At 41.0% G+C, this 72,089-nt stretch overlaps 2 protein-coding genes across 6 annotated transcripts in view; both read left to right on the top strand.

Annotated features, from left to right (window-relative positions):
• Positions 1 to 8,017: 8,017 nt before the first annotated feature.
• On the top strand, positions 8,018 to 56,735 carry nup210 (nucleoporin 210). Its single transcript, XM_072697008.1, has 40 exons — positions 8,018 to 8,600; positions 12,264 to 12,400; positions 13,387 to 13,518; positions 14,555 to 14,651; positions 16,225 to 16,375; positions 17,593 to 17,725; positions 19,000 to 19,158; positions 19,467 to 19,535; positions 22,317 to 22,423; positions 22,574 to 22,714; positions 22,827 to 22,964; positions 23,475 to 23,630; positions 23,939 to 24,137; positions 24,698 to 24,843; positions 24,970 to 25,188; positions 26,069 to 26,242; positions 26,522 to 26,714; positions 28,299 to 28,405; positions 30,643 to 30,747; positions 32,141 to 32,242; positions 32,713 to 32,841; positions 33,842 to 33,969; positions 34,071 to 34,206; positions 34,411 to 34,473; positions 35,348 to 35,527; positions 36,846 to 36,926; positions 37,053 to 37,184; positions 37,536 to 37,694; positions 38,571 to 38,662; positions 38,843 to 39,017; positions 40,515 to 40,690; positions 43,590 to 43,810; positions 44,816 to 44,952; positions 47,254 to 47,368; positions 48,828 to 48,974; positions 50,478 to 50,728; positions 51,435 to 51,639; positions 52,774 to 52,887; positions 53,070 to 53,144; positions 54,785 to 56,735. Exons 1-40 carry the CDS (start codon positions 8,443 to 8,445, stop codon positions 54,880 to 54,882), a joined length of 5,637 nt encoding a protein of 1,878 aa, XP_072553109.1. The 5' UTR covers positions 8,018 to 8,442; the 3' UTR covers positions 54,883 to 56,735.
• A 3,851-nt stretch (positions 56,736 to 60,586) lies between these two features.
• Positions 60,587 to 72,089, top strand: part of iqsec1a (IQ motif and Sec7 domain ArfGEF 1a) — a 178,831-nt gene continuing 167,328 nt past the window's right edge. For 4 of the 5 annotated variants that reach the window (XM_072656340.1, XM_072656341.1, XM_072656350.1 and 1 more), the window contains exon 1: positions 60,587 to 60,987. In XM_072656340.1, coding sequence (XP_072512441.1) covers positions 60,716 to 60,987 — 272 coding nt within the window. In that variant the 5' untranslated portion in view covers positions 60,587 to 60,715. Of the gene's footprint in view, positions 60,988 to 61,029; positions 61,047 to 72,089 lie in introns of those variants that run through there. The other variant, XM_072656343.1, reaches the window with a different exon arrangement.

The following is a 72,089-nucleotide window of genomic DNA, read 5'->3' on the forward strand; positions in this document are numbered from 1 at the left end:
GAGCATATTGTGTCTGAACCAGCAGCTTTGACAGCAGTATGTGAAAATAACAAGAATAAGATGCCAAATAAACTCTGTCCTCATTGTTTGTCATCCCCTGAGTGCTGCAGACAATGAGCTTCATTCAGCTGGAGGTATTTATAAGGCCTGTTGTAAGACCAACTGTAGGAGGTGGAGAACAGTGAGCTTTAGCCTCTACTGAATGGAGGTGTTTCTGCAGTAGTGAACACTGATGAGGTGCTTTGTTAAGCTCAGTCCTGAAGATAACAGCTGATAAGGAGTAGGACCAACTACCGAAGGTCGAGTCTAGTCCAAAAAGCAGTTCACGCTAATGCTACTATAATCTCAGAACCTTCATCAGTTCAGTAACGGCACTTCCAACGTAGCGACTTTTGCCAAAGACAGCGTTGAGACAATCTCTTGCTCAGAGGTTCATGTTATCCACCATCGTCCAGCAGACGTGTTGGACGTGTTTGAGCAAGTGATGGAGTGAGCAGAGGAGTGAGGAGGTTCAGGTGAGGCCATGGCATCACAATCACCAGATTTACAACCCCATTGAGAGCTCATTGGGACAATCCAACCGCAACAGGAGATGTGTGGACATTAAAGGCATTTACCTGCAAAAATAAAGGGGTGATGTCATCAAAGAACCAATGTGAGGTTTGAAGTGCGAAGAACCTTTTGAAGGTATCTTTTGATGTAAAGGTATTCCAGTATTGATGTATTCTTTATACAATAGATGTAAAGAAGGGTCTTTACCGAAGGTTCTTTTAGTGTCTTTTAGTGTCTCTTTAGTGTCTGTTACAAACATGGTTCTTTTTGGAACCAAAATAGGTTCTTCGAGGAAGTCACTCAAGGAACCACCTGAGGCACAAATGATACCTTGCATTCAAGCGGCCAATTTAATGACATTAAGGGGCAAAAACAGCCCATTAAATCAACTGTTTTTGGGATGCACTTAAACCTACCTGCCTATTTAGCCAACAGAAGCTTAGCCCCGCCCATTCACCGAGTTATAAGGTGTGTTTCAGCTTGGACTTTTTTTTTTTAAGATAATCTATATGAAGTAAATAAAGTTTTTAAAAGTTTTAAAACGTATACATCTGAAAATAGTGCAACCAATCAGATCAGAGGGAATTAACATATATCACTCTTAAAGACACAGTAACAAAAATAGACTGGTGATATTACAACAAATCGGCAACAGGGGCACTGTCAGGGACTGTGGGCCAACTTTAAGTATTCTGCCAAAATAGTCAATTAATATACATTTTTAAGGGTCCCTATTAATCACAGGCCCTTAGAGTCACCCCCATGCTCCCCAACATACTGCTCCCCTGGTGAATCAGGATCTTTTCGGTACACAAAAAATGTCAAAGTGGATCTCAGGGACAAAACTTCACTTTTAAAACATGAATAAAAGAACAGTAGTTTGTCTGTTTGAACTTTACAAAATTTCAGCAATACTTTTTGGGTGCTATTGGAACAGATGGCCTCTCCGTTCCTCTGGCCTCTGAAGTGAGTCTATGCAAGTCTTCTGCAGAGGTTGAGTGTGTTAACTCTATGTGCTGTAGGTCTGGGATGGAAGGGTAAAGGGGTAAGGAGAGGAAGTAACACAGGCCTATAAAGAACCCGTGTGGTTCTGCTGCAGGCTATAGCTAATAGTGCTGGCACAGCAGCTTTCTGTGCAGGAAGCAGTCAGGGCATTAGCTCTTAAAGTTACAGAGCAAGGTTATCCTGATCACCCACCAGACCTCAGAGGACCTCAGCCAAGATTTCCATTAAACACTATAAACAGCCAAGGGGAAGCCATTAACTAAATTTAATCAATTAATATATATATATATATATATATATATATATATATATATATATATATATATATATATATATATATATATATATATATATATATATATACACCTAATACAACCATCATATTCAATATTTATTTTCATATATATATGAAGTAAACACATTTACAGTCCACCTTAGTCTCACATGGGTCACAGCTGGGCCTCATGTGCAGTGAACAACCCCTATAGGGTCCATGCATAACCCCTCCTGGTCCTATCACTGACCCTGGTGGGCATCCCTATGTGGGGCCAACATGGAACCCATGGACAACACTTTCTGGTTCTTAGTTGGGCGACCCATACAGGTTACTGTACACATTTTTTCTGATGTGTTACACTCAGACAGTACATACAGGAATTGTGCCTAAATCTGCAGAAAATTGTCATATGCAAGTTTGTTTCCTGGGATTTGTGGATTCATTTATATTCAGAACATCAACTGAATGGGGTACTCAAACTTTTGCATAATATATATATATGATATATATCTTATATATAATATATATATATATATATATATATATATATTTATGTTTTGCATACATATGCAAATATAATAATTTGCAATAAATATATATAATGTAAAATACAGTATGTATAAATATTCTGTGATAATACAAGCAGACAAAAACTTGTATATTTTTGGGGCATTTTTTACTCTTTAATATACAATTATATACAATATACAGGGGCTCTGAGTAGTCCAGAGGACTAAGGCGCTGTCACTATGATCAGAGGATCGCTGGTTCGAATCCTGGTCATGCTGCTAGTAGCAGTCGAGGCCCAGAGAGAGCACAATTGGCCTTGCAGTCTCCAGGGTGGGTGGATGGCTCTTTCTCCCCACATCACTTCGCTGTGGTGCTGACCGTCGCTGACCGGCACTGGCCGTTGCTGGCGTCTGCTGGTTAATGCATCCCTCCAGGTGTGCTGGTTGCCCGATGATGTTGAATCAGCAGTTTTAAAAATAAGCGACGTGACTGCGGGAGTGTGGTGGTCCGGCCTTATTAGTGTTGGGGGCATCGAGTGAGATACAGGGGTGAGAGTACATTGTGGGTGAGGTTGGGTAATTGGCGGTCCAAATTGGGGAGGAAATGGGTGAAAAATCGGATAAAACTACAATAAATCAATGTTTTTATAAATAAATAAATGAAAAGAAAAAAATATTTTTAAATCTTGATGGTTACTTTTCTTGGAGATACAAGTTTTTGTTCGGACAGCAACCATATAAAGTGATCATAAGTCAGTTATTTATTCCTATTTATTTTACATAAATCAGTCCATTACATATATTTATGGAATTTGAAGATTTCCTTTTCCTCTAGGTTTAGTCCATCAGCAGCAACATTAAAAATGTACCCTGATCAGGCAGAACATTAAACCCACCAGCCTATATTGTGCAGGTCCCCCTGGTGCCGTCAAAACTGCTCTGACCTGAACTGACCTGTTGCGGCATGGACTCCACCAGACCTCTGAAGGTGTCCTGTGGTATCTGGCATCAAGAACAATGTTAGCAGCAGATCCTTCAAGTCCTGTAAGTTGTGAGGTGGGACTTCCATGAGCATCAGTTAGTCTTAGGTGCCTCTGAACCTGTCGCTGTCTACTGGCTATCCTTCTTTAGAGCACTTTTGGTAGGTACTGACCACTGCATACCTGGAACACCCCACAAGACCCGATGCCTCATGTTCTGACCCAGTTGTCTAGAACATCACAGTTTGGTTCTTGTCAAAGTGTCTCAGATTCTTACCCTTGCCCATTTTTCCTGCTTCCCACCTTCATGACCAGAACTGACTGTTCACTCGCTGCCTAATACATCCAGCCCTTGACAGGAGCCGCTGGAACCAGAAAATGAATGGTATTCACTTCTACTGTCAGTGGTTTTAATGTTATGGCTAATAGAGATAGGGTTTACTGGTGCTGGTTGTAAGCTCCAGGACATTCCTACAGCGCTGCTGTCTGAACGAAACCTTGTATTTCCATTTGATCACTGGAGCTGGAGCCGGAGCCCAAGACCATCTCACACACGTCCCTGGACAGCAGCTCCCTGTGGATGAGGTCAGTTTTACATCAGGTCCTTTTGTATTCAGGTCATGTGTTCTTGCTGAGTCACGAGAGGGTCACCGAGCTTCATGAGCGTCATCTGTCATTGGAGCCCTTTCCAATATTTTACCTCATTCCTGGATACTTTACACACACCCACACACTCCAACACACTCCAACACACTGCAGAACAGCACCAGACCTCTAATATGTGTTGCTGTGTGTTCTCAAATGCTAGTGATGGTTGATTACATCACTGAGAACATGGAACAAGAACCAACAAATCATTTCAAAATGTTGGGCTGTTGTAAGAACCCCTTTAAAGCTCACTTACTGTGTAATCCAAACATCACTGGAAAGCACCACAACAGTGCAGATGTCCAGATGTTAAAGAGATGGTTTGGTAAAAAACTGTCCTCTCTTAATGCAAGACATATTTGGTTAAGACATGGTTGGTGTCTGAAGTTTAGTGTTGTAATTTTACAGAGGTGTGTTATTTTCAGCAGAAGGTTTTTCCAGAAATTACAACTTTACAGAAGAAAGGTATCTCCAAGAATGATAACTTTACAGGAGAAACGCATCTCCAAAAATGATAACTTTATGGGAGACAAGTATCTCCAAAAGGTATAACCTTTCAGCAGAAGGTATCTTTAAAAATAAAAACTTTACAGGAGAAAGAAATCTCTAAAAATAATAACTTTACAGGAGAAGGTATCTCCAAAAATGATAACTTTACAGGAGAAAAGTATCTCCAAAAATGATAGCTTTACAGGAGAAGGTATCTCCAAAAATGATAGCTTTACAGGAGACAATTATCTCCAAAAATGATAACTTTACAGGAGAAGGTATCTCCAAAAATGATAATTTTACAAAAGAAAGGTATCTCCAAAAATGATAACTTTACAGGAGACAATTATCTCCAAAAATGATAACTTTACAGGAGAAGGTATCTCCAAAAATGATAACTTTACAGGAGAAGGGATCTCCAAAAATGATAACTTTACAGGAGACAATTATCTCCAAAAATGATAACTTTACAGGAGAAAGGTATCTCCAAAAATGATAATTTTACAAAAGAAAGGTATCTCCAAAAATGACAACTTTACAGGATAAGGTATCTCTTTAAAAATGATAACTTTACAAGAGAAAGGTATCTCCAAAAATGATAACTCTACAGGGTAAGGTATCTCTTTAAAATGATAACTTTACAAGAGAAAGGTATCTCCAAAAATGGAAATGTTACAGAAAAAGGTATCTCCAAAAATGATAATTATACAAAAGAAAGGTATCTCCAAAAATGATAACTTTACAGGATAAGGTATCTCTTTAAAAATGATAACTTTACAAGAGAAATGTATCTCCAAAAATGGAAATGTTACAGAAAAAAGTATCTCCAAAAATGATAACTTTACAGGAGAAAGGTATCTCTAAAAATGACAACTTTACAGGATAAGGTATCTCTTTAAAAATGATAACTTTACAAGAGAAATGTATCTCCAAAAATGGAAATGTTACAGAAAAAAGTATCTCCAAAAATGATAACTTTACAGGAGAAAGGAATCTCCAAAAGGGACAACAGTTGGAAATGATAATAATAACATGTTGATGTACACATTTGTATTTTATTAAGTCATTTTGGAGAATTTCTATTGGTCCATTCATCATTGCGCTGCAACAATGTAAGATGTAAAGAACACCTGTCAAAAACAACGCTGTCCTTCACTGACTCTTCTGTCTGTAGTACAGCAGATAGGCTGTCCTGTAAGCTCGTGTTCTACATGCTGCTATTAAAAACACGAGGACTTTTTCATAATATAGTTGTACATTAGTTCTATTACAGTTCTATAAATATGTTTACAGATAAAAATAACAAACTGAAAGAAAGAAAGTGCTAGATAAGCTTTCCTCCATCCTCTGAGCGTGTGGAGGTGGACGTAGCTGTGGTATGATGGCTGTCACTGACCTCTAGGGGCAGCTAGGATGAATTAATCTCCTATGATTTTGCGAGTCTGGTCTGGGTTGTTTAACTGAGGGTAGCTTTCAGTTCTGCGTGTAGGAAGGAATCTTATTCATGCCGAAAATCCACAAACCATAGATAAAGATACCGTGCTTGTAGTGAATAGCACTGATTGGCCTCCCCAGCGTGAGATAAGCTGACCAGGAATTTGAATATCCATGTTAGCCTTGCCCTGCACATATTTGAATACTAAAACAAGGCAGTTCTGTGGATGATAGAACCACTCTGAGTGAAACTGTAGAAGAAAGCAAGCTTTAAATTTATCTTAAGAGTTTATGTAGAATTAGACAAAAAAAATTATAATATAATTTGATTAAAAAATAATATACGCTCTATATATCTACAGCTACTTTATCATAACTGAGTATGTATGTGATAAAGTACGTATGTGAAGTTCGTGTAGTTCTAGGATGGAAATTGTTAGAGAAATGCTCTTGTGTGTAACTTGGGTTTGATGATGTTGAAATTCAGTATAAATGAATGAAAAATGTTATTTTTGATCTCCACAGTCAAATGCTGGCCTCACATACACTAACAGAGAAGCCTTTCCAAAGTTCTGCTTGTTTTCTTCCCCTGAAGTGAACATGTGGATGTTAAGCACTTCATAAACAGTTGGAGAATGTGCTGGGGAGTTAAATGTGGTCTGCTAAAGCAGGACAAAGGGGAAATAATGCACTGTATAATGTAATGTAGTGTACTATATGTTATATATAAATGTATATGTGTAAATATACATGTATATATGTGTATATACATATTTGCATATATATTTGTTTTAATACAAAAAAATAAATGAAACGTCTCATATTTTTATGCCAGCTTTATTTTAACAGTGACACATAAAATATCAAAAGAAAAACTTAGAAATAAGAAATAAGACATTTAGAAAAGTCATGGTTTTTAGGGGATCAAATACTTAGTTCCCTCAATTAAATGCAATTTATTTTTTTATTTAAATATTATTTCATTTTCTAGATTTTCTTTTTGATATTCCATCTCTCACTGTTAAAATGAAGCTACCATAAAATCATAGACTGTTTAATTATCTGTCAGAGTACAAACTTTAAAAATTAGTGGGGGATCAAATACTTATTTCCTCCACTGTGTGTATATATATATATATATTTGTGTGTGTAAATATATAAGTAAAAAGTATATATATAAGTAAAGTATAAGTATAGTGCACTAAATGTTTGTTGTATATACAATGTTTATATTTTGATGTATATCACATGTCACAAGATGATACATAGGGTGTATATAACAATACATAGGGCACAATACTTACATATGTATATATATATATATATATATATATATAGAGAGAGAGAGAGAGATAAATATATATATATAAAGATAGATGAACAGATCTAACCCTAACCCAAATTTAAGCTCTCAGAAGTACTACATATTTGCACATACCTAGCTATGTATATATACAAATCTACTTTGTTATTGAATATTTTGCTTGTTATTTATATATATATATATATATATATATAATATGTGTGTGTATAAACACATATGATACATATGGTATATATATCAATATATAGAGCACTATACTTACATATTTGTACATACCTTCCCCTAACCTTAATTTAAGCTCCTAGGTATGTAAAAATACATATTGTATCTATCTATCTATCTATCTATCTATATATATATATATATATATATATATATATATATATATATGTGTGTGTGTGTGTGTGTGTGTGTGTTTATGATACAGAACAGATGTGTACAGTATGTTGTATATTAGTGAATGCCAGGTGTAAAAGGGCCTGTGCCTGCAGTGCTCATTTAAGCTCCTAGGTATGTAAAAATACATATATATAGACACACACACACACACACACACACACACATATATATATATATATATAAATGTGTATGTGTGTGTGTGTGTGTGTGTGTGTGTGTGTGTGTGTGTGTGTGTGTGTGTGTGTGTGTGTGTGTGGGTGTGGCAGGCAGGCCTGTTAATCACGGCTTTAGGGGCCAGTGTCTCTTTAAAGAAACTCGTCATTCTCTACCTGACCTCCGGCCTACGTTTCCCATAATGCATCGCCGCCGCTTTCATACCAGGTAGCTAACCCAATGGCGGGTATTTCCACGCGACTCGTGTGAGAATTAATAATCATTTTAGCGGCAAATTAAATAAATTATAACTGTTTTTCTGGAGCTCTCGGGCTGTCTGCAGGCGCAGAGGCGCGTTTGCTGCGTTAGCTGGGTTTTTTAGCACCGGCGAGCATGAACAGGGAGTTGTAGTCCAGTAGAGACTTAACTAACGCTCGAGGCTGCGGTTCAGAGAAACTGTGAAACTTTTATTTTAGAGACTCATTCGACTTTTTAACCTTTTTCTTTTACGACCTTTAAGCCGGCTTCTGCTGGGACATGCTGACCGTCTGCTGTTGGGACTATCTGACCGGCTGCACCTCCACGCGCTCCTGTCCCGTTTGAGATAAGCCTCGACCCCCTGTGTGTAGAAGAGGGAGTTTTGAAGCTGTGGGGTTTGAATGAAGGAGAGCCATGGCTAAATGTGAAGCTCTCCTGCTCCTCCTGGTGCTCTCTTGCTCCTGCTGTCTCTCCAAGGCTGCTAAGCTGAACATCCCCAAGGTCCTGCTGCCTCTTGCGAGAAGCACGAAGATCAACTTTACACTGGAGGCCACTGAAGGGTGCTACAGATGGTAAGTGGACATGTGGGACCTCCTGGTAGAGGTGGGACAGGGGGTGGTTAACTGGTCAGATCAGTCTACTGCTCCTCGGTTCTCCTTTTAGATCTTCACATTTTTGGGCCTCTTGGTTTCGGCCATTCATCCCTTGCTGGTCAGACTTGGTAGATTTGTGCTGAAGGTAAAATCAGATTTCAGAAAGTCTCTAGTGTCCCAGAGTTGTGTTCTGGTCCTTCACTGATTTTTCTGCTGGTCAAGCCTCCTGGGTCAAGGAACCTGGTCTAACAGAGGGCCTAACGGACCTTGGGTCCTATACTCCAGTAGGCCTACATCTTTATTAGGCACCTTCGGACCACCTGCCTTGATGACTTCACCTTTATTCTTTTTCTTATCTAATTAAAATTCAGATTTAATGGAGGAAGAGAGTGGAAAAAAAAAAAAGAAGTAACCACTGAAACTGGGCTGCAGGGCCGAGCATGTGCCCCTGTCAGTCCTCTAGATGTGGTGCCTCATTTCCTGTAGCACTTTGAAATAATGGTGCCGCCAACTACAGATATTACTGCAGTCAAATGCATGGAGAAACCGGTTGCTTGGTGGCTTATTTTTTACATATTAATCCCCTGTGCTGTAATTAATGAAAGGTCTTGGCTATGTGTGTGTATGTGCACCCGCTGAGAGCTCCATTAGTCCATCTACTCCAGCAGTGTGGCAGCAGTGGAGTGCATAACCTCATGCATGCAAATACGGTTCAGCAGCTTGATCAGAATGTGGGGGGGAATGTGGCCCCGGTGATTGATTTATTATTTTAATTAATTTATTAGTTATTTTTATTATTTTTGGAGAGTATAAGGTAAGGTGCATGTATTTGTCACTGTACAGAGAAATGTGTCCTCCGCATTTATCCCATCTGTGGTAGTGAACACCCAGAGCGGTGGGCAGGCAACTCCAGCGCCCAGGGAGCAGAGAGGTAAGTAAAGGGCCTTGCTCAAGGGCCCAACAGTGGCAGCTTGCCGAGCCCGGGAATCGAACCCACAACCCTGTTATCGATATCCCAGCGCTCTAACCGCTGGGTAATTCTGGTGAGGGGCATGCTTCTTCTTGGCCAGTCCAGCCTGTTTGAGTATTGTTGCTGATCATGTGCATCCCTTCACGGCCACAGTTGACCTCATCTGACCGTCTCAAACTGCTTTCCTGAGTTCAGTGTTCCTCAGTGGCCTTTCTGATCAGATCTGAAGCGATAATCGATATGAAGGTTCTCCGCTGAGGTCCACTCTACCTGCGTCAGACCAGCTGCCACCTACCAGTCCGACCAGCGGAACACCCTCCTACCACTGCTACCAGTCTAATGACCATGTTAAAACCTAAATGGACTCTTAACTATCCTCCACTATTAATATTAATATCACCACTATTAACTATCTGCTGTATCTGGTTTGGTCATTTTTTATCAATAATTAATAAATAGTTCTGATCAGATGAGGACGGGTCGGTCCCCCTTGTGAGTCTTGATTCCTCCCATGGTTTCTTCCTCCAGCTCTGAGGGAGGTTCTCCTTGCCACTGTCGCCGTTGGGGCTCACTGGGGGTCTTTGATCCTTCATGTCTTACGTTATTATTTTTTTGTCTCTGTCTTTTATTATTAATTACTAATTATGTAAAGCTGCTTTGTGACGACTTGACTTGACTCCTGAAAAATCTGCAGGGGTTGTGAGATGCAGTCATGGCAGGCTGAGTCTCTCAAAGGAGTGTTTCCAACTAGGGCTGGGCGATATGGTAAAAATGTATCACTATATCACGATATTTATCACGATGCATATAATTACAGACTAAAAACATCAGTATCAACAGATTCTTATAAACTACTATTCAAATCTTCACCTGTACTAAATACAGTGATTTATACTCTAGAACATCTGCTGCTCTTCATCTAATGAACCCAGTCTAATTACACTGTTAGTAATGAAACCTGCAGCTGATCAGTGTTTATTAAGCACTAACCGTCTCCTCCATATGCGTAGAGAAGCTTATTACTATCATCGCCCTAACAAAATTCATCACGATACGATAAAATATCGTCATATTGCCCAGTTCTATTTTCAGCATCTTGTGGAATCCATGCTATGATGAATTGAGGCTGTTTTATGAGTGAAAGGAGGCCCGACGTTGGTATATTAGTATTATTCGCTATAGGCTTTTGTACAGCAGTGCAGTGGAATTTAGCCTCCAAGTTTAAAACCCACTTATGGTAGTAAACACGCCGCCTCAGAGCCCGGGGCCAGGGGGGTTGGGTTGGGTTGCTTTGCTTTGCTTAAAGACACCTCTGCTGTAAATGCTGAGGTGGAAGACGACCCTGTTCCTTCGCAAGCCCTGCCCCCCACTACCTTTGGTTCAGGGGGTCAAACTTGTGACCTTCTGGTCCCAGGCATGCTTCTCTGCCTTTTAGGCCACGGCTTCAGATATGTCTAATATTGGTGCAGCTTAAGTGTAGTCTTTAGTCTAAGGGACCTTTGCATGAAGTACCACCACCACAATCTGCACCGAGAGCCCTTCCAGCTTCAAGTACGGCTCGGCTCGACCCGCCATCCTTTAAGATCCACGGAAGACGAGCGTCCAGACTTTTTACTGTCCTGCACCGAAGTGGTGGAACGAGCTTCCTCTGGGTGTCCGAACAGCAGAGTCCAACGCTCACTGTCCTCAAACCCAGACTGAAGACCCTCCTCTTCTGAGAGGACTCAGGCGAAGAGAAGAGTATTATGGTCTCCATATTGACGTGTGTTTAGTAGAGTCTAAGATTAGAGGATCTCTGAATTCTAGTCTATTTAAACTAGCTGAGGTTCTTCTTGGGTAAATAACAAAGCACTGTAGTAAGTCGCTCTGGAGAAGAGCGTCTGCTAAATGCCTTAAATGTAAATGTGAAATTGGTCTGGGACCGTTACGTTATCGACTGTTGAATAATCTTTGGGCATGACTTGGGTCATTTTTACTGACCTCGGTATTGCGTATTGTGTTAACATGAGGATGAACAGCAGCAGTATTTTAACCTGTGGCAAAACAATTAACCCAAAAGCTCATTTTCCTTTATTCTTGTTGTTGCTTGTATCTCATTTTTAGCTTATCTGTCGTTACATTGCACTTTTTCTTAACAATGGTTTTAAATTAAAGGTCTGTTCAATGTTTGCCAACCGAGCTGGGAGTCTATTTTATTGTAATAGTTATTTATTTATTAATTTAATTAAATAAATCTGAATATTTCCTTGTTGTGCCCAGTTTAGCTCCCCAATTTCAGATAGCAACTTGCCCTACCCACTCGTTACCCAGTACGGCCCCCTATCACATAGAATGCCCCCAGTCATCGCCTCTTTTTAAACTGCCGCTGTTGCACTGGGAGAGAAGTGGTGGGGATACCCAGCTTGGCTAGCAGATGGATATGGGAGTGTGACTCCGAGAGAGGCCTGCCCATCTACCCAGCCACCAGCACGGCCACTTGTGCTCTCCCAGGCTCCGGCTGCTGATGGCAGGCAGCATGAACCGGTAGTCGAATCCGCAGCTCCACTGGACCACTCGGAGCCATACCTGAATATTTTTAATAATGCAGAGATCAAAGTGGGTGTCACAATTAGTCTAAAATTGTCTGTAAAAAAAGTTACCTTCAGTCTTCTGTTGTTGTTGTTGGTCCACAGGTCCTCGAACAGACCAGAGGTCGCCAGTATTGAAGCTGTGGATGTGGACGAAAATCAGTGTTCTCAGAGAGCCGTTCTTCAGGCGCGGTCCTCTCAGCCCTCCAGACTGACCAGTATTATCTTGGCTGAGGACGTCTGTGAGTAACCACATGCTGTTGCGTTGGAGCTACGAGGCTAATGTAGACGAGTAGTATGGCAGCAGGTCATAAGCTATGCTTGCTTTTTTTTTTCCAATACAGATACATGAACTTTGCGTATTGACCAAAACTCAATACCGGTCCATTGTTGAATTAATTGGCTGGTTAATTGGTTGCTAGTGAGCTATTGCACCATGTGGGTGACTATGCTGCGCTACACTAATGAGAGTCCTTTGGCAAGACTCCTAACACTACATTGGCCCACCTCTGTAATACCAGTAACCTTGTAAGTCACTCTGGATAAGAGCATCAGCTAAATGCCATAAATATAAATGTAAATGTCAAATGTCTTCTTCATATACCTGACCATCTAGGAGTAGAGCTGGCCGATATGGAAAAATGAGATCTCGATATTTAAAGACATATTCACAATATACAATATTTATCGCAATATTTTGTTGTGGCGTATAATGTTTAAAAACTGCTATCCAGATACTCTCCCATACTGAGTAAATCAGTTCTCAAAATATGCTGCACTACATTAAATTAAATAAGACTGATTACACTCTTTGTAATAAATCATGCAGTTAATCAGTAATCCTAATATCATATTGTGTACCATGATAACAAGGCTTATCACGATACGATTATATATTGTCATATATATGCCCAGCTCCGTCTGGGAGAGACTTAAGGCATCAGGATTGAAGTAATTATTACTTATTATTTTTTTAATCCATAGAAAAGGTTGTGTTTGACTTTCTGTCTCTGGTTTCATGTATGTTGTAAAACCCCTGGGAATTCCAGGGATGGCAAGACTGTAATATACATAATTAGGAACACAGGCAGTAATCAAAGCAGATAAGTGATACAGTACAACCCAAACAATTTTAAGAAGTTATTATTTATTTTGTAATTTAATATTAATTTTAATTTGATTATAAATACTTTGGAAATGATCTCTCTTCTCCTGCCTGTGCTTGCAGTCACTGGTCAGGTGCTGCGCTGTGACGCTATCGTGGACATTATCAGCGAGATCCAGATTGTGTCCACCACGCGGGAGCTCCACTTGGAGGATTCTCCTCTGGAGCTGAAGATCCATGCCCTGGACTCAGAAGGTGAGTGCAGCAGCTCAGCACAACTGAGGATCATCGCTCTCCAACCTAATCTCTGTCTTACTTCACCCCCCTTCAGAAGCACGTGCACGTCCTCCACCAAACACATGTTAAACCTTTTAAACTCTCCTTATTTCTCTGTACAATTGTCTGGCTATATTGACAAAAGTATTGGGACGCCTACACATTGCCTACTGGAGCTTTAATGACATCCCATTCTAAACCAATAAGCATTAATATGGAGTCGGCCCCCCTTTACTCTAAGCTCTAACAGCAGCAGGTCTGGAGCTCAGCATTCGGCCCTGACCCGTCTGCCAGAAGTCAATGTAGTCGTTTTAGAGCATTTCTGTTGGTCCGTTCATCATAAAATTGACGCAGATAAAGAACAGCAGCCTGATTTGCATTTGCAAAAATCATTTTATTTATTCATAAGTTCATTTATTTACAGCATAGAAATGTATTATTATTGTTTACGTGGTAACAGGATGTCCTAAGGCCAGTCAGGGTTAGCTTAGAGCTAGGTAGTGGTGGGTTAAGGCAGGGTACTGTGGTGGTGTTTGTAGAATCTTATTTTTATTATTAATTTCATTTATTTTAATTAAGATTAATGAACTGTGGCTGAATGAGCTACTCCCAAATTATCTCCCAATTCGATTCTGCCGTTAACCCGCCCGTTCATGACTCCCCCTAGAACTAGCACTAATCTCACACGAGCAGCGCAAGGACGCCTGACACTCTCCGAATCAGTTCTGTTGACTCCTCTCTGAGGACAACACTGGGTCCCCAGCTCCACCAGACCAGCGCAACCCAGCCAACTGTGCTCTCTCAGACTCCGGCTGCTGATGGCAAAGCGAGCTCTGAGTCCTGCGCACACCCTTACATTTAATATATAATTGACTCAGTTGAATCAATTCAGTTGACTCCTCGCCCGCAGATCGAGTCCCTGCCGCAGTTTGTCTCTCTTATGAACGTTATGGTTATGGTTCAGTTTGTGATGGATTTCATGCTGAATTCATGAGGTTTGTTTGTGTTTGTGCAGGAAACACCTTCAGTACGCTGGCTGGACTCGTGTTTGACTGGAGCCTTGTGAAGGGGCCCGAGATGGCTACTTACCCCGATTCCTACAACTCCTTAAGGTAGGAGAGATGTGACTGCTCGGGGTGTTTTTGGGTGTCGTTGTCTCCAGTGTAAGGTTGTAAAGTGCATGTTGAGTAGGGGTGTGTCGCTATGTGTATTCGTACCGACCCGCTGCCGTACCGCCGCCGTACCGCCGCCACAGTTCTGTGAACGCAGCCATAAACGACGCGTCCACGCTGCAGGTGAAGATTGATGAACGCCGCGGCGGAAACCAAATGTAAAATTTCAGTTAGGATGTGTATCGGGTTGTGGTGGATTTGAGAGTTGCTGTGGTAACTATAATTATTTAAATTCACTCCGTCATGCTCACTCTCTCTCGTCTCATTCTCTTGCTTTGCTCACTTTGTCACTCTCTCCTTTCTCTTTTTTTGCTTTCGCTCCCTCTCTCTGATCTTTTTTTCACACACTTTACTTTTTCTCTCTCGCTCTTTTGCTCTCGCTCTTTTTCTTCCCCTTATCTTTCTCTCTTACTTTTGTGCTCTCATGCTCCCTCTTGCTATCCTCTCCCCTATTTATTTTTCTTCTGTGCTCTTTCTCTCTCTCCCTCTTTCTCTTTCTCTCTCTCTCTCTCTTTCTCTCTCATGCTCTTTCTCTCTCTCTCTCGCACTCTTACTCTCTCTCTCTCTCTCGCGCTCTTTTTCTCTCTCTCTCGCGCTCTTTTTCTCTCTCTCTCGCGCTCTTTCTCTCTCTCTCTCGCGCTCTTTCTCTCTCTCTCTCTCACGCTCTTTCTCTCTCTCTCTCTCTCACGCTCTTTCTCTCTCTCTCTCGCTCTTTTTCTCTTACTCTCTCTTTCTCTTACTCTCGCGCCTTCCCCCCTCCTCTCTCTTGCTCTTTCTCTCTCTCTCGCTCTCTCGCTCTTACTCTTGCACCTTTTTCCCCCTCTCCTTTCTTTTTCTCGCTCTCACTTTTGCTCTTTTTTTCTTTTTCCTTCTCTTCCTTTCGCACACTCCTTTTTCTCTTTTGCTCTCGCTCTTTTTTCACTCTCTTACTTTTGTGCTCTCGTGCTTCTTGCTGTCTTGCCCTCTTTTTTTCCTCTTTTTTTCTCTCTGTTTACTCTCGCGCCTTTTCTCCCCCTTTCTTTCTTTCTCTCACTTTCTCCTTTCTTTTTCATGCTAATACTTTTGCGTTCTCTCTCTCTGTCTCTCTGTCTGTCTCTCTGTCTGTCTCTCTGTCTGTCTCTCTGTCTGTCTCTCTGTCTGTCTCCCCTTTCCATCTGTCAACTCATGAAATTGTGTGTGTGTGTGTGTGTGTGTGTGTGTGTGTGTGTGTGTGTGTGTGTGTGTGTGTGTGTGTGTGTGTGTGTGTGTGTGTGTGTAAATCTGTCCGACTATCGTTTAAAGTTAATGCTTCATTATCAAACCCCGGCTGTAGCGGCTACCTCAGGGGGGAGCTATACGACTTGTACGACCAGTTTTATTTATTAATTTGGTCCCGCTGAACCGAACCGTGAGGTCCAAACCACGGTGTGAACCGAACCGTGGCTGTTGTGTACGGTTGCACCCCTACTAAATCAAATGTAATTGATGAATCATTTGCCAGCTTAACTGACAGTGTGCTTTTATTCCCCCTCAGAGTGCTCAAATTCTCAGAGTCCACCTACACTCCGCCCAGCTACATCTCTGAGATGGAGAGGGTAGGAAAGCAGGGGGACATCATCTTGGTATCGGGAATCAAAACCGGCCATGCAAAACTGAAAGCCAAAATCCAGGAGTCTCTCTACACGGTGCGTCTCGACCGGCTCCTCTCTCTCTCTCTCTCTGCTCTGTTGTGTGTCGGGTTCCTCCTGAATTCTTTAAGATCTTCTCTTTCTGAGTAAGCGAGTGCCCTCCATAAAGTCTGAGCTCTGGGCTCTTCTCCCAGTGGGCTGAGTTACTATAAATAGCTGGTCTTGCTAAATCCTGGCTCCTCGCTCACCTCAGTGATGTTGGAGGGAAGGTGCAGCTGTAGAGCAGCTGCACAGAGGCCTTATCTGCCTGACTGTCCTCTGTGTGTGAAATGTCCTCATGTGATATTAGTTTAATTATATGGAACAAATGGGAGTCTATAGGGCCATTGCGTCAGTCAGTATATTGACTGTGATAATTAGTTCATTTAAATACTTTATCATAAGTTACTGTATCATTATACAGCAGTTAGTTCCGCCCACACAAGCTGATTGGTTCTAATGGTGCCGTTATTTTGCCAGAGCAGCAGTTTTGCCCTGTGTTTTTTCACCAACACTGGATCACTCTGCTGAACGGCCTTGCTATTGATTATATATATTATATAGTTATGTTATAGAGTAATAAAAATGGAAAAAAGAATAAAATTACATAAATGGAACTAAAATGATTAAGATAATAATAATAATAATAATAATAATAATAATAATAATAATGATGATAATAATAGAAAAAGCTAGCTAGAAAAAATAAGGGTGGGAAATGGAGAAATGAAGGTGAATTAGTGGGTCAGTGTGAGGAGCTGGGGAAGGAACTGCAGGCTGTTCAGCAAGTGAGGGCAGTTAATTACAGTGACGTTAAAAGAAGCTGCCTATTAAGGAACCATAATTTGGGTAAAAAATTAACACTCTCATTAATATTTAATATTTTTATAATATAAAAATATATATTAAAAACTGTTAAATGACATGTTTAGTTATTAATTTAATTTATTATTAATTTAATATAACTGTTGTATGAGTAGTTAAAGTGTTATTGTGAAATAACGACGAGTTTGTGCTGAAATACGACTCATTTCTGCTTCATCAGAGTCAGGCTCTTATTTCACAATAACACACGACCTCGGGTGTTCTGTTACCTTTCCTGAGAAAAAGAAACGTCTCTTTTCCCTTTGTTTTATCGTCATAGTCATCAAACAAATATATATAATTGAAGAAACAGTGATGGATTTGTACAGTCAGCAAACACGTGTACTCACCGGTCGTCGTTGTTTTTAAAGAATGTTGGCGCTGCTGAGGTGAGGCTCCTGATTCTCGAGAACATCCTCCTGAGTCCCGCCTATGACATTTACCTGCTCGCTGGCACCTCCATCAAATACAAGATCCAGAAGATCCGCCAGGGAAAGATCACAGGTATGTTTAAGTTATACACTGGTGCCATGAGGCTAATGAGGCTAGCTACGGTTCTGAAACAGGGGAGTCTGAACTAGTATTTTTTATTTATTTATGTATATATGTGTATATGTGTATGTATTTTATTTTTATTAATTAGATACAATTTTTTTTAAAAATTTATTTAAGTTTTTTTTTTGTTTGCAGACTTTATGAAACCAAATGTTTAAAGTAAACCAGTCAAATCCAGTCATAAATAGTTATAAATATATAAAATGTAATGAATTTTCAGCACTTGTGCCATGAGGCTAATGTGGCTAGCTACATGTTTGGAGCAGGGTAGTCTGAACTAGTATTTTTTATTTATTTAAAATATATATATTTATTTTTATTTGTTATTTTGTTTATCATTTTTTTTTGTTTGCAGACTTTATGAAACCAAATGTTTAAAGAACCAGTAAAACCACTAAAATCCAGTCATAATATATTTATTCTTGAATAGTTATTCAAATAGTAAAATCTACTCATAAATAGTTTTATGAATTTTCAGCACTTTCTGAGTTTTGGTTCTCTCTTGGTTCTGAAAGTTGAGGTTCAGCAGCTTGTTTAAAGGAAACACTGAAGTTTAGTAGCTTTTCACACAGAGTCGTGAACCTGAATGTGAAATCACTGCTGAAGCTCTTCCTGCTTCTAAACCTGCTGTTTTTGCACTGATCTGAGATGTGAATTTAATCACCAGTTAAAAGCTGTTTGGTGAAGCTTAGCCAGATTACGCTTCCCTACCTGCAGGTGTTTCTGCATTGTGGCCATTTTTATTATTTTATTGCTCTGAAACTTCTCAAATGTGCAGTTCATCACCAGTAAATGCTGTTCCTTCAAGCTTATTAGATCTTATTTGGGATAAAATATAAAAAAGTACAACCTAAAAAGTGTAAAAACACTGTAAATATCTGGATTTAGAGCGTCTGTCCAGTATTTAAGTCCGAGTCGGTATCTGTATCGATACTCAGTATCTGCAGATACTTGAAAATCTGGTATCGTATCAGGAAGGGAAAAAAGTGTATCGGTGCATCCCTACTCTGAACATATGAATATTGGGTCTTACCCTGATGATGAGGGTTGCCTCCTTGCACACCTCCAATGAAAATCAAAGGTGGGTGGGTGGGTGGGTGGTCACTTTCTGATAGTAGATGCTGTATTTTGACCTCAGCTGTGGCGAGAGCTGACTGTAGGTCCCATCATGGTGTTTTGGCATTGTTGAGGACCTCTTCACGCATCTTCTTTGCCTTTTCCAGAGCTGATCATGCCCTGCGATCAGTATGAGCTCCACCTGAAGAACAGCGTGGCTGCTGCCGGAGGAGACCCAGATGCGGCCGTAGCGGAACTGGACCAGAGCAAATCCACCGTGCTCGCCCTCCGGCATGGACACACCAACATCGTCCTGGATCACAAGAGTATCCTTCAGTGAAGAGCGAATGAATGTGGGCGTGAATGCGATGCAGGCTATTGGCCGGCTGACTGGACCATTCGGATACTTGTCCATTTCTCGGTTTGCTCTACAGGCTGATGTGTATCATGTTTTTAGGGGGGTTCTCCTCATTTAACCCTGGGTTGGGTTGAACATGTGAGGCAGACACAATGTTTGGGAGCAGTTTTTGGGGAGAAAAGCTGAATTTTGTTCTTTGTTTTAATATTTAATCCAGTCGAGATCTCGTTCAGACAGGACCACTGAAACTCATTTCGCCTTAATTGTGAAACTCAGGTCTTGGGATGAAGGGGGCTTCACGGCTGCCAAATGGTACAATATATGTGGTGGAACCTGGATACTTAGGTTTGTCTACACTAATATTATCATCATTATTATTGTGTTTCAGAATTTGCAGGATATTGTAATAGGTCATATCGCAATACTTGGCACATTGCAGCCAGAGATTGTAATATGATCTGTTGTGGGACCTCTGTGGGCATCTCCACCCCGGATTACATTTACTTTACAGCATTTAGCAGACGCCATTTCTCCAGAGTGACTTACAAAAGAAAAGACCCCCTTAGCTAATTTATATAGACTAGAATTCAAAGATGCTTCTAAGCTTAGATACTACTAAATGAAGAAGCCAACCGAGAGCAATCGTACAGTAGTATACACAGACTATACCAGGACGTTTCTATACAGTGTGCTGTACAGTGTCCTTCACAGAACAGCAGTATGCAGCTCTATACATATTAAATATTGTGTAAACACAGCAGAGTACTTGTGAGATGAGTGATGGTGCAGTAATGCAGTAACTGTAGGATAAGAGTGATCAGAGAGTTTATCAGTAATATCTACGGCCTGTAGCTGATGATGGTGATCAGCTGTTGATGACGGTGATGGCCTGAGAGTAAAAACTGTTCTTGTGTCTGACAGTCTTAGCTGTATATAAGAAAATGAGTCATGTGCTTCATTTATTTTCTGATATAATATTGAATATGTGACGACTGGACGAGGGTCTGTGTCCTGCTGGTTTCATATAGGATGAATTAGCTTAATGTGGGACATTGAACATTTTGAATGCTGGGATATATATGCAATATGAAGCCAGTGCATTAAATCCACACCCAGTACATCTCTGAAAATCCCCAGTGCAGATTCCACCCTCCTAATAGAACTCAGACATATCAGGACTCTTGGTGCCAAGTTGTTTACATTTACATTTACGGTATTTAGCAGACGCTCTTCTCCAGAGTGACTCACTAAAGTGCTTCACTGTTCACTTAAGAATAACCTCAGTTTGAATAGACTAAAATCCAAAGGCCCCTCTTATCTTAGACTCTAAGTCAATATGGAGACCATAATACTCTACTCTTCACCCAAGTCCTCTCAGAAGAGGAGGGTCTTCAGTCTGGGTTTGAGGACAGCGAGCGTTGGACTCTGCTGTTCGGACCCTCAGGGGAAGCTCGTTCCACCACTTCGGTGCAGGACAGTCAAAAGTCTGGACGCTCGTCTTCCGTGGATCTTAAAGGATGGCGGGTCGAGCCGAGCCGTACTTGAAGCTGGAAGGGCTCTCGGTGCAGATCGGCTTTTGACCATCGCCATCAAGTACGGAGGGGCTGGCTGGTCCAGTCTTGGCTTTGTAGACCAGAGTCAGGGGTCTGAATCAGGAAGCCAGTGAAGTTGTTGTGTCCTGCTTGGATATAAAAAGCACAAAGTTGGCGGAAGAATGGACTAATATCTTCCTCAGGATCAGAATAGTGTTTACCTGGAGGAATCGACACTGTTGAGGGAAGGGGTGCATATAATGCCTGGTCTGGTGACTATGCTGTGCTACACCAATCCGAGTCCTTGGGCAAGACTCTTAACACTACACTGGCCCACTTCTGTAATACCAGAAACCTTGTAAGTCACTCTGGGTGGTAACATCAGCTAAATACCATAAATGTAAATATGCGGAAACCATGTATCTCCAGAATGGCAGCTTTACTTTCAATGGAAGTGGATGTTATAAGATTTTATTCCAGGTCATTTTGGGGCATTTCTATTGGTGTGATATTCTGATTGAAATTCTGTGAGATTCTGATATTCTTGAAGAACAACTGCCGGATTCACGTCACACCAAAAAGTAAAACACGGCAAAAAAACGAAGATGCACGGCATCTTGTGCGAGACAGTGGTGATTAGGTTTTTTTTTATTTAGTAAAGAGGAAATGATGCATGTGCCTGGGGAGCTTATTTCATATAGGGTGAATTAACTTAATGTGGGATATTTCAACATTTTAAATGCTGGAATATATTGCAAGATAAAGCCAGTGCCTTAAATCCACACCCAGTACATCTCTGAAAATTAATTATACTAAACGATTAAACTACGGTTTAATTAATTAAATCGTAATTAAACATGAAGAGAGTGCCGATTCTGTCCTCATGAAAGGAATCAGATATATTAGTGCTCTTAGTGCCAAGTTGTCTCAGACAACCTGCATTTCCTAATGTGGGACAGTCATTATTGTCAGTATTAAATCAATCAATCAATCAATCAAACAAACTTTATTTATATAGCACCTTTCAGACATAAATTTGAAATTCAAAGTGCTTGACAAGTGTTTGACAAAATAAGGATAGGATAATAAAAATACAAATAAAATAATGAAATATTTAATATAAGAATAAAAGGTAAATATTTAAGATGTAAATATTACAAGTTTTAAAAAAAATCAAACAATATTAATAAATAATAAAATAAAATAGTGGAAAAAATAAAAAATATATTTCAGGTAATAAAAACATAACAGAAATCAAAGTATATAAGTATGAAATATTAATTTATACTGAACACTACATTAAAGGGCAAAATCACATGAATTCATGTAATCACTTCTCAGGGCTGAAAGACTGGAAGACCATTTTCTTATGCTTTGTAATTCAGAGGTGCAGTTCTTGCATGGTTTTGGTGCATTTGATTATGATCATCCAAAAAGCTTGCATCTCCATTTGAGCTTGGAGTTTCTGCACCAAATAGTGCTTAGATGTCACACTCTACGTCAGTCAACTCTACGATATAATGTTTACCTGCTTAATAATATGAATTATTATTGTTATTATTATACAAAACTATATATTTCTGTGCTTTGTTAGTTTTTAAGATTCATCCTGGAGACCGCTGGATTCTGGAGACCAGAAGAACCTATGAAATCAGCATCGAAGTCTTTGACAAGTCAAGTAACAAGATCTATCTCTCAGATGTAAGTGAAAAAAAATCATATCCCTGGTACCGAGTATCGACCGATATGCAAAGTTTATGTATCAGTATCGGAACTGAAAAAGCTGTGGGTGAGTGGGTGGGACGTCATAGCTCTCTAATTAAGCCCCCACATGCTCTGCTTCTCTGACAGAACATACGGATCGAAACCACCTTCCCTAAGGAGTTCTTCCAGGTTTTGGAGTCGTCCCTGAACGGGTCCTACCACCGCGTGAGAGCTCTGAAACATGGCCAAACCATCATTGACGCCACCCTGAAGTCTGTCGTTGATCAGGTTGGTTGTTCCGCTGCGAAATTAAGTGAATATCAACGTTTCTGAGAACTTCCCGTGTGTGAGGCGCTCCTGTTGGGCTGTATCTGCAGTTCTGATCAGCTCTTTTCCTCAGGGTGGAACCATTCGAATGCTCCCTGTTCCAGTAAGGAATGAGCAGGACGTCGAAATCTACAACCCCATAGTCCTCACCCCCTCCATCCTCACGTTTCCATGGCAGCCTAAAGAAGGAGCCTACCAATACACCATCAAGGTACAAGGAAGCGTTGACTCCCCAAGTGCTGTAACTCAGTGGGATCAGTATTGCTTAGCTGGGACTATAAAACCAATACAGATTTAATAGTGTTATAAAATATAAATGCTATTATTATTATTAATATGCATATTAACATATTAGCTTTTTTTTTTTAATGTTTTAAGAAGCTCAAATTAATGAAATATAATTGTAATATGTGACCGTGGCTTTTTTCACCACTAGGTCAATTTAAGACACATTTTTATATATATATATAATTAATTATGTGTAGTAATAATGGCTATTATGCAATATACATAACATAACATCTTGGTCACATATTGGCCACATATTGACCTAATAAGCCTAAATTATGGGTATTTTCATCACTTTTGGCCATAAATATTTAGACGTAGATATTTGGCAACCTTTTGTAATTTTATTAAAGATTATTAAATTATATAAAGATTAAGATTATATAAAAGATTATTTTTGGATTGACTTTTTCATTTTATCTCTGTATTTCAGGCAACAGGAGGAAGTGGAAACTTCAGCTGGTCCTCCTCCAACACTGCGGTCGCCACGATCACAGTCAAAGGCGTGATGACCACTGTGCGAGACATCGGTGTTAGTGTCATCTACGCTCATGATCTCCGCAATCCGCTACATTTTGGAGAGATGAAGGTGAGATCTGTGGTCTAAGCTCAGTTTAGTGTAAAAGCATCTGTTATTTCTCTGATTTACAAAAATGACCTCGAGCCGGAAAAGACTAGGGGCTTGGCTACATGAACCAGATGCTAATAGACCTTTCTCACGGTTAGAATTGCTCGTATGCTTGACTGGATCCGTCTTGACTGTATGTTGATTCCTTGATTCAGCTTAACTGAACTGAACTTTTTGATTCTGACTCTTCTAAAGCACCTCCAGGTATGTGTCTCTCTCTCTCTCTCTCTCTCACTCTCTCAGTCCTGTGCATGTCTCTGCTGCCACAGGTGTACGTGATTGAGCCGGTTGGGATGGAGTTCAGTCCGTGTGCGGTGGAGGCGCGGGTGGGCCTGGGGCTGGAGCTCCCTCTGCGCATCTTCGGCCAGCTGAGCTGGGAGGCAGGAGAGAGAGTCACGCTGAGCGACTGCTCCCATTTTGACCTGCAGGTCGAGATGGAGAACCACGGCATCTTTCAGTTGCTAGAGGGTGAGCTGCATACAATCAAACCTGCAGCCAATCGTAATGCTTTATTCACGTTAGCTCAGTTCCCACCACTGGAAAAACTATGGACATGATTGGACTATGGACAGTACTTTGGTATTAAAGTTCTTTAGATCAAAGACAAATTAGATCAAACAAAACACAATGTACAGTATGTGGACAAAAGTATTGGGACAACTACACTACAATACTACAGGGGCCTTTATAAGACGTCCCATTCTAAACTCATAAGCTGGTCCCCCTTTTCTCTAAGCTCTACCAGCAGCAGCAGGTCTGGAGCTCTGCTGCAGTTATTGAGTCAGTTGGAGGCTTTTTTGCACTCTGCTCTGAGCTCAGCACTCAGCCCTGACCCCTGAGGGGCTTGATTTTATACACCTGTGGCAATGGGACTGAATGAAATGCCTGAATTCAGTGATTAAGAGGTGTGTCCCAATACTTTTGTCCATATAGTGGTTTGTATTAAGTTAAGTATCTTTTTTTTGATTAAGTATCATTAGATATAAGTATCAATGCTAGTCTGTGTGTATATATGTGTGTGTGTTCAGTGAGGGTGCCCCCAGGTCAGGACCACTGCAGTGGAATAAGAGTCCAGGCTTTAGCTCCAGGATACACCAACGTGCTGGTGAGCTACACCCATGGCAACGTTCACCTCAATGCGAAGATCACCATTGCGGCCTACCCTCCTCTCAAAGTAAGTCATTTAGGAGCACAGTCCAGTAAACCTTAGATTTTAGAGGTCAAATCCTGTGGTCCTCGAGTCTGAGCTTAAGCTGGACATTTGGAGACGGCTTTTCTCTCTGTCTCTGCACTGTAACAGGCTGTGGATCCTGTATCTGTCGCTCTGGTGACCCTCGGTTCTTCTAAAGACATGCTCTTTGAGGGCGGCCCAAAGCCGTGGGTTCTGGAGCCTTCCAAATTCTTCAGAAATCTGACCGCTGAAGATCCCAATAGCGTCACGCTGATCCTTACTGGCCCAGCCTCCCGGAGCTACTTCAGACACCTGGTGCAGGCCACCTGCCGAGCCCTTGGTGAACAGGTGAGTTTTTTTTTTTTTTTTTTTAAATCTGTGCACGTAACGTCCTAGCAACCACTTAGCAACGCCATGGCAGCCACCTCAGAACCACCTTGCACTCACTTAACACCAAAGCAACCACCTGGGATGCTATAGCAGGCATCGTAGCAATCACTAAGCAACACCACCCAAAATGCCATAGCAACCACATAGCAACCATGTAGCAACATAATAGCAGCCACCTCGCAATCACCTCACACCTATTTGGCTGCACCATAGGAACCACCTGGGATGCTATAGAAGTACAATTGCAACCATTTAGGATGCTATAGAAATACCATGGCAATCACTATGCAACACCACCTTATCTACCAAAGCAGCCAGTAAACATCACTATAGCAACCACCTATTAAAAATAATGCAACTATTTAGTAGGAATGTGGCAGCCACCTAGCAACCATCATGTAACCATTCAGCAACACCATAGCTACCACCCCAGGATGCTATAGCGACACCAGAGCAAACACCTGGGATGCTAATGCAACCTCATAACAACCACTAAGCAACACCAACTTGTATGCTATAGCGGTTACTTAACAACAACAACAACAACAACATAGCAACCAACAAGGGAAAAATAAAGCAACTACTAAGCAGGAATGTAACAGCCACCTAGCAACACCATAGCAACCCCTATGTAACCACTTAGCAACACCGTCGCAAACACCTGGGATGCTATAGCAACACCAGCTTGTACCATAGCAGTCACTTAACATCATAGCAACCACCTGGGATACCATAGCAACCACATAGCAAAAACAGTTTCCCTTATTGACCATGTAACAACAACAAAAAGGACTGTAGTTGTGGACTAATTTTCGGCTGGTCATTTGTGCCTTTCCAGGTGTTGGCAGTGACCGTGGGGAATCAGCCCACTCTAACCAACCCTTTTCCAGCTGTGGAGCCAGCTGTGGTGAAGTTCATCTGCGCTCCTCCATCGCGCCTGACCCTCGTTCCTGTGTACACAAATCCCCAACTGGACCGGTCCTGCCCTCTTCTCCAGCAGAACAAACAAGTGGTAGGCACATAAGCTGGTGCTGGTCAGCGGCTGCATGGTATTTTACACCCGCAATGTGCTGTAACAGGGTGGTACCACTGTTGAATCCTGTGCATTCCTGGAGGCCATTCAGGGCCATGTTTTTAGCTGAAAGTGAATATTCTGAAATCCATTAAAGCTCCCATAAAGCCAATATTGCACCAATGATTAGCAAACCACATATTAAGCGGCCCTGACCGGCTCCGTATTGATCACCCGTCCCAGTGAAGGCAGGAAGCAGATGATTATGATCTCTTACAGGTGCCCGTGTCTAATTACCGCAATCCTGAGCTGGATCTCGCAGCCTTTGACCAGCAAGGGAGGAAGTACGACAACTTCAGCTCATTGAGCATGGTGTGGGAGTCATCCAAAGTGGCCCTGGCCAGCATTGAACCCACAAAGCCCATGGAGCTGCACTTACTGGAGGACAGCAACACGCAGAAGAAGCTTCATGGTAGGTGCAGCTCTCCACCTCTGCCACACTCCTGTTCCAATCCTAGTAGTATCCCAGCAGACTTGGCTGGCTGGCTAAGGTGTGTTGAAGTTGGACTAGTCTTGTGTAGTGTTCTTCAGGTTTTAGCCTCATAATCCCATTATTCTAAAGTTTGTACTGTAGAAGCTCCAGATCTCATCAGAACAGATAAAGCAGGTGAACATAAATCCAGTAAAAGGAGAAACAAGAGCTTCTCATTCTAAAGAAAGAAAGTAGTGAGATCTTGTCTGTGAGCTAGTCTGAAGAACAGAGCTCGGTTCCTCCCGGTTTCTCCTGGACGCCCCCCAGTCCAGCCAGCACAGCGTGGAGGATGTGTTCAACTCCAGCAGCAGCAGCTAAATAATACTAAATAATACTAAATAATACTAGACTCCTCTTAATTAGTCCATGAATTAAAATCTATGAAAATAATAATCTAAATAAAGTGAAAGATTTATTGTGAAATTTGATCATTCTTACAAACGTTGTTTTTTTTTTTTTTTTAATTAAAGTTTATGTAGTGGACTAATATACCAGTGGAATGTTTTAAAACAAGCAGAAATATAGAATAAGAGTAATACTATAATCACACAAATAATCATTTAATACAGTTTAATTCTCAACATTTCCTCATGTATCATTTATCATTGTATAATTCTTTATATCATTTTAGTTGTAGGTTTGTGTAGTAAAATGCTCTTCCAGTGGTTTTCCAGTCTTTTGCAGGAAATGACAACATTTACTTAAAGCGCTATTAGTGCAAAAAGAAATGTTTGTTGGAAATGAAAAATTGCCAAAATGTGTGTGCATTTTTCTTTTATCAATATTTTTAAATATATTAATATTTAATATTTAAAATAATTTTTTTTCAACATTGATTTAAACACAGGTATTGAGAGAGATATATAATTAATGAAATATAATATATTATAATTTTTTTTTTTGGTCAAAGGCTGCGAAATTAAATTATTTATTTGGGGGGAGGGGTATTTATTTATTTTGATCATATATTATATTTATTTTTTTGGCTTGTTAATGTCAGTTTTCCAGTGCAGTTTAGTAAAAGTGTTTCCGCTATCCACTAGTAATCAATAGTTGGTCATATTTCTTTATTTTCAATGTTTTCCTTAATGTTTTTAATATGTTTAGTTTATTGTTGTTGGGAAACAAACCAAAAAAAACTCCCTACTTTTTTGTTTCTTACTTTGTGACAAAATGTAAATCTGGCAGTTTTATTGTATATTATTGAGAAACGTCATGATAATTGGACCAATAGAAATGCTCCAAAATGACTTGGCTACATCTTTTTACATAGACTTCCATTGAACGTCAAGTAGGCTTAAACCATCCTGTGGTTCCTGTGGCAGTTTTACTAGGTTTCTTGTTTTGCCACAGAATAATCCATTGACATTTGGTCAGAATTTGTGTTTCCTGAGCAATTCTGTTGTAATCCAGTTGTTGTGAGGTCAGGGGCTTTCACTGCAGGCATCTCCTCTTCATTCCAGATGTGATTCTTTTGTTTCCTTAAAATCCCGTTAAAAACATTTCTGATCTGTCTGTCTGCAGGTCGTCAGACGGTGCTCGTCCATCATCAGTCCGGGCTCGCAGCCGTCACTGTTACCGCGGTGGGCTACCAGTCGTCTCACCTGGAGGCCGCAGCAGTTGTCCGTGGGGTAGGCAGATAATCTCTCGTGACTCTAAACCGTTCAGCCATTTCATACACACCCAGCACCAGACACCACGCTGAGATGATGGCTCAGGAGCTCTGTTTCATTTCCTCTGAAGCCGGGGAGGAAACGGTGGGTGACCGCAGACATGCCTTGTTCCCTCGTGGTTGCCAGGGACGACGGGTGACAACAACAAACAGAGGCTGTAAAACAGGCAGAAGTGCATGTGCATGTTATTGAGCAAACCTGGTTCATTAAACGCTTCAGTGATGCTTCACAGGGCTATGGTGACGGTAATGAAACCAGGGCTGTAACTATTGATTATATCGTTAGCCAAGTCATTTTAATGACTAATCAAATAAACAGACTTTAAAAAGATTTAGAAACTTAAACACTAACAGAAAATTAGGCTTTGATTAAGACCTGTAGGCTCATTTTTAATATTAAATCTTAGTAATGGAAAGCTAATATTGACTGTAATATTAAAATTAATATTATATTCTAGCTCATATTTCTCTCATTCTAGGTTTCTGTTGCTCAAAGCACTAAAATATGCAGAAATATCAGATTTTCACTCCAAAAACTTATAAGTGGGGTTGGGCGATATGACAATTTGTTTTGAATTGCTTCATAAACTTTTATTATCGTGATACGCAATATACTTTCTAAGCATATTGAAAGCATATTGATCTAAGCAATATTGTTAATATTATCTGTACGTAAAGAACCCTAATCAGCTGCAGGTTTCATTACTAACAGTGTAATTAGACTGCTTTAAATAGATGAAGAGCAGCAGATGTTGAGTTGAAATTACTGTATTCAGTACAGGAGAGAATCTGAATAGTAGTTTATTACTGATGATGTCTTTACATATTGTGATATACCATTTTTACCATATCGCCCAGCCCTAGTTATGTAAGATCAAATAAATGTAATTAAAATAATTAAAAAAAAGTGTGTGTGTGTGTGTGTGTGTGTGTGTGTGTGTGTGTGTGTGTGTGTGTGTGTGTGTGTGTGTGTGTGTGTGTGTGTGTGTTATATTATGAAATGTAAACTTTCCTACAAAAGTAGATGTTTTTATTTTTTAATTCTTGATGATGTGTTGATGTAGAAGTTGATGTGGTGGACCAATGTACCAGTGCAATCGGATATTTCTGTACCTTCATGCTTGAAAACAAAAAAAGCAGAAATGTAGAATAAGAGTAATAATATAATAAGATGAATATTCTTTTAATACAGTCTAATTCTGGACATTTTTTTTCTCTTATTTTTATGACATCAGTTTATTTGTAGGTTTATATAGTAAAATGATCTTCCAGTGGTAGATATTGTACATTGTTTTAGTGTTTGAAGCCAGTGAAACCTGTCCACCAGTGCAGAGTGACAGTAATGCAATAATAATAAGAAAATTATAGAATCATATATAAATAAATATTGATTATGTTGGATATATTGACTACTTTTAAGATGAATATTTAACTTGACCCGAGAAATCGGCTTTGTAGCGCATCATAATGCAGATCTCATCACTTGAGGTTCACTAAAAATGTTTGTCAGTCAATTATTTCCCAAAGTGAACAATCAGAATAATATTTAATACGTACAAGGAGTTTATATTGGTCAGTGTGCACATGTATGACATACTAAACAGACCAAAAAAGTATCAACAAAGTATCAATAATGTGGCTTTATTGTCATTTATACTTCAATGAAATTCTCCTCTTTTGCATATCCCAGCTTAGAAAGCAGGGGTCAGAGCATAGCGTCAGCCATGCTACAGCACCCTGGAGCAGATATGGCTAAGGGCCATTAAGGGCTTTGCTAAAGGGCAGCTTAGCGAAGCCACATCCCTGTAATCAATAAGCCAGTGCTCTAACTGAGCTTCCACTGCACACTCTTAGCACACTCTTTTTAACCCCTGAAACCCTCAAGCCAAACTAGATGAAAATGTGAGTGAGATGATAAATTCTATTTAGGATTTACCTAGTAAACTAACTGAGGGCCTCTGGAGTTACCCAATAGAAGGAGAGTCATGTTCGGGGCAGTAGATGTAAAAAGGTCCCCTGTGAAAGCAGCCTGAAGAGATGTATATGTGCATAATGACGAACACTTATACTAATAGGCAAAGATCTGTCAAGGTTAAACAGGACGTCTAGACGGCTCTAGATCAAACACACTGTATTGTTGTATATCCTGATTCACTGATCCACTGATTCACTTTAATGCACACACCTTTCTGGCAGTTTGAGCCCCTGACACCTGTGTCTGCTACGCTGGATCTCCTGCTGGTGGAGGACGTGCGAGTGAGCCCAGAATCTGTCACCATATATAACCACCCTGGCGTGCGGGTAGGCGCTTCTCTTCATCTCCCCTAACCTCAACATATGCAGCCACTTGTAAGAGGATGTCTGCGTGCTACATTATAATAGTGTAATATTTTCTGGCTGTTGCACAAGAACCTTAAAAAACGTAACAGGAGAAGACAATATAAAGAACTTCTGCCAGATTTACATGGTCAAAAAGAGAAAAACGGCAAGAATGGACATACAAGGTTTTTGCACGACAGCAATGATTATTCAGTATTGCAGTTTTGGTTCAACCAGTATTGGTTCAAATGACCACTGAAAGCAACGCTATGTGAGAACTGGCCTCCTCCTACAGTTAGGGATTCATTTTTAATAACACCACTGCTGTAAATATAAATTGCACTATGAGCGCCCCCTCATGGACCGCTGTACATGTGCATTTGTTGACCAGCTGAGAGCTCCAGAAGCTTGATCTGAAGGTAGAGAAGCATGTGGGCTGAGGTGGTAGGGTAACACTACAGGATTTTACACTAATATGACTCGGCGGTGCTGGGGGGCATCCCCCCCCTACTGGCTCCCACTGACAGTCAGTGTACAATCAACATAAAGCTGCCATTTTAAGATAAAAATTACATAAAAAGTACATAACGTTGCTTTATGCTGCGTGTTCTGATCATTTTGACTAATTACACATGAGTGTTTTGATCAGGGATCTTGTAAGTACCGACAGATATTGGTATTGGCCAGATATCAGCAGACGAAGTGTCTTGGCTATCTAAGCATAAAAAGTAATTGATCTGATCCAGATCAAAATAGTGTATTATAAATGTGATAGTTACAAAAGAAACAATTTAAGAGCTTTAGAAACCCTTTATATGTAGCTATTTGGTTACAAGCAATTTATTAGGTATACTTAAGTACTCTTTCATGCAATTATCCAATCAGCCAATCATGTGGCAGCAGTGAAACGCATAACGTCCTGCAGATACAGGCCGGCAGCTTCAGATAATATTAATCAACCATCAGAATGGAGAAAATTGGTGCCAGTTCTGGTTTGAGTATTTCTACTACCGGTGATCTCCTGGGCTTTTCACCCCAACAGTCTCTAGAGTTGCTCAGAATGGTGTAATAAATAAAACTGGGCAGCAGTTCGGCAGTTCTGCAGTTCTGTGGATAGAAACGCCTTGTAGACGAGAGAGGTCAACAGAGAACGCTCAGACTAGTTGGAGCCGACGGCAATAACGGTCTACGGTAACTCTGATAACCACTTTGTACAGCTGTGAGGATCAGAACAGCACCTCAGAATGAGGGTATGCTCAGAGAGTGTATATGTATATAGAGCTTTACAGTACCTGCAGTTTGCCCCTGTTTAGTGGTTTAATGCTTCCTGTCGGTCATTCATTCATTCGCTCATTCATTCGTCTCTGTTCTGCAGGCTGACCTCACTTTGCAGGAGGGCTCTGGCTATTTCTTTCTCAATACAAGTGTTGGGGGAATAGCCGAAGTGGTGTTCCAGGAGTCTCAGGGAACTGCTGAGGTGGGTTGTATTGGTGCCAAAGGCCATGAGGCTGCTAAAGCTCTTCTGTTTAAGCAAAGTGCTTCGAAACTAGACTTATGTGTCGGGTTGGGCAGTTCAAGGAACGCTTTACGGCTTTTGAAATGAACTGTTTTTATTTATTTATTTATTTGTTTATTTATTATTTCCAATTCTGTTAACTTTTAATGCGTTTAACTGTATGGAGACTGACCCCAAGTGACCATTTTCTCATTTGTATCTGCTTGGGCAAATAAGTCCAGCTTTTGTTTTCTTTATTGTTTTGTTTACTTTGATCTAGTTACTTTAAAAAAGGTCGTTCTCCTTTTTTCCTGTTTGTATCCATTTTGTTCAAAGAGCTCAAACCCTTTCATCTGAACCTGAAGATGTGAAATGCCCCGGCCTCTTCGGACAGCTGTAGGGGTGAAGGAACGTCAGTTTGTTTGGTGTTTATGCTCCCTAATGTCTTCCAGGTGGTGCCGATGCGACCAGGGGTCTTGCAGGTAATGGTTCATGACCTCTGCTTGACCTTCCCTGCCCCGGCCACAGCTACGGTTCACATCTCGGACATTCTGGAGGTTTACGTCCGCGTGGTTGATAAGGTCAGTAGAGGCGGGTCTGTTCGAGGGGTGGGCAGTATGATATATCGTAGATGGCTTCAATAAACAAATGTGCGGACCAAAGTGGAGTGTCTGACGGTCCGGACCAAACAACGTAGGTGTGAAAGCACCCTGATGATGGCTCCTCTATGTTCTCTGGTTCGATTCTGGTTTGATTCTTCTGGTTCGAGTATTTCTAGAACCGATGATCTCTTGGATGATCTCCAACAGTCTCTAGAGTTGCTCAGAATGGTGTAATAAATAAAACTGGGCAGCAGTTCTGCAGTTCTGCGGATAGAAACGCCTTGTAGACGAGAGAGGTCAACAGAGAACGCTCAGACTGGTTGGAGCCAACGGCAGTCAATAGCGGTCTACAGTAACTCTGATGACCACTCTGTACAGCTGTGGGGATCAGAACAGCACCTCAGAATGCACAACGTCATGTCCAGTCATGAGGCGGTTGGGCCACGACGAAAGAAAGCCATGTTAGGTTCAGGGTAGTGTTCCTAATAAAGTGCTCAGCGAGTGTATATGTATATACCCTGATGATGGTTCTTCTATGGCCCAGGTCCTCAAATCTGGAAGTTCAGGGGACAAGGTTCCAAAGCCAAAGACTGGACACTGGATAGTCAAGTCAAGTCAAATTTATTAGTATAGTGCTTTTTACAACTGTTGTCGTCACAAAGCAGCTTTACATAATTAGTAATTAATAAAACACAAAGACAAAAAAGAAATAATGTAAGAAGACATGACCGATTAATCTGGACAAGGTCCAGATTTAAAAACCTCTGGTCACTCAGCGGACCGTCTGAAGCACTGATATCGCGTATCACCAAAAAAGTCCTTAAATATCGTGATATAATATTTTTACCATATTGCCCAGCCCTAGCTTCCAGGCTGGCGAGTATGGAAGAAAGGCCTGCATCACTGAGCGACCGTTAATAGAAAGTCTTTGCAGTGTGATTAGAGGGTGAGAACATTGTGCTGTATTGCTGGATTTCAGGTGGAGATTGGGAAGTCCGTCAAAGCGTACGTTCGCGTTTTGGACGACAACAAGAAGCCCTTCCTCGCCAAATATTTCTCCCACATGAATCTGAAGCTGAAGGCCGCGTCATCCATCGTTTCCCTGCAGTGAGTTTATTAAACAGAAATCCAACATCCGGAGAGATTTACAGGCCGCTACTTGATTTACAGCCGCTCGTGTAATTGGTCATCTCCGCTTCTTTGGGTAGGCCTCTGTCGGAGTACTCTGAGAAGGACACCGCCACTTTCCTGGTCAAAGGCTTAGCGATTGGCCAGACCAGTGTGTCTGCAGTGGTGATGGACAAGAACGGTAGAAGAATTACATCTGCTCCACAGCAAATCGAGGTAAGCCCAGTCTTGCTGCTTTACCACTGAGCAGGTGGTGTCTTAATTAGTTTCTGCTTCTGAATGAAGCCTTTCCTGATGTGCTGTTTATACGCCTGTCATGGAAATAATACATTACACATTTTAGAAGAGATAAAAATGAGGAAAATGGCTAATTTGTAATTTTTATTATATTTTTTTTTCCCTCTCCCCTTCTCTCTGTAGGTTTTCCCACCGTTCAGGCTGCTTCCACGAAAAGTCACTCTGATTATCGGTGCGATGATGCAGGTAATGTCTTGTTTATTTGATTTTGTTGAAGGACAGGAGTTTGCCTAAAATAAATTCATGAATAAATCATCACCTCAGTCGTTTATCTCAATAAAGCAGCACAAGCATTTTTTAACTGTAGAAGCTCCAGATCTCATCAGAGCAGATAAAGCAGGTGAACATAAATCCAGTAAAAGGAGAAACAAGAGCTTCTCATTCTGAAGAAAAAAAGAAGTGAGATCTTGTCGGTGAGCTAGTCTGAAGAACAGAGATCAGTTCCTCCAGGGTTCTCCTGGACGCCCCCCAGTCCAGCCAGCACAGCGTGGAGGATGTGTTCAACTCAAGCAGCAGCAGCAGCAGCAGCAGCAGCAGCTCACCTGATTTACCATCATTAAGCCCTGATTTACCCCCAAACCAGGTGTTGATCTGAGGAGAACTCTAAATAACACTAGACTCCATGAGAGAGGAGAACTTTGGAGATGTTCTAATGATGAACACAGTGATGGAGAACCTCCACTTTTATTAGTGTTTATTCTAATATCAGTGTTTTACTGAGGAGATAAACACTTACTGCTCAGTTAGAGGAGAAGTTTAAGTGTATTGGGGTGGTGTGGTATAGCATTGTTTAGTATTTATGGGCAAATTAGAACTAAGATATTATTTCTTCAGTAAATTAAAAAAATATATTTGATGATAATTGATTTCGGTGAGCTGCTATTACTGCTCTGAGGATTTGAGCATCTGTCTTCAAAGTACAGTGCAAGCGGCAATCATTAAAGTCCAAGCACTGAACACCATTCAGGAGCCAGAATGGCACAAACGATGAGCAGTGTTTATAAACTGGCCTTAATTACACAGAGATTCATGTCACAGAAGTTTTCATGTCTGTTCATAGATCACTTCGGAAGGAGGTCCGCAGCCCCAGTCCAACATCCTCTTCTCTCTAAGCAATGCTGACATAGCATCTGTAAACAGTATGGGTCTCGTTCGTGGAACCGCTGTTGGAAACATGACCGTAACCGGAGTCGTGCAAGCCGTCGACACGGAGTCTGGCAAACTGGTGGTGGTCTCTCAGGTAACCCTGTATATGAGTTTCCTTTTACTGAATGGACAATCCTGTATCACGATATTTAAACTACTATTCAGATCCTCTCCTGTACTGAACACAGTGATTTATACTCTAGAACATCTGCTGCTCTTCATCTAATGAACCCAGTCTAATTACACTGTTAGTAATGAAACCTGCAGCTGATCAGTGTTTATTAAGTAGTAATAACAGTCTCCTCCATATGCTTAGAGAAGCATATTATGATCACAATAACAAAATTTATCATGATATGATCAAATATTGTCAAATTGCCCAGCTCTACTCAGCAGTTAGCGCTCTGGCTGTTGATGACTGACAGGGTTGTGGGTTTGATACCCGGGTTCGGCAAGCTGTCACTGTATGGGACCTTGAGCAAGGCACTTCACCCTCTCTGCTCCCTGGGCACAGAAGTTCACTGGTGTGTGTGTGTGTGTCATCAGATTGATTGCTTACACATAAAAGGGCCATTCAATAAAAATGGACTTAACAATAACAAGCTATTTAAAGACTAAAAACACTTTGTGGGTTTTATGGAAATATGCATCAGCAGTTGTGCAAATACAAATATATTGCATAGCAAAAGCAAGAAATTCATTTAGTTGATTGGGTCAGTAGTTGTAGGGCAGATATTATCGATTAATATTAGTGATCAGATTATTTACACCTTATTATGTCAAATACTCTTTAAATACTTTTTATAAAACAGCCCATGCAATACAAATGGGCTTAACAATAATAAACCATGTAAAGCCTTTAAAAAGGAGCTTTATTTCCCTTTATTTGGAGACAATAAGCTTCAAAGACTTCAATCATTTAAATACAAACAATTTTATTAACTAATCTATTATCATGCAAATTGCCAAATATTTAATTCACTAAGAAGGTATATTTAATTATTTGATTTTTATTTAGTTTGTCTGAGTCCTAGTGATGTCCCATTCCTGTCATTTTGCTCCGATCCGAGTCTCTAAATGCTGAGTATCAATCAGTGTAAATAATAACCCAGCCCCACAGTTTGGATCAGACGAGCTTCTGATTAACGGGTTCAGTACAATCCTTTATTTTCAGGATCAGTTTCTGTAATCAGACTTTCTGGACTGACTGATTTAGTTTAGTCAGACTTTTCTTAAAATGATGTTTTATAGTGTTTAATATCTTATAATCCAGTCTGATCTCCTCCCTGACCAATCAGCTCCCAGCTGTGGGCAGTAATGTCTGCTAATGGCACTTTGAGGACAATACCCGATCTATTAACATATGGCTACGTCGGCCCTGATCCCGGTTTAAATACTGTTGTTGTTTACAGGATCAGGTGGAGGTAGAGGTGATCCAGCTGAAAGCCATCCGCATCCGAGCCCCCATCACAAGAATGAAGTCTGGCACCATGGTAACCAAGCACATTGAGTTCCTTTATGAATACTATATATAATCCTGCTCCCCTCGAAGAATGCAATAAAGCAATAAAATAGTATGGTTTTGTTTGTAAGCCTCTGTTTTCTCCCCCCTGTCTTAGATGCCAGTCCATGTGATGGGTCTCACCAGTAGTCAGACACCGTTCTCGTTTGGAAACGCTCTACCTGGGCTCACCTTCCACTGGTCTGTGACGAAGAGGGACACACTGGAAGTGCACACACGCCACTCTGAGGCGAGTTATGCTTATATTTAGCTTAATTTGTAGGACCATTGAAGGCCAGTGTAATATTTAAATACTATAAATCATCACTATCATGCAGAAACCTCATCTCTCTATAAATGTAACTTTACTGGGGAAGGAAAAACCTATATATATATATATATATATATATATATATATATATATATATATATATATATATTAGTTTGTGTGTGTGTGTGTGAACTAATATATAATAACTAATATATATTAGTACATATACCCTCCTCTTCATCGTCAGGGACATTTCGGCCCCTGCTCAGACTGCTGACTGCTAGTTTTTCCAAGTTGACCTGTGGTTTAACCCTGTGCATTCTTCTCCAGGCCTCGGTGCAGCTCTCTGCCGAGCACAACTTTGCAATGAACGTGGTCGGCCGAAGCAAAGGCCGCACAGGCCTCAAGGTGGTGGTGAGGGCTGTAGCCCCCGAGGCCAGCCACCTGGAGGGCAATGCTGTGGAGCTTTCTGATGAGATTCAGATACAGGTACGGTTTTGCTTCACCTGTACTGCACACAGTCCACTGTAAGGTCCAGCGCATATTACCCGGCACCACCTAACACCTAACCATTTTTATTATTATATAAAAATTGCTGTGTTGACACTGGTGTCTATAACTCACTCACGCTCCTGATCTGGCAGAGAAGTGGTGTTTTATTGCTTCTTCATCTAAATGTGAGCACAGGGTGTTTTGTCACTGTGTAATGAAGCCCTAAACCCAGTCACTAAGACCGTCGCCAAGAGAGTCAACACCGCGGCATTAAGACCCTCCACACCTGCCAGACTAGTGGTGGATGAATGGACCAGTAGAAATGCTCTAAATTACTTGGAGTGAACTCTTATTTGACTTCCTCTTTGACTTCCAATCAAAGTTAAGCACTTTTTAAAAAATGTGCGTGTGTGCGTATATAAAAAATATAATAAAAAATTAAATTAAATGTAACTCTTTATTTTTTAATATAGAAAATGTTTTTCAGGTGTAGCTTCTATTAGTTACTGATTTAAGGTATTTAACATGGTGCCATCAGTTCCTAATGAACAGTGTAAATGCTAATCACATACCTTCAGAAATTGGTAGAGATTTCAGCATTTGCATCAGCAAATGCATTATCATGCTGGATATTTTTATATTCAGATATATAAAGATTTATTTACTGTTTTTTTGTTTTTGTTTTTTTTAATAGATCTGTTTTTCATTAAACTTCATTAGGCCTCATTTACGTCACCCAGCTGTTCAGCATTTCTGTTCAAATCAAATGTCCAATGCTTAGTTGATGTTCTGTAGGAAAATAAAAGCGGAGTAGTTCTCTGATGCTGTTCTTTCCAAGAAAACCAAATGTTTGTTTCTCTGTGTTTTTATAAGGTTTATGAGAAACTGCACCTGCTGAACCCAGAAGTGCAAGCTGAGGAGGTTCTGATGTCCCCAAACTCCTTATTAAAACTTCAAACCAACAGGTAAATGGAATACACTGCAGAGGCCAAGGCTAAAGTGGTGTGTGGGGGGGGATGTGTATGTTGTGAATGGGATGCTAACTTGATGAGCTTTTCACATGGCTTCTCTTTGAAGACCTGTTATGATTGACGGCATCAATTTAGTTTACTGTGATTCCTGTATCTGTTTTACTCTGTGGTCAGGGATGGCCAGGGTACGCTGTCGTACCGGGTGCTGGACTGTCCTGACAAAGCTGCACTTGTTCAAGTGGACGAAAAAGGCCATCTGTCTTCAGGCTCTCTGACTGGCATGGCGTCCTTGCAAATCACCTCTCAGGAAACCTTTGGAGTCAACCAAACCATCATCCTCGCTGTGAAGGTAATGATTCCCTCTTAAGCATAGAGCCTGGAGGTAGCTAGAGGGAGTGCAGTGCTGTCCTGTTAAAAGTCAGTGTGGTAGCAAGGCTGGGCAATATTGATGCAATTCATTATTGCCATATTTAAAAGCAGTATTTCTGTATTATGCACTGAAAACATGCTAGAAATATTACTAAAACTGAAAAGCAACACCAGGGTATAGTTGTCACGGTGTACCAGTACAGGTGATGTATTGCCCAGCCATAAGCAGCAGCGTAGTCTGACAGTATTTAGACCAAGGTTTGATTTATTCTTAATCAGGGTTCCTACGGGTCCTGGAAATCCTGGAAAGTCTGGGAAAATAAACATGCTAAAATCCAGTACTGATTAATAAAAATAGAAAAATTTAAAAACATTTTTATAAGTCATGGAAAGTATTGTTAAAAGTTCCTGCCATTTATATATAATTCTATAAAATGCAAATATTTATAGTAGCATAATTTTTCACATGAGTGATTGCTGACTGTATTTCATATGTCCATATGTCCACAGTTTTGGCCGTGGTATCATAAATGTGCATTATGTTGTTGACTAGCTAGCCTGGACAGTCTTTAAGCTGCTAGTGTAAACAAATTACAAACAAATTATGGGAAAATCTTTGGTCCTGTAATTTTTAGTTTTTTGGTGCTTGAAAAGTCATGGAAAGTCCTTGATTTTTTTTAATTTGTGTGTGTGTGTGTGTGTGTGTGTGTGTGTGTGTGTGTGTGATCACCATTCATACACCAATCATAGTTCATATATATATATATATAGCCAAGTCAAACAGTAAATATTGAATGAACTATGATTGGTGTATGAATGGTGATTAGCGCTCATTCCATATATCTCACTGTTTATCATCATTATATATATATATACACACATGTTTTATATAATTTCCTTCATATATATAATCTGTATCTCAATGTTCTTTCAATATGTATCGTCATTCATTCCATATATAATCAGCGTTCATTATGTATGAATGCTGATATTCTAATACTTGTTAGCTATGTTCGCTATGCTCAAGACTCGCTGGGTTAAGTTGTTGAGGTCCTATATCGGAAACTACATAAGTGCTTGAATGTATTTGAGGTTATGTATCAATTATACCTTCAATCAGCAGCTTTAGGATCACGCTGATGCTCCACTGACTGTAACAGGGAGAATAGTGGATGTTATTCCCATGGAGCTGCATGTGTGAAATCCTGCAGTGTTACTCTACCACCTCAGTCCACATGCTTCTCTACCGTCAGATCCCGCTTCTGGAGTTCCCAGCTTGTCCAGAAATGCATGTGTACAGCATGTGTACAAAATGATTTTTGTATTTAAAAGTGAATTACTCTCCCCAACTGTATGGGGCCCCCCCCCCCCCAAAAAAAAAAAACAATTTTCTCATAATCCTGCTTTAGTACACTAACCCTCCAAAAGTATGAGTACGCTCAGTTTTTGTTCAGTGGTGTTGTGTTGTGTGTTGCAGGTGGTCACTGTGTCCTACATGAGGCTGAGCACCAGTCCAGTTCTGTACATGGCTAACAGGGAGACCTTAGCTGCCATCCCGCTGGGCACAGTCCTGACTTTCACTGTTCACTTCCACGACAGCACTGGAGAAGCGTTACACAGCCACAACTCCCACCTCACTTTCTCCACTAACAGGTACAGCTTCTGCTTTTCATTACTCTGAGTTTTATAGACACTGAGGAAAAGAAGGCCTCTCTTTAGTGGCTTCTGTTAAACTATTTTAGGAATTTCACTGGCCACTTTATTAGAAACACCTCCTGTCTGCTTCCCCTCGCTGGCCACTTTATTAGAAACTCCCCATTTGTGCATCCACTCGCTGGCCACTTTATTAGAAACACCACCTGTCTGCTTCCACTTATTGGCCACTTTATTAGAAACTCTCCATTTGTGCGTCCACTCGCTGGCTACTTTATTAGAAACTCCCCACTCACTGGCCACTATTAGAAACTCCCCATTTGTGTGTCCACTCGCTGACCACTTTATTGGAAACTCCCCATTTGTGCTTCCACTCGCTGGCCACTTTATTGGAAACCCCTCCGGTCTGCTTCCACTCACTGGCCACTTTATTAGAAACTCTCCATTTGTGCGTCCACTCACTGGCCACTATTAGAAACTCCCCATTTGTGTGTCCACTTGCTGACCACTTTATTGGAAACTCCCCATTTGTGCTTCCACTCGCTGGCCACTTTATTAGAAACACCACCTGTCTGCTTCCACTTATTGGCCACTTTATTAGAAACTCTCCATTTGTGCGTCCACTCGCTGGCTACTTTATTAGAAACTCCCCACTCACTGGCCACTATTAGAAACTCCCCATTTGTGTGTCCACTCGCTGACCACTTTATTGGAAACTCCCCATTTGTGCTTCCACTCGCTGGCCACTTTATTGGAAACCCCTCCTGTCTGCTTCCACTCACTGGCCACTTTATTAGAAACTCCCCATTTGTGTGTCCACTCGCTGACCACTTTATTGGAAACACCTCCTGTCTGCTTACACTTGCTGGCCACTTTATTGGAAACCCCTCCTGTCCACTTCCACTCGCTGGTCACTTTAATTGGAAACCCCTCCTGTCTGCTTCCACTTATTGGCCACTTTATTAGAAACTCCCCTCTCATTGGCCCCTTTATTGGAAACATCTCCTGTCTGCTTCCACTCGCTGGTCACTTTATTAGAAACTCCTAATTTGTGCTTCCATTCGCTGGCCACTTTATTAGAAACATCTCCTGTTATACACACACAGGTCCTCTATACAGGTGTACAGTATACCTCTAGTACCAGTATATATCCTCTACCCCTTTCATCACTGATCAGTTTCAGACCATAGGAGCTGCTGTTGTCTGTATATTTTCGGGGGGTTGGTCCATTGTCAGCACAGCAGTGACGCTGACACGGTAGAGTTGTTGGTAATGTATGTGGTGCTATTGTAAATGTGTCCGGTAGAGTGGCTAGGTTGGGATTGGGTCCACCTTCCAACAACATCATAAACTACTAGAGCTGAGGTCTTTAACTCTGGACCTTCAATCCAGGTGCCTGTCCAGCTGGGAAATCCAGGACCAGAAACTGGGATTTATGGGCAGAAGTTGAAGAGCTCCCCACAAATCAAATGTAGACCTGCAAGGTGGAGCTACACGGTGGAGGGGGTTGGGTGGGGGTGTATGATCTGTGTCGTAGCTCAGAATTGGTTGGAAGCTTGGTAGAAGAGGGAGAGAGTCGGTTATGTGGAGGTGGAAGTTCTTCTTGTGTACTGAGATTCAGGAGGGTAATTTGAAGAGCTACTCCCTGCCTTTCCTAATGGAGCTCTTTCCACCTGACCAGGCTAAATTAATGGGAAAGTGAAGAATGAGGAGATGGAGGCATCGCGGCACTGGAGGCTAGGGGAGTCCCTAAAACGGCCGTACATTAAATTGATTCTATTACTTTGCTCTCTGAAGCCAACCTGGCAGCCTATTGGAAAAGCAGCATGGACAAATAGGAATGAGAGCGGCAGAGAGGTTTGAGGGAGAGGGGTTCTGACTGTGACGAGCCCCAGGAGGACTCCCGGCGTTGTGGTGATGGCTTTCAGACTCTAGCTGTTAAAATAAGAGGTTCCTTTATTTTATTTTTATACACCTTCTGATTTGACTACTGGATATTGGGGTTACGTTTAGGGCTAAACTGGGATCATTTTATTAGAAATAGACACTTTCATATGAAATACATATGGGACGTATTACAGATGGGTGCTTTATACTAGAGCTGTAGCCACACCACACAATGAAGTACAGTTTCCATAGCCTTAATTTTTTGATACAGTAAATATGTGCCTTGTGTTCAAATATGAATATTAATTTGATAATGTGCTTGTGATTATTATTGTTATTATTATTCTTATTGTTATTATTGCCAATTGAGATATTGTCACTATTCTGATGTGATATTCAGGCCTGTTCACAGCTTTTTCATCAGACATATGGTTTCCACATAGCAACAGATTTTTTTTTCAGTAGAAATGAATGACGTGCCGACGCTTGTGCGCCCGTCTTATGTACATTAGTAAAACCAACCTACCACATAGGTTACCACAGCAACCACCTGGGATACCATAGAAACTGCCTAGCAACCACCTTGCAACACTATATCACCTATCTAGCAACTACTTAGTAACACAGTAGCAACTATTTGGGATACTATAGCAACCACCTTGCCAAACCACAGTAACCACCTTGCAACACTATATCACCTATCTAGCAACCACTTAGTAACACAGTAGCAACTATTTGGGGTACTATAGCAACCACCTTGCAAATAAATAAATAAATAAATGTCATCCTAGTGACCATTAGCTAAGGCCCAGCAACTGCCTTGAAGTGGGAACCATTGTTTCGCCAAAAGATTTGTTGTCTGTGATGGTGGTGGTGGTGGTGATGGTGGTGATGGAGTGTGTGACCCCCATGTCCTTCCATTGTTTAAAAACAAACGTGTGTCCGTTCACAACTGAGCCGAAATCTCCTATGTAGGGTTTTCTCCTTCTCATATCTCTCCATCCCCCTGCAGGGACGACCTGGTGCAGGTAGGGAAAGGTCCCACTAACGGCACCCTGACGGTCCGGACAGTGAATGTGGGTCTCACCCTGCTGGGCGTGTGGGACATGGAGCAGGCCGGCCTCGCTGATTACATCGCTCTGCCTGTACAGCACGCCATCCACCCAGCAGAGGCCCAGAGCCTCATCGTCGGAGATGTCATCTGCTTCTCAGCACAGCTCATGAGCCAGGAAGGTGAGGACTTTACACTGACAGGGCTTTTCAGGCTCCATGGCTCGACCAGTTCTTCAGTTCTTGTGGCGTTCACTTATCCGAATGACTAAATGAGCAGAACATAAGGGAGCATTATCTTAGGGTGGGTGATGTAATTTATCACGATAATCCTGATCATTGCCACCTCACAGTTCAGGTATCTGCAGCACCTAAAGAACACTGACCAACTACATGTTGCATTATAGAGAAAGCGTATTTGGGACCTTTGGACTGACGCAGCACAGCTTGTTTATTAGCCATTGAAAAGCACTGCAGTCACAAATATAGTCTATAGTCTCCATGCCCGGTGCCATCCAGTAGATTGAGGGGTGTATAGCTCCCTGGAACTCCAGCCAGTACCTTTGGGATGAGTTTCAGTGCCATTTTTTTCCATCTATAACTAATCCTCCATTATCAGTACCTAACCTCACTAATGCTTTCACAGCCGAATGCCATCAAATCCTCACAGTAATGTTCTAAAAACTATTGTAAGGCTTTTGCGGGACACTAGAGGCTGTTACTGAAGCAAAGGGAAAACAAGGTCCCGTGTTTTTTAAAAGCAGCTCCAGAAGAGCAGGTGTCCACAAACTTTTGGGCGTTATAGTGTGCTTTGTTTTTCACAGCATTTTTACTGGTAAAATACATAAAGTAAAATAATATAATAATATCATTTATTATTAATAATAATGGTAAAATAAACACATACTACAGTGTTTCCTGTAGGGTATTTTTCAGCAGCGGTTGGAGGCCCACCCTTGGAGCCTTTCTCTGTGTGCATTTTTAAGTAATGTGATGTCCTGTGGCTTTCTGTGCTCTTCACATGGCGCTAACTGAATGTAGCTCTGTTGAAATGCTGCGTGACGCGTTGGAGGAGGAATTAAACTGTGTGAGACTGGTGTGAGACCGGCTTTATTAAGTCTCTTATTTAACTTAATGTTGTCTAGTTTGATCTACCTTCCTCTCTTCTGAAATCCCTCTGTCCTGCAGGAGTCTCCGGCACGTGGAGCTCTTCCTCCGACGCTATTCTGGAGATCCATCCCAAAACTGGCGCGGCTGTGGCCAGAGACGTGGGCACAGTGACCGTTTATTATGAGATTGCTGGCCAACTGCGCACTTACAGAGAGGTAAGGCACCCAGGTGCTCGTTCAGTTTCTCTGGTCTCCCTCTGCTCACCATCAGACCCCTGCAACTAATCCAAAATGCAGCGCCACGGGTCTGGTCATCTTCAGTGCTTCCAACTTCAGCCAAGTTTAGCTCCTCTTCTGCTGCGTTTTCTCTCTTCACTGGCTTCCTGCTGTAGCTGCTGTCCAGGTCATCAGATTCAAACCCCTGACTCTGGCCTACAAAGCCAAGACTGGACCAGCCAGCACCTCCGTACTTGATGGCGATGGTCAAAAGCTGATCTGCACCGAGAGCCCTTCCAGCTTCAAGTACGGCTCGGCTCGACCTGCCATCCTTTAAGATCCACGGAAGACGAGCGTCCAGACTTTTTACTGTCCTGCACCGAAGTGGTGGAACGAGCTTCCCCTGGGTGTCCGAACAGCTCGCTGTCTTCAAACCCAGACTGAAGACCCTCCTCTTCTGAGAGAGCTTGGGCGAATAGCAGAGTGGTCTTCTTATTGACTTGTGTTTAGTAGAGTCTAAGATTAGAGGGATCTATGGATTCTAGTCTATTTAAACTAGCTGAGGTTATGTTAAATAGTACACAGTGAAGCACTTTCTGGATAAGAGCGTCTGCTAAATGCTGTAAATGGAAATGGAAAGTGGCTCTTCTAGCTTAACCGGGTACTGTTAGGAAAGTGGGATTGTCTGCAGAGCATAATTTTGAGTGGCGGTGTGTAGAGGTAAGTCTCAGATTGTTCAGCGCTACAAGTGTACTAGAGTAAACCATGCGGATAGATGCTATCAGCGCAGTGTAATCTCTCTCCTCCTCTTCCCAGAACTCTCCATTTTCCAGAAGAACATTACATAGATAGGATTAATTATCTTCACTCCGCAGCTTGAAATGGAGCACTCAAACAGTGATTTTTATCAGAGCTATGGAGCAGATATGCTGCATACATGCACTTGTCTTCATTTTGGGCTTTTTTCCCTCTTGCTAGTGGCTTCTAGGTAGGCCCTGACTACCCAGTAAACAAACTGCTTTAATACTGCGCTGTTTTTGTGCACTGAGGATTGTAGGTTTTGTAGTTTTACTAAAGACCCTTTTAGACAGGTTTAGCATTTCTGTTCCTGCAATTATTATTTTTAAGTACATTTTTAATACATTTTAATACAGTTGACTTTTCATAAGTATGTTTAGCCAATTTTTGTTTATTAAAGGTGGCAAAAAACTATTTTTTGTTTAATGAATAAAGAACAAGAATTTGACTTGGAATTTGATTGGGGTGAAAAATGCCCAGATGTCATTAAGCAAGCCTATTTACCACCCTGTTATTTTACGTCACAATGAATTACGCAGATTTTTCTTTTTATGGAGGGCTTGGTTTAAAAAATAAATAATAATAATAATAATAATCATGAAAAAGAAGAAAAAGAGAATAGCTATAATTTTTTTAGCTAAAAGTTTTGCTCCAATTGGCTGGTTAACGGCACCTGCAGCAGTTCACAGATACCACATATTTTAGCATAGTTTTAACATCGTGATAAAAATGGCTCAAGTTGAAGAGTAACTTACTTAAATCTTACTGGTAAAAATAAATAAATTAAATAATAATAATAATATATGCTTTCTCTCCTGATGCGTGTTTAGCTTCAGTTTGCTTCAGCTGAGGTAGTCCAGTTTGAGGGAGATGATGGAGAGAAGAGATGGGTAAAAAGTAGCATCAGCATCAGTTAGCTTTTAGCCTAGCACGAATCCCAGATCGTCTCTACTGCTTTCACTTCATGCTTTTTGAGTTTGGGCTTCCCTTTTGCGGGTACTGGCACAGGAATAGCCGTGGTCTGAGCCGGGGCCTGGTTCCCGTAGCAACCTGTATTTCCATAACTAGCAGAGTCTGGTGGTGATGAGCGCAATATTCTCCACCTCTAGAGCTTTACTAGTGGGCGGAGTTTATGTAAATGTGGGGGTGTAAGTATAACGAGTCAAGACTGTGATGCAACAGTTTTGGGGTTTTGGAATCGGCCTGTTTTCCCGCTCTGTTCTGCTTCTGCTGGCTGTTCTGTTGGAGGAGGAACAGCAGCGTTTGAGGTTCACGGTTTGTTGCTTCTATGTACTGAACTCTCATTATTCATCCAGGACCAGAAAGAATACAGTTTTCCTTTCTAGGGCAACATTAACGACAGCTTCAGTACATCCTGCACGGTTGTATTCTTTGTACATAAACAGGAAAATAAAGGAGGACCACAATCACATCACATCCCTGGAGAATTCCCAGCATATTATTTTTGCAAGACCTGAATCTAAATCGCTGTGTCTCTTGCAGGTTGTCGTTAACAGTGCCTCCAAAACAGCCGTCATGGTTCCCTCGGGTGCGATGAGAACTGATAAAGAGACCAAAGTGTTGCTGACCACCAGAGATCGAGGATCTAACCTCATTGGTACGTAACTTCCCCCCCCAAAAAAAGGTATTTTCAGCGTAGTTTTACAGGCTTTACCTGCAGTGTTCACCATAGTACACCATAGTATATATTTTTGTATATGTATTATATTTGTATTATATTATATTTTTAGAGATTTTATTTATTTGTTTGTTTGTTTTTGTTGGGTCATCAGTGTGGTTTTAGGACTATAAACACCATAATGAAATGTTTAGATGGTGCTGACTCTACTGATCAGACTTTGGAATGTCCTAGTTATGCATTTAATACACAGGGTGGAGAAGGTAGTGTTGGCAGTCGTAGTCAGGGCTCTTCTGGGCAAGGATCTGAACCACAGTCTGCTATGTGAAAGGCGGTGTTACCCACTATACCACACCAACCAGCGATGATGATGATGATAGCGATTTACGATGATTAGGATGATGTTTATGGTGAAGAAGGAGAAAAAGGGGCTGATGTAGATGTAGATGGTAAAGATAATGATGTAGAAGAAGACAAAGGTGGTGTAGAAGTATAAAGAAAGACGATGTAGAAGATGAAGAACAGAAGGTGTAGGAGATGATGCAGAAGATGAGGAATGGAAGACTATACAGAAGATGGCGTAGCAGTATAAAAAGACGGTGGAGAAGATGAAGAATAGAAAATGATGTGGAAGAAGAGTAGGAGATGTAGGAGATGAAGGTGGTGTAGAAGTAAAAAGGAAGGCAGTGTAGAGGATGATGCAGAAGATGAGGAATAGAAAACTATACAGAAGATGGCGTAGCGGTATAAAAGAAGACGATGGAGAAGATGAAGAATAGAAAATGATGTGGAAGAGGAGTAGGAGATGAAGGTGGTGTAGAAGTATAAAAGAAGACCATAGAAGAAGGTGAATAGAAAATGTAGGGGAGGGTCATGTAGTAGAATAGCAGATGTAAGAAGATTGCATGGATAAAGGAAAATAATGCAGAAGATATAGAATAGAGGATGATCGAGATGATGAAGGTGGTGAAGTTTAAAATGACAATGTAGAGGATGTTTAGATGGTGGAGGTGATGGTGTAGAAATATGAAATATGGCGATTTAGAAGATATAGAAGAGTAGATGATTAAGGTGGTGTAGAAGTATAAAAGATGATGATGAAGAATAGGAGATGGAGGAAAAAATCAAGGTGGTGTAGAAGATGAATAGATGGCGTAGAAGATAACTATGTCAGTATGCCCAAAGTTTTCAAAAGTAGAAACAAGAGATCCTTGGTCTAATCAGTTTACATATTCAGTTTATTTACTAAAATCGAAATAAATTATAAATAATTATTTTATTTAATTAATAAATGTATTAATATCAGACAAGAATTCATTCAATCACACCCTAATAGTTCTACCTTAATGTAAGCAGCTCGTTTCAGCGACTCCCTCTTCTTCCCTCTGCTGCTGTTGGTTTAATGAGACGGTTGTTTTTATTTCCCTCCCTGGCGCAGGAACCTGCTCATCTGCGCAGATGGACAGCATCGAGACTCAGCACCCAGAACGCTCCGTCAGCTGCCATCTCCAGTTCACCAGCGACTCCGTCCACTTCTCTGCTCACGACGTCTACCAGATACACACTGCTTTCGATACCACAACAGGTCAGTGAAGGACCGAAAGATTTGAAAGATTCCCGGTGATTCCTGGAGAACCCCCAGACCACAGCCCACTGCACATTTGAGTGCTTTTCTTCAGTGTTCTTGCTTTTTTACTTTTTTTTTTTTACTTGGGTTTCATCTTTAGCTTGTAAGGTAGGCTGGGTTTTAAATAAACTTGTAACTAGATTCTGCTAATACTCTTGTCTTAGGGTTAACATAGAAGCTTGGTGCTCATTAGTTGATTGAGGTGCTGATTCAGGTGTAGTTTCAGGTCAGCTTCAAGTACGGCTCGACCCGACCCGCCATCCCAACAGCAGAGTCCAATGCTCGCTGTCTTCAAACCCAGACTGAAGACCCTCCTCTTCTGAGAGGACTTGGACGAATAGCAGAGTGGTCTCCTTACTGAGTCTGTTTAAACTTACTGAGTCCTATTAGTCTATTTAAACTAGCTGAGGTTTTTCTTGGGTAACTAACAAAGCACTTCTGTAAGTCGCTCTGGAGAAGAGCGTCTGCTAAATGCCTTAAATGTAAATGTAACCCTACCTTAAACACCACCTCCAACCCAAGAAGGGCCTGATAATGAGCTGTTAAGCTAGATCAGGTGCAGAACTGGGAGCAGGGTAAACATTCAAATCTGCAGGGCAAGGCTTCCTCCAGGACCATGGTTAAAACCACTGACCAAGCCCTTCCAGCAGTGGTTAGTTTCCTACCACTGTGGCCACTGTCAGCTGGATACACGTGAACCAGCACCACACACAAACCGCCATGTGCTGCTGATCAAATCTGGTCAGCAGCTGATGACCTACATCATTCTGCAAACCTCCTGTGATGCACACCTGCTATAGGAGGTGTTTCTGATAAAATGGCCTGTCAGCATAGGTCCTAATTAACTGGCGGCACAGCGGAGATGGAACAGTTTTATAGGCAAGTAGCTTATGTTTGAAAAGGCTCATGAATGGCAGCCTTCGGACTCAGACTGCAGTCTTGTGAATGCCTTCCGATTGCAGGAGAGCTAATTGTGTTGGGAAGTGCCTTTGTGCTGCGTTCGCTTATCTAAGTGGCAAATCACAAAGGGGCTTACCCAGTCGAGTGCGGCCTATTTAAAGCCCTAAAAGCTCTGTGCAGAAAGCACTCGGAGATGAAGCTATACAGAGCAGTAGGACAGATTAATTAGCAATGCGATGGACACTGAGGTTTTAAATTAGGACGCTCGTTTAATCGTTGCGCCCTGCGGTGTGTAACGCAGGCAGGACAACGTTCGCGAGAACGGCACTACCGCCTCAGTCCACATGCTTCGCTCACCTCAGATACAGCTTCTGTAGCTGCTCTCAGCTTGTCCAGAAAAGCATGTGTAAAGCGTGTCCTTTAGTGGTGGCTCAAAACACGAAATAACTCTTCCCAACTGTAGGGGGAGCTCTTGAGCAAATACTACATCTTTTTGCATATAGCTGCTTTAAATGATTGTTCATGTCCAGTACAGTGTTGATCTGTTGATTTGTTGTGCAGGCTTCTACAGTTGTTTGCTGACCCTTCGGCCCATGACCGACCAGCAGGTCAAGGTGCTGAGCATGTCCATGACTAACGTGGTGGTGCGGGCAGCTGTGGAGGGCAGCCATTTTTCCGGGGAGCAGGTCAGCGCTCAGCTGCCCGTAAATCCGGGATTCTACGCAGACCAGACGGACATCATCCTGAGCAGCCAGCACAGCTCTGCTGACCTGACCGTTTATGGAGCCTCGGCAGCTCTCCAGCACCTGGAGGTACCTCCTCCACCTGTCTGTCACCTTGTCAGAATTGAGCAGCCACAGTTGTTGTTGTTGTTGTTATTGTGAAGAATATTTGATACATCACATTAATGATACACTATGTGTCCAAATGTTTGTGGACACCCTGTATAATGACAGTGCATTCATCTGCTTTAAGTTTCACCCATTGCTGTTCACAGCAGCTTGTCTAGTCCCCGTAGAGAAGTATTGCCAATAGAATAGGACTCCCTGGGGCAGATGAACATGAGCCTGTTATAACTGCAGGTGTATAAAGCCCCTTCTCCCAGCAGTGAGCTGTGGAGCAGGGGAAGAGCGGTGTTCTCTGGAATGATGGATGGTGTTCTATCCAGTACTTTTAGGATGAGGTGGGTTGATGATCATCCATTATCCTTACTTCACTAATGCTGTTATTGCTGCATACAGTCAAATCCTCACAGCAATGCTCCTCCAAAATCTAGTAGAGACAGTTACTCCAACAAAAGCAGGATCAACTCTTTTTAATACCCTCATCAGCAGCAGGTGTCCCAATACTTTTGGCCACATAGTGTATTAGGTAGTGCTAAATAAAAAGCTCTGTCACATTCAAACAACCCGAAATGTCCATGTAAATATCATTGATTATTGATCGTGACGTGGGTGTGGCCTTGTGGGTGTGGCCACTCATGCAGTATTTTGCATGTATGTTCTCTCCCCTGTTTAGGTGAAATCGAGCTCCTCCGCTATTGTGGTTCAGGAAAAGGAGGTTTCCAACAGTTATCCGAGCTTCATTAAATACACAGTCTTCCTGGTCAGCCCTCAGACAAGGACGTCTCCCACGGTGTCTATATCCAGCTCCACCACCGGCCAGGTGCTGGTCATTCCTGTCACAGTAATAAACGCAGCAGATGTGAGCACCTCGATGAAAGGTTTGTGAGGTTTTCCTCATGTACAGGTTAGTTTGCAGGGCTCGTGTGGCAACGAATATGACTTCAGAAACTTGATGCTTTTATTAATAACTTTATGATAATACAGCGCAGAAATCCAGTTCACACCACCCCTGAATGTGTAGAGCCTCAACTTTCCGTTTCGGCGCACTGCCAGATTGTACGCCACTCACACCTGGAGTTACAAGGCTGTGCGGACGGGTCGAGCTACTGGTCTCTGCCTCTTCCCCTGTCTAACTGGTGGATTTAGGTGTCAGTCTATGGGTTTGTGTAAAACTGACCAATGGACGCTCAGAAACTCGTCTTCTGCCATTTCTAAATTATTTTATTTAGACATTTCACTGCTTTTGTGAAGCTAAGACTCGGGTGAGCCCGTTTCGAACACCAGAACAATTCGTCCACATGAGCAAAGGGAGGTTTTTACAGGAAATATGGAGAATTTCTAAAATGATTCTAAAAAGATTTTTTATTTATTTATTTATTTATTCAGGCTTAGGGTCAGGTTACCTCTTCACTCTGTGTTTTAGGTCACATGGGGTCTCATTATAGCGAGAGCTGAGATGGTTCAGAACATTTGGATGTAAACCATGTGGGTATTAGCTAATATGCAAGTGCCTTTAAAGGCTAGTTTCAGACGATATGCAATAATAGCCATTATAAACTCCTAATGTAGCACACCTGGACAGATGTTTTTCTGTGCTGAACGATCATATCAGAGGTAAGGCAGGTCTTCAGTGACTGTGGTAGACGAATTAGTTCCTAATTATATACCAAATTTGACTGGCGGTTAAGGCGCCCTGTTGCAAAGCATGATTTGTATTTACTGCAGTGGAGTAACTGTAGAGTGAGTCAAGGCTGGCTAAAGGCCTTTCTCTTAACATAATGTTGAGCAGTGTGGATTACTTGCGGTCATGTCGGCCGGTAAAGCCCCACTGAGCCAGTAAAACCACTTAACTGATAAATCTGCTGCTGGGCTTTATTATTTACTGTTCCTTTTGAAAGGTCGCATGGTCGAAGAAGATGACAGGGCATTATGTTCACTGATCATTGTGAGGGAAGGTCAGTCGTACCACTGGGGGTGGGAGAGATTTACATAACTGCTTCTTTGCCCTACAGTTACTGCTGTTGGAAGTGAGGGAGCCGGTATTCTCCAGCAGTTTGTGGACTCGTACCAAGTGATGTTCTTCACCCTCTTTGCTCTTCTTGCTGGTACAGCTGTGATAGTTATTGGTAAGTGCTGCCATTCATCAGCTGCTGATGCAACCGATGTGTCTGTTTTATGGGGTTCTGTGTGTGTGTGTGTGTACGGTCTGAAATGCTATATATTAGGAATGCAATACATACTGCAGGTATGATGCACCTGGCGGTATGTATTGCATTGGATGGAGGTGACGCTTTGTCCTTTCTTTCAGTCTGCCATGCACTTTTCTCCCCGAGAGACCAGCCAGTTCATCCTGCCTTCATCCAGAACTCGCCGCCTTCACCAGGTACACTAGAGGCTAGTTGTTGCAGTGTTTCTTCAGCTGCCCTATATGAAGCTAAATCTCACTGTATTCTTGAGGTATTAATGTATCGGTCAGTTGGATGATTTAATCCAGTGATATTTCAAAGGAACAAACGGCACAAAATGGACTTAACTGACCATAACAAATTATACATTATAAAAACCTCACGTTTCCAAAACAGCAGATTTACAGAAGAATGAGAAATCCTCCTTAACTTTCAATGGAAGTCAATTAGATTATTATTTAGATTATTTTTTATTTATTTATTAGAAATCAGAAAATAGTTGCTGCTGAGACACTGAGAATTTCCCCACTGTGGGACTAATTTATCTTAAGTTTAAACGTTTTTATAAATTTATTATACTAGAACCTTATATGCATGGGTTCTAGGAAGGAAATTATACATTATAAAAACCTCACGTTTCCAAAACAGCAGATTTAAAGGAGAATGAAAAATCCGCCTTAACTTTCAATGGAAGTCAATTGGATTATTATTTATTTATTTATTAGAAATCAGAAAATAGCTATTAGTTTAATGTAAAGAAGAAATGCCAGATTCTCATCTATGAGCAAAAAAAATACAATGTGCAATACCACCCCCCAATTTGCAATAATCTGTAAATATTTTTTTTTATTATTATTTTTTTTTTCTTCTATTGTGTGTGTGTGTGCGTATATAGTGGTCATTTATCTACATTTTTGCGTCTGAGTGTCTTGCTATCCCTTTGCTGCTGTGACACTGAGAATTTCCTCACTGTGGGACTAATTTATCTTAAGTTTAAACGTTTTAATTATAATAATTTATTATACTAGAACCTTATATGCATGGGTTCTAGGAAGGTCCCATTATCCTACATTTTTATTGCCTTCACCTTTTCCCCTCCTGGGGTTCCTTTAAAATGCTTGTCTACTTTCAAAAATGGATTTTTTTTTATTAATATTTGTTTTTTTTTAACCTCTTTATCCTTTAAAACTGAGCAGGCTGCTGTTGTTGCTTTGCCTTTTAAGACCGGTGTATGAACAACCCCCTCAAAATAAGGGTGCTACAAATGGGTCTTTGAATGATGCTGCAGAAGAACACCGGATATGACGATATTTTAGCGTATTGTGATACATTTTATTGTTGTGATGATAATATTCTTTACTAAGCATATGAAGGAGACTGTTAGTGTTAATACACACTGATCAGCTGCAGGTTTCATTACTAACAGTGTAATTAGACTGGGTTCATTAGATGAAGAGCAGCAGATGTTGTAGAGTATAAATCACTGTATTCAGAACAGGAGAGGATCTGAATAGTAGTTTATAAGAATCTGTAGCTATTGATGTTTTTAGTCTGTGATCACATATCATGATAAATATTGTGTATCGCAAAAAAGTCTTTATATATCGTGATCTAGTATTTTTACCAGATCGCCCAGCCCTACAACACGCCACCCAAAGGTTCTTCACGCTCACGCTCATGTTCTGAACCGTTTCAGACATGGTTCTCAATAGAACCAGATTTGGTTCTTCTGTTGCATCGCTCAAGCAGAACCCCCTTTGTACCCCCTTTTGTTTTTAGGAGTAAAGGCCATCGTTTACTCACTTAATGACGACCTTATGCCTGCTTTCTTGTCTAGCCACGCCGGCCTCGCACCCCTTCAACCACTCCATGGCGTCGAGCGTGAAGGGCAGCCCGAAGTTGCGGCTGTTTTCGCCAGACTACAACTCGCGATGAGCACGAGGCACACGCTCCTCTTACAGTCCGTCTTTCAGAAGTGCCTTCCTATGAAGAAAGGGTTTAATCAAATTTGCTTGTGTTGGTTGAATAATTGTGAATTGCAGCTATAATGTGTTTTTTTATTTTTATTTTTTTATTTTGTTGCACTGCAGATCTAAACTGTGGAAGTGTATGTGTGTGTGTGTGTGTGTGTGTGTTGTGCGCTGGTCTATATATTCATCGTATTACCAATTACCACTGATTGCATTGTTTAATTTGTTAATTCGTTTGGTTTTGTTTTATTGACTTTTTTTGGTTTACAGTTGTGATTTATTTAAACCCCAGCTTTTTGTGCAGTGAGTTTTTATAGTTTCAGGACTTGTTTTATTATAATGGACTGTTTTTGTGAACGATTTTGAATCTCAGGACTAACCTCACTCCAGCGCCGCACAGGTGCTCGCCAGCGCGCAAACCCTGATGATCCTACAACGTGCAGCTCGCTCTAATGTGAAGAGTATCGCCACTGAATCAGTCCTAGCTACGCATGTTTGATTTTGTGAACAAAAAAAGAAAAGAAAACGGAGAGAAACCTCGGCCAGTCTGATTGATTCATTCATCTGTGATATTGTTTCTGCCGTTCTTTCTTTAGAAGACCAGAAATGCCTTCGGGTTTTATTTTCTGAGCCAGTATCGTGCAGCTCCTCACCTTGACTGATGTGAAACGACCGAAGTTCTGAAACGAACCGCTGAGAACTCGGGTCCCGAAGTACGTTTATTGATTTTATTTTCTTTTAATTTCGTTTTTTGATGATTGCTCACTTCCAGTTGCTACTGTAGAGGTTCTGACTGAACCCAAGATCGCAACAGCAATCTTCTGAAGGAGTATGTGGACGTAGAGTACTGGGCAAAAGTTTTGGGCACCTGTGAAATTAGATTGACCACAGATTGAACACAGATATTAGAATAAATACTAATAATAACGCTCCTACAGAAAGTGGTGATGGTGGTTCTCCATCACTGTGTTCATCATTAGAACATCTCCAAAGTTCTCCTCTCTCATGGAGTCTAGTATTATTTAGAGTTCTCCTCAGATCAACACCTGGTTTGGTGGTAAATCAGGGCTTAATGATGGTAAATCAGGTGAGCTGCTGCTGCTGCTGATGATGGAGTTGATCACATCCTCCACGCTGTGCTGGCTGGACTGGACAGGACTGGGGCGTCCAGGAGAACCCTGGAGGAACCGAGCTCTGTTCTTCAGACTAGCTCACCGACAAGATCTCACTTCTTTCTTTCTTCAGAATGAGAAGCTCTTGTTTCTCCTTTTACTGGATTTATGTTCACCTGCTTTATCTGTTCTGATGGGATCTGGAGCTTCTACAGTAAACACTCTTTTATTGATGAGAGAAATGATTATAAATAATAATAATAATGTTCAGTAATGAGCTTCGGTGCCTGAAACTTCTGCTCAGTACTCTATGTAAGGGTTGTCCAGCAGAAGTGACCTGACGCAGTGCTATCATTGTGAATCATTTGCATTTCTCATCCTCTTGTTTTTCCCCTGCACACCTCAGCGGGGGGGCGGGGTTCTGGAGCCATAATCAGAATTTGTGGCCCGTAGGACTGCAGCGTCGTGTGTAAAATGAGGAATCATTTCATTCATTTTGTTTAATTTTCTGTTCTTAATGATCCGTCTCCCTCTGTGCCAGCTTTCTGTTTCATGGCAGTTTGCCGATCTCCTCTCCTGCAGGAGTTTGAAGTTGGGGTGTATGTCAGCCTATAAGATGCCTGCCTTCTAAGAATCCACATTATAGGATGCTTGTTTGTAACATTTTGTTTGTCCAGACTTTGCTAAATAAACGTCCTTTTTAAAATCCTGCTGTTTGAGTCTTCGCTGCAATTGTATAAACCAATTTGCCATAACATTAGAACCACCTGCCTAATCTTGCGTACCCCCCCACCCCCACCCCTCATTGCAGTCGCAATAGATCTGACCAACATTCAGAAATAGTGGAGTTTAAAACGCCCCGAACCCACCATTCCAGCCTCCAGGTCAACAAAGGGACGCCTTCCCAAATGAATCTGAGGATGAAAGCTCAGTCAGACTCTCCGTCACGGCGTCAGAAAATCGCTCCATTCTGTGACGGAGCGTTACTCCACCGCCCTGAAGGAGTAAAGCCTGTTCTTCAATGACTCTTCACTCCATGGCCAAATCCAGACTGTCAGCTGCTCCACCTTGACCCTGAAATCGAGCAGTTTACAGATAAATGGAGTCATGAAGGACGGATCAACCCCTACAGCTCATATAAAAAGATTAAATAAAAATTAAGTAAACGGACACCATCCGAATGACCCAGAGCTTCTCTCTAATATTTGGTCTTCAAGTTTCAGTGAAAAGCCTGAAGGCGTCTCCACAGTTTTTCACATGGATAAGAAATTGAGAAGGAAAGCTGGAATTTAACCACACACAGTGGTTATTTTAAATCAGGGCCTTGTTTTGGGGAGGGGGGTGGATTTTAATCAGAAGTAGCCATCAGAGTTAAAGGTCCCTCACATTGACTTTCCAGCATGGTTAAATAATATAGGGATCTGCTTCTGTTTCTACAGGTTCTGCCGTATCCAAGCCTATGGAAAGAAAAAACACAGGTCACCTCATGGAGATATTTAACCTTTTAACCTTTTGGTCGTTTGTGCATTTGTGGATGGCGGTAACAGAACCCTGTAAGAAATAAGGAAGCATTGTCGCTAATATAAGAGTCCGTCCCGCCCTGGCCTGGTGCAGCATGTTGGACCATGGCCATCTCAGGTGCAGCTTCAGTGGAGAGAGGCGCAATTAACACCACCGACCATAAGCCCGTCTCCCGTCGCTGCCGCCTGTCGGCCTGAGGCCTGAGGCCTGGTACTGTGCCACCTGTAACTCAAAACTGGCCAGGCAACTGGAGCGATTAGCTTGGAGGCTGCTGAGTTGGTCACTCCAGTTCACTGGCCGGTTTTCAATCGCTCTCACAAAAGGGAACAAAACGGAGAGGCAGTGGAGAAAAACATGGCCCAGTTAAACCCATCTGTGTGGTAATCAAAGAGAAGAGTGGAACTGATTCAACACACTGCTCCAGATTTTCCCCCCGGAGTCCAGTTTTATACTGCCTGCAGTGCAAGTACGCAAGAAAGGGTTCTGGATAGAACCGCAGAGGGGTTCTATGATAGTGGAACCCCTTGCAGTGATTTATATATAAATGTAAATTTGCATCATCGCTGTCAGACAAAAACCTTATATCTCCATTTTTGCAGTTTTGTGTTTTTGAAATTTCACATTGTCAGTGTCGAGAATGGCTGTGATGAATGGATTGAAAGTTATGTTTTTTTCCTTCTCCTGTAAACTGAGGTTTTGATCCGACAGTGACTGTCTATCTATCTATCTATATATATATATATATATATATATATATATATATATATATATATATATATATATATATATGAAAAGATATTTCCACCAACCACCAATGTAAAAAAAACCTAAACTATTTAAACTTTATAACCTAAATATGTATATCTATATACACTATAAGGACAAAAGTATTGGGACACCTGCTCATCCAGAAAGTCCTATTTTAGGGGTGTCCACAAACATTTGGCCATGTAGTGTGTATAAAAAAACCCCCAATATCATTATTTTTTTATTAGCTACAAAATACACTATAAAGACAAAAGTATTGGGACACCTGCTCATCCAGAAAGTCCTATTTTAGGGGTGTCCACAAACATTTGGCTATGTAGTGTGTAAAAACCAAAGAAAAAGGTTTGTGGACACCCTTAAAATAGGACTTTGTGGATGAGCAGGTGTCCCAATACCTTTGTCTTTATAGTGTATTTCTTTTAGCTTATTTATGATATTGTTATATGAGTACATTGAGTTTTGAGAAAATTCACAATTCAGTCTGATGCAATATAGTATATTTTTAATACAGCAAATACAAATTACTGTAAATCTGAGGTAATAAAAATATATGTGGTAAATCTATCTCAAAAATCATGATATTAAAAATAGTTTTTTTATTTTTATTATAATGCAATACAGTATTTTATGATAATGTGACGGCTAAAAGGTAATACCTGATTATGAGGATATATATATATATATATATATATATATATATATACACACATTCAGCCTACTACTAGTAAGCCCCGCCCATTCCCGCTGAGGTTATAAGGAGTGGTAGAGAGGTAGAGAGAGTGTTCAGGGTAATGCTTGCTCTACCACTTAAGCCTCATCTTTGTGCTCAGATTAGGGGAATCTACACCTGTTCAGTGTTCTAAAATAATAATAATAATAATAATAATAATAATAAAAATAAGTCAATAAGATACAATAAAATGTTACATATGGCTCCTTTAACGCAGGCCACTTGTCCGTGCATTGCACACTATTGAAATGAGGTTGTCATGCCTGAAAGCCACCAGCAGGGGGAACCGTGTTGTTTTCCTGGTTTCTCCTGGAGGAGAAGTTCATCATTTCCACTTGAATGAAGACAGAAGACTGTTCAGCTGGGTGAGGATGGTGAGGATCCTGAAGAAGGCCTATCCTTTGACCTGCATGTCCATGTTTATCTCTTCTACTGTCCGGCCCTGCAGCGCTCTGGCTGTACGCTGTGGCTGTGCTGCTCTGTAATCAGCTTGAATAGCACATTGCAAAGCTGCAGTCTTGGTGGTCAGTGCGGACCACCGTAAACACAGGGCAGAGGTCAGTGTTGTGGCTTGGATCTGAGTGTATTTCTAACAATGACTCAGCATAAGCCATGTCATTAATGAATACGTGCATTTATTTAGTCAAATATTTGCATCCGTTTACATGGATTATTATCATTAATTATGTATTCTGATTTGCTTATTGATTACCTATCACATTTATTGAGTATTCATGGATTAAATCAATCCTTAAAGAAGTCCTGATGGAGTGCATGCAAATCAGCCATATCCCACAACTGCAACTGGGACCATAATAAGGCATAATAAGAGTTGCTGGAGTTGCATCTTTTGGTATGTGTGTGTGTGTGTGTGTGTGTTTGCGTGTGTGTGTTTGCATGTGTGTGTGTGTCCCTTATGCCCCCAAAAAGCCTTCAAAGCCTTTCCCCAGTGTCACAATCCTGAAACTGAAGGTTAGTGTTGGTCCTGCAGGCGTTTTTTTCGTTTCCCACCCGTTTTCGTACAAAGCCACGCCCACCCACACTGGTATTGGCTGGTGTTCCCCCTCTCCAGCGCTGGTAGTTCATTAGTAGCTCAGGAGGCGGGGCACTGCCAGCTAATCCCAGCATTAGAGGGGCGTGGCGTGACCGAAAACGGGTGCGAAAGAAAAATAACAAGAGTGACTGAAATTACAGTAGACTGTGTGTGTGTGTGTGTGTGTGTGTGTGTGTGTGTGTCTTATGCCCCCACAAAGCCTTCAAAGCCTTTCCTCAGTGTCACAATCCCAAAACTGAAGGTTAGTGTTGGTCCTGCAGGCGTTTTTTTTGTTTCCCACCCGTTTTCATACAAAGCCACGCCCCCTCCGTGCTGCACTGGCTGGCGTGACTCCTCCTCCAACGCTCCGATTGGCCCCTAGTTTATTAGCAGCGCGACGAAACAAGCAAAGCGAGCCAATCCCAGCGTGAGGGGGCGTGGCGTGTCTGAAAACGGGCGGGAAAGAAAAATAACAACGCGTGGTGCAGTCAGTTCGCCGGAGAGGAGGCAGCGCAAACTTCAGCTCCTGCGCTCCTGCTCCAGCCTCAGGGATGGTTCCAGAGGGGCACGCGGGGCTGCTTCACCCAGCAGCAGGACACACACACGCACGAGCCGAGCCTGAGTGAGAAACGCCATGGAGAGTCCGAGCGAGAACCCGAGCAAAGCGGCGGAGTATCTGACCGAGCTGAACCGGATCATAGAGACGCAGCAGGAGCTGCTGGCCAAGCAGAGGCTCCGGATAGAGGAGCTCGAGCAGCAGGTAGCGGATCTGCACAGCGAGAACGTCTGCCTGAGAGACGAGTACGAGCGGCATCTGCTCACCTGCAGGCTGCAGCAGCACAACAGCAGCAGCAGCAGCGGAGGCAACGCGCTGGGCTGCATCCAGGAGAATGCCACGCACGAGAAGTAAGACCCGTCGCGCGCCAGGCGTGCCAATCACGCAGTTCAATCAATCATGCAATCATGTCAGTAAGGCAGTTAAGGTCCTCGTGCAGTCATGTCAACATTGCAGTTATAGAAATGCTTCAATTATTTAATTATGCAACTTATTTTAATAATGAAAGCTTATCAATAATGCAGATATTGCAATCATATTAGTGCAGTCATGCCAATTATGCAATTATGGCACAGGTGCAGTCATGTCAATCAGTTGTTATAATTTAGTCAATAATTCAATTATGGCACTTATATCAGTAATGATATAATAACAGTGATGCAATTAAGTCAATAATGCAGTCAGATCAATATTGCACTCATAATTATTATAGGTATTGCAATAGGTTATAAATATTAAATAATATAAAATAATATACAATATTAAAATAATCAATAATGCAGGAGTGTTCATAATGCACTTATGCAGTGTATCACGAGTACACATCGTTTCTTAAATATGTAATTAATGATGCAATTAGGTCAGTAATTGCAATACTTTGCAATAATCAACCAATAATGTCTGATTAATAATGAATACATATGAATGCTGCATTTATATCAGTAATGCATAAATATCAATATTGCAACTAAGTCAACAATGCAATCATATTAGTGCATTTATGTCAATAATGCACTTACTGTATAATAATGCACCAATATATTGATCTATATATTTATATATATATATATATAATAGTTCAATTGACACGACTTGCATTATCAATAAATGTAGTTAAGTATGTGATTATGACAGTAATACATTAACAAAAAGCAGTGTAGCTTAATTATCAATAATGCAATCAAGCCAATACTGCTCTTATATTAGTGCAGACATATCAATAATGCAACAGCGTCAATACATAAATATATTGATGCAGTCATGCGAATAATGCATCTTTTTTATATATTAGAATATGGGCAATAATCATTTCATTACAAGGACAGTAATACTAATTACAATAATTTAACTGAACCAATAGTTCATCTGTGGCATGTATGTAAGTAATAAAATAATAATAATAGGAATTTCATTAATAATAATATTGAAATCATGTTAATTTAGGCAGTTGCATCAATACTGTACAGTAGTAGGAGAGTTACAGTGGTACAGCTATATCAGTAGAGCACTCAGGTGTACAGTAATTATGATTATGTCATTGTCAGTAAATAAATTCAGCAATATCAATGATGGCATATTAATTATTAAACCAAATGAACTCAGTTATGTCAATAATGCAAGAATATCAATATTGCAATTAAGTCAGAAAGCAATCATGTTAGTGCAGCCGTATCAGTTATGCATTCATATTTACGATGTGATTTTGCACAAAATACAATTATCAGTAATGCAACCATGCCAATTTTCACATTATGAAAATAATACAATTATGTAAATGATATGCTCTTATGTTCATAATGCGGTCGTGGCAGTAATGCAATATCATTAATACTGGGATCATATTGATGCACCATGTCCGTAAGACACTGACTTCCTGAGTGTGTGGTCATCTCGGTCAGCACATGCAGCCACAGCTGGGGGAACAGATCAGGGGTCAAACGATGATGAGTTGAGATTGAGAAGCAATACAGCTCCACAATACGGCTCTGAGACGAGGGTTTGTGCAGGGTAACTTGGGCCTGAGCTCTTCTGAAGCTCAAGCTTTCCTGGATATTGAGGTGTCAAGGACACGCATTTCACCAGCTTTTTACAGCAAGCTGCCAGTGGAGTTTATCTCCAACTCAACAAGACAATTGGTTTCCATTCGAGCTCAATTAGAAGGTGAACCTCCATGAAAAATCCTTGGCTAAATGATCTGCATGTTTGCAGTGATGGAAGTGCTTTTAGTAACTCAGGGCACCATCTATAATCTCTTAAACATAAAGATGCTACCAAACATTTCTTAGAGAGATGCCATAGAAGTGCAAAAGGGATGGAGAACCTTCACATGATGCCTCCTTTAGGTTTGCGTCGCTCAAGAACCCTTGGTAGAACCTTTATTTTTAAGAGTGTAGCGTTACAGATGTGGTCGTTTCTGATTGAATCTGCCTCCCGTTTCCTGCATAATATGGTTGAAGGTAGTATTCTCACTCCGGGGCTTTAGTCCACTAAGTGCAGCTTGGAGATGATTGTGGGATTTCGGTGGAATGCAGGCTGGAGCTGGAGCTAGAGCTAGAGCTTGGGTTTGCGCAGTCTGGCTCCAGCAGGTTTATCACTTCTGCAGTTCGCAGTTTGCAGTTTGTTCTCCAACATAAAACACAGTATTATGGAGCGCAGACATCAGTGCTTATAGACAGCTCATCTTTAGAGAAGAAGCTCAGCAGCAGAGCGAGGAGAGCAGCTTTCTATTTACCTCCAGTCTCTCGTTCTTATTCGGAGTCTAATCAAGGTTCAGTGTCACGTTTTTTTTAATGGGCTATGAATACAACAATGCTCTGATTTCAAGAAGCTCATTTAATGTATTTATTTTTTCATAAACGCTGGAACCCAGAACATCAGTATTCTCTTAACATGTCAATAATAAATGTATCAGATCTGAGCGGGATCCAGGATCACCTGAATTCTTATTTTATTTACTTTGCCAGACTTATGAGCTTGGAATTACAAAAATATGACTCAAACGCTCTCAGAAACCAGGGGTCACACAGATTTGTGTATTGTGTTTGTTGTACATTATTAGAGTGAAGGGAAGGAGCACCAAAGGTCTCAGAGCTCTCAGATAATGTCTACCAAGGCCTCCTTGGTCCTAAGCTTAGACCTTCATGCGATTGTTAGGGTTTGGGCTCGTCCATTGTTTTATGGCAGCCGTTTACTCAGTTTGTCATTTGGTTAACAATGGGGCAGTTAAAAGGAACGGTGCAGGTCAGGTTCAGGTCTGGAAGACCAATAAAGGTGCCCTGCAAAGAGCAAAGGGCAAACCAGAACCCCTGTTTGGCTGCAGAAGCTCTGGACTCTGGGGTGGTGGTGCACTGTTCTACTGTGCAGCAATACCTGCACAAATAGTAACTACATGGAAGAGTCGGCCTAGACAGAGCAACAGAATTCAGCTTCAGCTATCTCTAACCCTAACTCCGACGGTTTGGAAAGACCTGAACAACCCCTGAATGAAAAGAAATCCTTTCCAACTGTTAAGCATGGGGGTGGACTGATCATGCTATGGGCTTGTCAACCACAGTGGACTACCTCAATGGATGCAATCTGACGGTTTTCTGAAGGCCCCCACATTTCTAGGATCTAAACATCATTGGAAATCTATGGACCTCAAAAGAGTAGAGTTTTCAAGACTCCCACGGAACTAGAAGCCTTTCGCAGGACAAATGGGTGGAAATCCACCAAACAAGCACTGAAAGACTCACCGTTATTAAGCGTTATTAAGGATTGACCATGCAGGGTGGCCAAACTTTTGCTGTAGTAATCTTACTTTAAATATTAAATATTAAAGAAACTCACCTAACTATTCATAGTAACAGATACACTATATGGACAAAAGTATTGGGACACTTACACATAACACCTACAGGACGTCCCATTCTAAACCCATAGGCATTATTAATATGGAGCTGGCCCCCCTTTGCTCTAAGCTCTGCCAGCAGCAGCAGGTCTGGAGCTCTGCTGCAGTTACTGAGTCAGTTGGGGGCTTTTCTGCACTCTGCTCTGAGCTCAGCACTCGGCCCTGACCCCGCTCTGTAACTTTACGTGGTCTGACAGACACTCGGTGGCTGAGCTGCTCTCTGTGAGCTGTTCCTCCTAAACGCTTCCACTGTTCAATAATAACACCACTCACAGCTGATGGAGGAAGATCTAGGAGGGAGGAAATTTCACCAGATTGTTGTTGTTGGTGCAGCGGTGTCTCCTATTACATACAGAACCACGCTGGAGTTCAGTGAGCTCTTCAGAACCAACCGTTCTTTCACTGATGTGTGTAAGAAAGGCAGACTGCAGGAGTAGGGGCTTGATTTTACACACCTGTGGCAACGGGACTGAATGAAACCCCTGAATTCAGTGTTGAGAGGTGTGTCCCAATACTTTTGTCCATTGAATGTTCTGGTCATTGTCATTTAGAGTGCAACGGGACCCTTAGGAGTTACATGACCCTGATTTGACTTCTAGGCCAAAGTCAATGGACTGGATTTATAGACTCTGCTGCTTATCTTGCAGATCTGACCTTCTGACCTCAGCTTCACCTCACACTATGAGCCTTGCTGACCAAAGGGAAGTGCATTTTTTAATAGACGGTAGAGGCGTCCACTCTAAACTGATTAGGGACATGGTTAGACGTTAATTGCCGGGTGCTTTTTTTTGCCATGGTTTAGCCATACCTTTGCGTTGCTGACCAGAAGGGGCTATCCTGGCTCATTTTCTCACATTTGCAAATGTGAACGTGATGGAATGAATGAATCACGTGAATAACGCTATTACATCAATAATGCAATCATACTAATGCAGTTATGTCAATACTGCACTCATATTAATTCACTCATATCAATAAGGTAGTCATCAATATTACATCATATCAATAATTCTATGATATGAAATATTTCAGTCATGTATCTTAATTGCGTCTCTATGTAGGGAACTTCTGAACGTATGTAAATCGGACGTTTCCTGTGGCGCTGGGACTTGCTCTGCTCGGCTGGGCTCTCCCTTTGGGACAGAGCGGCTGTATCTGCAGAGCCTCAATTAGTATTCAGGCTGTAGACAAATGGCTGTAAACACTATCTTAAATCTCTGACCTGCTGGCTGCCACAAGCCAGCGAGCTGACACTTCCTCTCCTTTCCATTTCTCTACAACCTTTAGAAGAGCAGGAGAAGACTGTAATATTTCAGTGGAGAATTAATTATATTCATCTCTTGCTTTTAAGGTTCAAGAATTCAAACTTAGTGGTGACATTTACCGTTTGTTTCCGTACCTTGTTCCTGCTGCTGCAGTAGATCAGAATCAGCCGAGATCAGAATTGGGTGGCTCTCCTGCTAAGAGTGAAGACGGCTGTTGGTCGATTCATCAGTTTTATTTTTGCTAATCTGTGATGCAGTTCTGAGGTAAATACGTGGGTCGGGGACGTGCACCCTCTCTACAACCATATAGTACAATTAGTCACTTTAGCAAACCTTTATTTGATCTGTAATTTTGATACATGGCTATTTTTTGGTTTATTAATCTTATTAAAATCTTGTTTTGACTCAGTCTTGTCTCAGTCTTGTTATTTTGAATCAGTCTTGTCTTAATTTAGACTCGGTCGTGTCTCAGTCTTAACTTAATTTTGACTGGGTCTTGTCTCAGTCTTAACGTCATTTTGACTCAGTCTTGTCTCAGTCTTGTCTTAATTTCAACTCGGCCGGGGTCTCAGTCTTAATGTCATTTTGTCTCAGTCTTGTTATAACTTTGGCTGAATCTTGTCTCAGTCTTAATGTAATTTTGACTCGGCCTTGTCTCTGTCTTAACGTCATTTTGACTCTCTTGTCTCAGCCTTGTCTTAATTTCGACTCTGTCTTGTCATTGTCTTAATGTCATTTTGACTCTGTCTTGTCTCAGTCTTAATGTAATTTTGACTTGGCCTTGTCTAAGTTTTAACAATATTTTGACAGTCTTGTCTCAGTCTTAATGTAATTTTGACTCTGTCTTGACTCAGCCTTGTCTTAATATCGACTCAGTCTTGTCTCAGTCTTAATGTCATTTTGACTCTGTCTTGTCTCAGCCTTGTCTTAATATCGACTCAGTCTTGTCTCAGTCTTAATGTCATTTTGACTCTGTCTTGTCTCAGCCTTGTCTTAATATCGACTCAGTCTTGTCTCAGTCTTAATGTCATTTTGACTCTGTCTTGTCTCAGTCTTAATGTCATTTCGACTCAGTCTTGTCTCAGTCTTAACGTCATTTTTACTTGGTCTTGTCTCAGCCTTGTCTAAATTTTGACTCAATCTCAATGTCATTTTGAATAATTGAATAATGTTTTAATTATTAGCAGTGTTTATTTTCGTACTTTCGTATTTTCGTTTGATTTGTGCTTCGTTTAAGAAAAGTGGTTTATAAATTATAAAGGCTAAATATTATTCAACGTCATTTAAATCTTAATATTTACAAACAAATCTCTATTTCAGGTTTGTAAGACATTGTTAGAATAGTAATGCAGGTAATTTGCTTGGAAAATATGGTGACATTGAGTTTTATCAGTATTGCTGAGCACTGCTCACTACATTCTTCCATTTTTCTGATGATGTAGGCTTTGGGCAGTGGGGCTGTCCCTTAGTGGCCAGGTCTTTTTCTAGTAGATTTACGCTGGAGGTGCTGAGTGAAGGAGCATGAAAAGTGCTCATAGGCCTTGAAATATTGATGGATGCTATGGCATACGACACAGTGGCATTCCAAAACATCCCTTCCATAATAAGAGAGAACTCATGCGAATATAATTCACTTACTTTACTAAAGGGTGTCCCTGGGCACTCTGAGGACGTCGACAGATTTGAAGCCGAGAGACGGCAAGCCAAAACATCATATTAATACCTGAATGAAAACGATTTTGCTCCACACTATTCAGTGATGTATAATTACAGCACCCTGACGTTTTTCAGCGCAACAAGTGAGGGGCAGGGAGTTCTGTAGCTAACTGTGTTTAGACAGTATGGAAAAATGTAGGAAAGGAAAGAACTCATTAGTGTCCTTTAGTTCCATTCACCCTTACCCACACTACACCCAGTCTCCAGTCAAAATATTACACTAATTAAACACAGTCTTTGACTTCTTTAGCCAGAGAATATAACAGTATGCAAATATAGCCAGAAACCATCTCTTACATTATACTGGGTCATAACGGTCAGGTCTTTAATACCTGCTTTCAAAAACCCTATTTCTCTATTTATCTCCACTGCCTTGTTTCTGCACTTCAATTCAAATTGAAAACACTTTGTAACCGAGACCTGCAATAACAAGCCAGTTAGAGTGTGAGCACGAGTGAAGCTAAAGACAGGAATGGGGTTTTGAAAGCAGGCACTGTAAAGACCTGATCACAGTGACATAATGAGTATTTTATAGGAAATGCAGAATGCGCAAATGTGCAAGGATGAGATTGGTCATATTTGCCTAATGTTATGTGATCTGGCTACAGAAGTCAAAACTGAGACAAGACCAAGTGGAAATGATGTCAAGACTAAGACAAGACCAAGTGGAAATGATGTCAAGACTAAGACAAGATTGAGTGGAAATGATGTCAAGACTGAGACCAGATCGAGTCAATATAACATCAAGACTGAGACAAGACAGAGTGGAAATGACATCAAGACTGAGACAAGGCCAAATGGAAATGATGCCAAGACTAAAACAAGATCAAGTCAAGAGGACATCAAAACTAAGACAAGATCGAGTCAAAATGACATCAAGACTGAGACAAGACTGAGTTGAAATTATGTCAAGACTAAGACAAGATCGAGTGAAAATGACATCAAGACAGACAAGACTGAGTGGAAATTATGTCAAGACTAAGACAAGATTGAGTCAATATGACATCAAGACAGACAAGACTGAGTGGAAATTATGTCAAGACTAAGACAAGATCGAGTCAATATGACATCAAGACTAAGACAAGACAGTGGAAATGATGTCAAGACTCAGACAAGATCAAGTCAAAATGACATCAAGACTGAGACAAGATCAATTGGAAATGATGTCAAGACTAAGACAAGACTGATTCAGATTGACAGTAAGACTGAGACAGGTCTTGATATAAGTTTGAAGGCCATCAAGGTTGAGGCTAGGTTGAATAGAAATGACATCAACACAAATTAGTCTAAGACAAGGCTGAGTTGAAATGTCTCGAGTCTTGTCTAAGTCTGGACCTTATTTTGAGTCGCTCTTGTCTCATTCTTGAAGTCATGTCATCTTAACCTTGTCTCAGTCTTGACATCATTTCAACTCGGTCTTGCCTCAGTCTTGTCTTGTCTTGTCATGCCAACTCGTTGTCCCAGTCTTGATATCAATTCAACTCTGTCCTGTCTCAATCTTGATGTCACAGTCACTTAATCTGGTCTCACTCTGTCATTTTAACTCATTCTTGTCTCAGTTTTAACATCCTTTCAACTCATCCTTGTCTCAGCTTTGATGTCACTTTGACTCAATCTTGTCTCAGTCATGGTGTCATTTTAACTTAGTCTTGTTTGAGTTTTTATGTTATTTCAACTTAGTCTTGTGTCAGTCTTGTCTTAGTTTTAATGTCATGCCAACACATTATTGTCCCAGTCTTGACGTTATTTCAACTCAGTCCTGTGTCAATCTGGAAGTCATTTTGACTCAATGTTGTCTCACTCTTTGTCATTGTAACTCATTCTTATCTTATTTGAGTTTTTATGTTATTTTAACTCAGTCCTATATCAATCTTGATGTCATTTTAACTTAGACTTAGTCTTAATGTCACTTTGACTCAATCTTGTCTTAGTCTTGACATCATTTCAGCTCAGTCTTTTCTCAGTCTTGATTTTATTTTGACTCAGTCTTGTCTCAGTCTTGATGTCATTTTGACTTAGTCTTGTCTCAGTCTTGACGTCATTTTGACTCAATCTTGTCTCAGTCTTGATGTCATTTGCACTCAATCTTGTCTCAGTCTTGATGTCATTTTGACTCAGTCTTGTCTCAGTCTTGACGTCATTTTGACTCAATCTTGTCTCAGTCTTGACGTCATTTTGACTCAGTCTTGTCTCAGTCTTGATGTCATTTGCACTCAATCTTGTCTCAGTCTTGATGTCATTTTGACTCAGTCTTGTCTCAGTCTTGATGTCATTTTGACTCAGTCTTGTCTCAGTCTTGATGTCATTTGCACTTAATCTTGTCTCAGTCTTGATGTCATTTTGACTCAATCTTGTCTCAGTCTTAATGTCATTTACACTCAATCTTGTCTCAGTCTTGAGATTCTGCATTTTGTATATAATAGTCATTGTATCATTGTAATCAGGTCTTTACAGAGCCTGCTTTCTCATTTCTCATTTCTGTCTTTAGCTTCATGTGAGCTCATGCTCACACTCTAACTGGCTTGTTACTGCAGTTCTTGGTTACAAAGTGTTTTCTATCTTGCAAGTCACTGGAGTATAGCATAGTGCACCAAAAATAGTCCAGCTAAGCCATCACTCAGGAATGTGTTTGGGTTCCCTGATGGAACAGATAAGACAATGTAGCGAACATCTGCTTCAGGATCCGTGTCATGCCCTCGTCTCTCTCTTGCCTCTTGATGTTGTTCTCCGTGAACTTCCTGCGTTGTCTTTGAGTTTAGGAAACTCAGTCAAAGCTTTAACTGATTTCTAGTTTAAAACGAAAATAATGATTCCTCCACTTCACAGGGCTTCACGTTCTCTATTCACGACATCCACAGGCCATCTTTCAAAACGGTCATTCATAAATTTCCCCATTAAGAATGTTATTACTGAATTTGCAAGCTGCAGTTTGAGAGTTGGCCTCTGGTTGTACTGGCAAAGCCCAGGAGAACGACTAATTACAGGGTTGATGAGGGCTTTTAACTCCGTCAGATTGCAGTTCTTGTAAAGGGTCCTCAGAGGAGTTTGGAAGGAAGGAAATTGGCATATTTGGAAAGTTTTTAAAGCCGTTTAGTCGTGGAGGTTTTATTTGGGATTATGTGCTAGTAGGTAACTTCCAGCCAGTCGCCTTCCACCAAGGAACGAATTGCCATTCTTTACAGCAGAATGTTAGCTGTAGTATGTTTGGATCACTCCACATCAATGAGCAATCTTTTCTGATATCAGAGCATAAATATGCATAAATAGTATGCATCAATGCACATATATGCTGATCTTAATAAATATGTAAATTAATATGTAAAATCTTATAAAGTAAGTGCACTTATCTTTCCTTTTGCATTTAAAATCTCAACTACTATAGGATCATATATTGCTGCTTTCCAGTAAAAACATGTATCTCAATTTTTAGTCCATATTTAAATTTTATCCATCCATTGAACCCTGTAGCAACCTTGTAGCAACCCTGTAGCAACCCTGTGTAAATAACTCTGGATGAATGGACCAATAGAAATGCTCTATTAGGAAAAGTTAGGAAGGTTGTTTTCCTCCTCCTGTAAAGATGCTGTATTTGGAGATGCATGTCTTTCTTCGGACAGTGATGATATACAGCTATGCATTTGCAAGTAAAACAAAGAATTTCACTTACTTTTTCTAGCCTGCACTGAGGATGTATACTCCTTGCGCTCATAAAACAGTCAAACTGTTAGCGTGTTATTAGTTTAAATAGTCAGTAGTTAGTTGTGTTGTTCAATTTGCCTCTTAGATAATGATTATACCACATTATATTAGTAATCAGGGCGGAAATCAGGGAAATTACAAAGGATTCACCTTCTCATCCAGTGTTTCCTCTGGAATTAAGGGTATTAATAGGGAGTTAGAGACCCTCTTTGCTGCAGTTACAGCATCTACTCTTCTGGAAAGAGTCTTTACACTAGACGTTAAAGCCTTCCAAGAAGGACTAGATGTTGCTGTGAGCATTTGATTGCATTCAGCCACATGAGAGCATTGGTAAGGTCAGGTACTGATGTTGGATGATTAGTTCTGCCAGTTTTTTAACTGATTGGAGCCACATGTTGTAATAGCATATATTATACCGAGCTCAAAATCTACTTTTAGCAATAGCTCTAAACCATGTTTGTACTTGAACTGTCATGGCAAAGAATGGATTTGTAGTTCAGCGTGTTTTGATATTGAGCCTTGTGATGACTGGGACCTTTGATGAAGCACATTTTTTAATGTGCAGTCATTTATTTTTAGCACAGCTTCCTTTTCCTGAAACCAAAAACACAAAAACCGTTTGCTAAAAAGCAAGAACCCACACAGGTTCTGAACCAACATGCTGGACTTAATGAAAAGGCTAAAAGTGACCTAATGTCAAGGATTACTTATTTCCTATATGTTATGGCTTAACTGACAGTCTTGTATGGCATGCATACTTCTAGGTGGGAAATCTCTTTCTGAAATGTCTATATTGCCAGAGTATTTCCATTCTGGCCCGGCCTCTTTATCATCAGGGTACCGCCCATTTGTCATTAGTTATATGTGTGTCTTGTTTGTGTAT

This window comes from Salminus brasiliensis, chromosome 14, assembly GCF_030463535.1.
Source record: "Salminus brasiliensis chromosome 14, fSalBra1.hap2, whole genome shotgun sequence".
In the NCBI taxonomy this organism is placed as follows: Eukaryota; Metazoa; Chordata; class Actinopteri; order Characiformes; family Bryconidae; genus Salminus; species Salminus brasiliensis.

Bases quoted from the DNA above. Each gene is read 5' to 3' on its own strand.
- nup210 (XM_072697008.1), top strand. From the start codon at position 8,443: ATGGCTAAATGTGAAGCTCTCCTGCTCCTCCTGGTGCTCTCTTGCTCC. The intron at 34,474-35,347 runs GTAATGTCTTGT...GTCTGTTCATAG, and splicing joins TTATCGGTGCGATGATGCAG to ATCACTTCGGAAGGAGGTCC. The intron at 47,369-48,827 runs GTACGTAACTTC...TCCCTGGCGCAG, and splicing joins TCGAGGATCTAACCTCATTG to GAACCTGCTCATCTGCGCAG.